Source organism: Melozone crissalis, unplaced genomic scaffold, assembly GCF_028551555.1.
Source record: "Melozone crissalis strain CALT ecotype California unplaced genomic scaffold, PUWL_Pcris_2 ptg000029l_1, whole genome shotgun sequence".
Lineage (NCBI taxonomy): Eukaryota > Metazoa > Chordata > Aves > Passeriformes > Passerellidae > Melozone > Melozone crissalis.
The window spans coordinates 21,699,765-21,770,583 of record NW_026535807.1 but is presented as its reverse complement, the minus strand read 5'-3'; the positions used below and the strand labels follow the sequence as shown (position 1 = coordinate 21,770,583).

The 70,819-nt window shown below is 49.1% G+C and overlaps 1 protein-coding gene across 1 annotated transcript; it reads left to right on the top strand.

Moving 5' to 3' along the window:
- Positions 1-28,179: 28,179 nt before the first annotated feature.
- Positions 28,180-60,533, top strand: WNT7A (Wnt family member 7A). The gene is made up of 4 exons (XM_054281035.1): positions 28,180-28,345; positions 29,142-29,368; positions 40,282-40,553; positions 59,821-60,533. Exons 1-4 carry the CDS (start codon positions 28,275-28,277, stop codon positions 60,298-60,300), a joined length of 1,050 nt encoding a protein of 349 aa, XP_054137010.1. The 5' UTR covers positions 28,180-28,274; the 3' UTR covers positions 60,301-60,533.
- The last annotated feature ends 10,286 nt before the right edge of the window (positions 60,534-70,819 follow it).

Sequence of the window (70,819 nt, the reverse complement as noted above, 5' to 3'; positions counted from 1 at the left end):
GTGCCGCCCCCGGGAGCCGCCGGCGCCAGGTACGTCACTGCCGGGGCCGGGGGGACCTTTGCCGGGGGAGCCCCCTGGTACCGGGGCCGGGCGGGGCTCAGCGCTGCCCGGGCACCGAGAGGGCGGCAGCGGGGGCTGAGCTCGGAGCGAGGGGCGGAAGGTGAAGAAAATCCCTTAGGAAGTAGGTGGGAGCGCTTTGGCGGCCCAGCCCCTGTCAGGGGGCAGCGCGGGGCTGTGGTTCGTGGCCAGCACCATTGCCTGGCGTGGGGCTGTGCCGGCCGGGCCCATCGCCCCCGGCGCCTCCCGCCGCATCCTCGCCAGCGGCCCGGCCTGGCAGCGGCTCGGGAGCGGCGGCACCGGGGCCGGTGCGGCCCTGCCCGGCAGCCTGTGGGTGACATGGGCACAGCGCAGCCAGGGCCGCTCACGGCGGGCTCGGGGCTGAGCAGCAGCACCCCGGTGGAACACAGGGGCCCTCTGTAACACAGAGGGCCCTGCAGTGTCTGGCCGGAGCTCTGGCTGCCCTCTGGGCGTTGCAGGAGTGGCTCTTGCCTTTGGCATGGGTAGCTCGGGGCTCAGCACGTGTGGGTTCCCTTGCAGGGCTGCTGGTGGCACAGAGCGGGGTCCGGCCCTGGCACGCTGCAGCTGCTGCTGGTGACTTTATTCTGGCACGGCTCAGTCAGTTTTAGATGGAGGTGTTCCCCCATCAAATTGTGGCTTTATGATTTTACGTTACAACTTCCCGTGAGAGTGACTGAAAGAGGCTGCCCAAGGAGTGGAGACATCTCCAGACTCCTCTCTGGAGACATTCCAAACCCACTTGGATAAATTCCTGTGTCACCTGCTCTGAGTGACCCTGCCTTGGCAGGGGGTTGGACTGGATGATTTCCAGAGGTCCTTTCCAACCTTAACAATTCTGTGATTTATTTCAGGAGTGAAAGCTCAACCTGATGATCAAGGGGGGGATAATCCTTTTTTAGTGATGTGCCTGTCCCACCTTGTTGGTGCTGCTCTCTGTCTGTGCTGCTCTGCACAGGCAGTTTTGTGACTGAAGTGCTTAATTGGCAGGGAAAACTTGCTCCCATTCAAGTTGTACACAGTGGCAGTGCTCAATAGCAGCAGTGGGGCAAATTGAACCCATCACAGAATTTTTGAGAAAATCAATCTGTCCCTTCAAAAGCAGTAACTTAAATAATATTTAAGAAACAAGGCATCCTCAAACATCCTGAGCTGCCAGGGATCTCACAAACAGTTTGCAGTGGCTTCTCTTGTCAAATTTGACCAGTTCTGTTCCCAGCAACGCTCAGATGTTTAATAGTCTGAACTTCGAAGAAGTTTTTTGCAGTGGTGGTTGAACCTTGCTGCAGTCAACATGCAATAATGGGCTAATGATGTTTTTTTTTTGCCCTATGATAGTTAGCTTCATGAAGAGGGACCTAGTAAATAGCTGTATTGTGGTATTTTTAATGAACATTTGCTGGCTGTGATTTTTTTTCACCGAGTTTTTTCCAAGTTGTACTCTCTGTATCTTGTGTGCAGCCTCAAATCACATCAGTCATGCTAGGAAATGATTTTGCGTACTAATGCTGGAGATGTAGTACTTCCTTAGTCTAAAGGAAGTTCAAATAAAACATGAGTTCACTTGCTTTGTTTTCCTACTGCAATGAGCTGTATCCTTACTTCACTTTCCTTTTGATAAATGTCTTCTGTATTTTCCTCTGTTTTTAGTGGTGGAAAACATCAGTTCATTTGCAAACAGTTAAAGGCTCCCAGGACTTAGAAAGGGTAATAGATGGTTGTTTATATTGCCAATTAATAACATAACACAGCAGCCTTGAAATATTTTTGTGCACTAACTTTCTTGCTGAATTTGTGTAATTGTTATCACATGTAAACTTTTTACAGAAAAAACCTGCTTCCTCCTAGCATGTTCTAGGAGCCATAAATCTAGTGAATAAATACACAGTTGTTTATTTCATATATATATATATAGATATGTATATATATATATATATGTATATATAGACACACATTTATGTTTGAAGCAGGGCCAGATAACCAAACTGATGCTTTCCTTTGAGAAGGGCACTAAGGCCTTTGTAATGTTAGAGGCTGAATATATATATATATATATATATATATATATATATATATATATATAATGTATGTATTTATTGATTTATTTATGAAGATTTCCCTCTGTGTGTTCTGAGAGAGGAGTATTCAAAGGGGAGTAGAAAATGTGATCATTTTGGTGTAGTCGTTCTCAGACCTTCCTGAGGTTTCCAGCAGTGCTGTGGCACATGTACCACTTGGGTGCAGAGAGTTCAGTACCATTGCCATGAAATCAAGTGTGTGTAGGGAGGGAGGCCAGGATTTGTGTTGTGTGTTCACAGCAGAAATCATTAATTGTGCTCACAGACTTTACTTTTCCACAGGAGATGGGCTTCACTCTGTGCTTGAGTAGGCAGTGGTGCTTCCCATTTCTATCAGGCCACGGTTTCTCGATATTTATATTCCATCTGTAACTACGTGGTTAGAAAAATAAATTGAAACCAAGCACATTAATTGAAAATGTAGCACAACAGTAATATCTTGTGATAATTGCTTAAAGCCATAATGCTCTGTGTTGATTAAATGCAAGTAGGGTAGAGATTTTGGAAAAAACCCTGTATTTCCAATTGAGGCAGCAGACAAAGGCATTATTGGTAGCAGTCAGAGCTATTAATCTTAATGTTGTGTAAAAAATACCAAAAAATACCATTGTGGACACCTATTCCTGTCTGGGTGTGTGGACTGTGGTGCTGCCTGGGAGCACATCTGTGCATTTGTGTGTGGTGGATCTGCTTGTTCTCCTTTTTTCCTCACTCCAATTTCCAGTTCAGAGCAGCTTGCTGGTGTGATGTGCTCTTGCTCCAGCATACTGCTGCTCAGTGGGCTGGCAGGGCCCAAAAGGAGCTAATAAATGTTTCAGTTTTGGGTCTGCACAGGGGAAGAGGTGCCTGGGCTTGAGCTGGGAGATGTTGCCTTCAGATTAACACATGATTAAGATGAAGGAAGGTACAATCCAAAACTGAATATGGAAGAGGAAACATATTTGGTTTATGCTGAAACTTTTGTGTCAGTCACTGTCTGGTTTTGCTGAGCTTGTTTTGGGAAGAGGGGCTGAGATGTGCCTGTTGCAGTGCAGGGGTGGGTGAGTAGAGTGAGGGGAAGGGATATCAGGAATAATTAAGTTTATATTAATTGTGCTGCTCCCTTTCTTCCTGTTGTGCACTCCAGTCACACAAAAAACCCAGGGAAAAAGCACTTGAGGCAGGAGCCTGCATCAGTCACCTGGGATGCTCAGCACTGCTGGAGAAGGCAGCACACATTCACTCAGCAAGCTCCTGGCATTCAGGAAGTGTGGTGCCAGTGCAGGGAGTGCTGCTGGAATCCAGGGGTAAAACAGGAATTGGTGTTGGAACTGTTGTGTAAATCCCGGAGCTCCATCGTGTGGGGGGAGCTGTGCAGGCAGAGCTGCAGCTGCTGAGATTGGCCAGCTCCACAGCTGGAGTCACTTTGTCCCCTTGCATTGCTCTGGGGGCTTTAAACAGTGCTGGAAGGAAGAGCAGCCCTTGGGAACCTGGCTTTTTTAACGGGGAAAGCAGTTGGCTCAGGGATGGTTTAAAGCTTGTCTCTCACAGTGTGTTGTGCTGAAAGAGTGAATGTGCAGGTGCATGACCCTGAGCTCCTGTGCTGCACTTGCTGTGACATCCCCAGCACGGTGATATCAGCAGCAGGAGCTTCTGCAGCTCTGGATTCACTGGGGATGAGAGCACAGCAGCTCAGTAGAGGCTGTGCCAGCAGGATAATGTGTCAGGCTTCCCTGCTGCTGTGAGTGCCAGAACCCCCTGATGCATGGTGTGAGAGAAGCAGCCCACAGCAGGCCCCAAAGGGACCTGGCACATCTCACCTGTCCAAGAACATGACACCTTAGGTGATGCAGCTTGGACAGACTGTTAGAAATAATCCATAAGTGTAAAATGCCCCAAAATGCAGGATTAATATAAAGCAGAATACTAAAAATAAAAGTTGTTTGATACATGTCAAGTTAGTTAGGTTTGCAGCTAAGCTTTGTCTAAAGGTGGAGAAATGAAACAGATCGATTTCTAGGTTTATTGTAATCCTTATGTCTTTCAGACTTAATGTTAAAAAGAAATGCAGAAGCATTGCCCTACATTTTGTAGAATTTAAACGTGTGTAACACTCATCCAGGTTCTCAACGTGCTTTGAACATTTTTAGTAGATCACAGAGCCATCAGCCTCAGACACTGACCGTGGGGCTTCATGAACTTCCTGGGTCACTGTCCCACTGAAGGTGCAGAGTTGGTGCTGTGCAGTTCAGCTCCAGGCCAGGGTGCCTTTCCCCCTGAGGAATGGGAATTCACAGGCATTCTGCTCAGCTGCTGAAGGCTGGGATGCAGGAGCAGGGAGCTGAAAGCAATGTCAGCTTCCCTGCTGGACACCAGCTCTGCCAGAACTGATTGAAAAGGATGTGATGGGGGCCAGTGCTCTGGAAAGGTTTGACTCTGGCCCAGAGCTGCTGTTCTGATTTTTTCCTGCTTTGGGCATCAGGACCATGTACTTATGTCCACGCTGAAGTTTATTTTCTGGTGGATGTGTAAGTTAGCAAAAGCACATAATGGGATTTATACCAGTTACAAATGAGATTTTAAGGTTGATTCACCCAAATTTGTCATCGCTGTTTGTATAAACGATTTTGTAGTAAGGCACTGAGGGGGCTGGAAAGTAATTTGATTTTGTGTCTGTCCAAGGAATCACGTCATCCCTTTGTGTGAGCGCACGGGATCACGCGCTGTGCGCTTGGCAAGGACACCAGGGGCATGAGGGTGCTCTTGTTCTGTGCAGCCTTTGTTTGCAGAGTGGGCTGGAAACTGCAGCCTGCAACTGGCATCAAGTACTAGTGAAATGTATTGAATGTTTTAAAAACTGCTTTTCTCTAAACATTTTCAGCTGTTGTATAGACTACCTGGACAAACGGTTGTTTTCCTTTCCAGCCCTGTCCTTGCTACGAAGGGAATTCTGAGTCACACATCTGTCTGGCAAGTGTTTTCATTTCAGTATTCAAAGATGATGTTGTGAGCTGTGTTAATGTGGAAATTGGCTTTAAAGTTACATCAGAGGCAGTTAGAGAAACTCAGACTTCTTTCTGATGGGAAAACATGTCTTTTCAGTGGCCTTTTGGTAAGGCAGTTTAACAACTAAATGTCAGGATAGAGGCCATAATCTTACTGAGTTTTGTTTCTAATAAAAGAATTCCTGTGCACAAGGCTTAATGTAATTTAAGACTAGCAGAAAAAGCTCCAAGCAGCACTTTGGGCAATGCATGATTTTGTGTTTTTTAGCTATTGGTACAACAGGTGAAAAGGTCACTCTATGTAATAATGTTTTTCAATCGGGATTATAAATATTAGGGCCTCATCCTCATCTGTATAAATCAGTCACATAGCTGTGGTCCTAGATTGCATTATTTTTAAGTTCTAAAGAGGAAGAAATGTATGTCTGCTTCCAGTGTTGCTGAGAGCCTTTTCTTCTGATTTCAGGTGAGAAGTGACACCTGTGGAACACGACTGGTAATTCAACAGAAGTTTAATGACTGTAGTTGCTATGCCTGCTACAGCTTGCTTACTTAAGACCCAGGCAATTGGTAAAATGTTGAAATTAGGAAACCTTATTTTTAAAATAACTTCCTTCTTGACTAGGGGGAGCAAGGGGAAAGCTTTTTCTTTGATGAGTATTATAAATACTGTCTGCAGCTAGCCTGACTTGTCTTGACTGAAGCAGCAATCCTGCCCCAGCTCTGAAGATGCCTGCACTGTGGGATGAGGTAGTAGGTTGTATAGTTTTAGGGTCATACCCACCACTGGGAGATAACTATACAATCTACTGTCTTTCCTAAAGCAGCAGATAATCAACAATGGAAGCTTCTCACTTTTAAGCTCAATGTTGGCTGAACTTCTGTACTTGCAGTGCTTATGACAGGACAAAATACTTGTGTAGTAGCTGTGGGAATTGTGTTTAGATTTTTCTAGTTCTTGGAAAAGCTAGGTTTTGTTCTGCATTAATTTTTCTGCCCTAATGAGTAAAAAGTGAAGAGTAGATTATTCCTGTATGTGTAAGGTGGGGTAATCAAATACAAATTTCTGGTGTTCCAGTTGTTGGGGTGTTGTATCAAACATCCTTCAGAATGAAACTGAGGTTGGCTGCTGAGCTCTTGCTGAAGTCTGTGCTTCTCTGTCAGAGTGAGGTAGTAGATTGTATAGTTGTAGGGTAGTTATTTTACCCTGTTCAGGAGATAACTATACAATCTATTGCCTTCCCTGAGGAGTAAAACAAACTGCACTCCCTTGCAGCCAGTCCTGGGCTGAAAGCACTCCTGCAGTGAAAGCAGATGAATGAATTCAGGGTTGGAAGCAGCAGTGCCAGAATCTGCAGGACTGACAGTCAGTGTGAATGGTGCAACCCCCACAGGATATCCTTGACTTAGCATAACTTTGCTCCCAAGGTGAGTGGCACAGTGCTGGCTGGGGATGGAAAGTGCCCGTGCTTTGGGTAGAGGGTAGAACACTGCACAGAGGGAAGTTACTGCAAGCCCCTTAGGAGAACATAAAATACAGGGAGCTCAAGCTTGTGCATTGTGACTTAAACTCTTCTGGCACCCCAGTTTCCATAATGCATTGAAATTCTGTGACTCCCAACTGCTTGGTAGAAGTTGGAGGGAAGACTTAAAACTGCCCTTTATTAATAAGTCTGCATGTTTTTCTGCAGCTTTCCCAAATCTAATGCAAAATTTAAGTGTTGGCCAAATTTGGCCAAAACTGACATCTCACCTTTCTGGGGTGGTGGAAAGCTGTGGAGTGTGAGCATCCAAGAACCAGAACTTTCCTCTGAGGTGGTATTGTTTCTGTAAAAAGACTTTTAAAGTTGATTGCATTCTCATTCCTCCTGCTGTGCTTGGTGTACCCAGTCTGTAACTGGTTCTGTGCTAGCATGCCCTGCAAGCAGCTTGCTGTAGTTAACAAAAAAACCCACAGAAATAAATGCTCTTTGGGGTGGGAAGTTCAGCTTAGGCAGAGTGAAAACAGAGCCATTGGTGAGTGTTGCAGGCAGTGAGCACTGTTTGTCAGTGTGACAGTGTCCCCTCAGAGCGTGTGCCCAGCCAGGGCAGAAGAGCAGAGCAGCTGGGGAGCTAAAGCCCTGCAGAGAGTGAAGAACTGCACAGAGGAAGCGTGGGGCTCCTAGGAAGAGGTAGTAGGTTGCATAGTTTTAGGGCAGGGATTTTGCTCACAAGGAGGTAACTATACAACCTGCTGCCTTTCTTAGGGCTTTGTTATAACACCAGGACCTTTTGGGCTCCAGCCTGCAAACCTCTGCAGCTTTGGGACATGGAGAGAAAGCACAAGGTATTTCTGAGCGTGCTGAGGCTTAATGAAAACTGTGTCTTGGCAGATTTGGTCCCCAGTGGAAGTGCAGGAATGCTGGCTGGCATGCAGCATGGTGACATTGGGGCTGCACGTGCCACTCTGGGGACACTGGGCTGGGGTGAGTAAGAGGCTGTGTGGGAAGGCAGCTCCTTCCAGAGTAAGCTGGAGGCCCTGAGGTTAGGTGGTGTGAACTTCTGAACATCAAGGTACTGGTACTGTGTGCTCACAGGGAGCTGAAATACACCTTCCTTTGGTGTGGTGCATTTCAAGTGGAAAAACTCCAGTTTTCCTTCCCCAAAAGTATCAGATTGCAGCTGCCCTGAAAGCTGGTGCTTTCTCACCAGGTGTGGACACTCGGGGTGAAACAAGCTCTCAGTGGTGCATTATTGACAGTGCTGCAGGAGGGAAGTTTCCAGTTAAAAATGGTGGTGTGGTTTCTCATGGAATTGTTAAAAATCAGTCCATGCTTTTTGAAGTAATTGCAGTACACCACAGCAACAGTTCTGGTAGGGCTCTGGCTGGGCACTGTTCTGTGGCATACTGTGATGTCAGTTCTGAGCACCTTGCAGCATTAATGTGCTAGGCTCACACCAGCCACTATTTAAATTGCAAATCAGATGCAGTCCTAGCTTATAAACATGTTGAGTATTGCTTATGTTGAACATTTTGTGTGAATTTAACTGTACTTTCTTGATTTAGTTAATAAAGTACAGCATTTTGTGCAACTGATGGTGAATTGCCGTTACTTGCTCCTAAATGAAGATGTGAATTTTAGAAGAAAAAACAGTGCTCACATTGAAATAAACTCAAGGCCATGTTTGGTCTTCACTATAATTCCCACACTAATTATATGTTAATTATCCTAGTATTAACTTTTGTTAAAAATCTTTGGTACAAGACTTCACTGCTTGGCTGGGGAACATCTATTTATTGCTGAATGTGCAGGAGCTCTGCTGATTCCAGACCTGGTTTCTGACCATATGTTTAAATTGCTGCATAAAAATCTTGACTAGTCCTAACATAATTGCAGCTGGTAAGGTATCTACAGGTAAGGCTCAGGCAGAGAAACACCAGTAAGTTTGATTTTGGCAGTACCAAATGCCTTAAAAGCTTTAATATACCTACCATTTTATAGATACAAGTGGTATGCTTACAAAAGCTTTAAGTCATCTGCTCCCCACTGCAGCTGCTGGTTCAGCAGTCTTGTCTCACCAGGTAATGTCTCACCTTGATGTGTCTGTGGAGTCCACCCAGTGGGCTCAGGGCTGGTTTGCCTTTCCCATGTGTGTATTCCAAGGCATGAGGATGAGGTGACAGCATGCCAAGAGCCCTTGTAGTACAGGCAGTGGTGAAAGAATGCTCAGCAAGCAGTGCAGGAAGGGCTGCAGCAGCAGTGGGGACTTGCTTACCACCCATAGTGCAGTGATTGTGTGTGGTGGTCTTGGAAACATTCCAGTATTGCTCCAAAAATAGAATACACAGCCCCAGCCCAGATCCACATCCCAGGAGGGTGATTTGTGTGCTGTGCTCTTCCATGCAGAAAGGTGTGCTCTGAATTCTTCCTGTACTGTGAAACCTGAGACCTGCTGGGCTTTTTCTGGGTGAGAAACCACTGCTGATGAACATCCCTGTGCCTGCAGAGGGGCTCTGGGTGCTTGAGCTATGGTCATGGTAGGGGAACTTGATGCATTAAAATTCAATCCTTTTGAGAACTTGGGGTGTGGCAGCTCAGAGTTTCCCATGTTGGAGGGATGTGGAGCTGCTGGAGAGGGTCCAGAGGAGTCCCTGGACCAGCTCCCAGGGCTGGAGCCAGGCTAGGAGAGCTGGGGGTGCTCACCTGGACAGGAGCAGCTCCAGGGAGAGCCCAGAGCCCCTGGCAGGGCCTGAAGGGGCTCCAGGAGAGCTGGAGAGGGACTGGGGACAAGGGATGGAGGGACAGGACACAGGGAATGGCTCCCACTGCCAGAGGGCAGGGATGGATGGGATGTTGGATACTGGCAGTGCTGGCTTAATGGTTGCATTCTATCAAAGGGCCTTTTCCTACCTGAAAGATTCTGTGACATCTTTATGCCAAAAAGTCCTTGCTCTGTCCCTGGGTAAGCAGCAAGTGGGACTTTCACAGGTGCAGACAGGTTTTTGCTTTACAAGACAAATGATAAAATAGCTGATATAAATGCAAGGGGAAAACAAAAACCATTGAAAGAGGGGAAGACAAGTCTCAGATAGGCCGATCCAGAGACAAGTTCCGCTAAGATTATTGCTTTCACCTGAGCCTCCCAAAAGAACAGACATCCCTCAATTCTAGAGCCATCAGAGCATGGTGTGGCCTTCAGCCCCCAAGCTGAAGCTGTGAATTTAATGTCATAGTTCTGTAAAGATGAGTCCTGGCAGGAGCTACTGGAGGTATCAGATGTCAGTGTGTGTGTTGTTGCAACACAAGAAATCAGATTTGTTCTTATTTTTTCTATTGGTTGTAGTGGAATTGGATTTTTAGGCTGGTTTATTTCAGACACTTGAAACCACTCCAGTGAAGAGGCATTGGAAAATCAGACACTGTTCTCTTCCAGCCTGTTGCATTACAGCAATCTTCAAAATAAAGCTATTACAAGCCACATAATGCTACTAAGGACTGTATTTTTGGCAACTGAAAAGGTCCTGTCTGAAATAGGAGAATGTTTCTGAAAAAATACTCCTTTGACATTAAAACTCTATATACAGATGATGTTGAGCTGGTTAGTCAAACCCAGTACAACATAAAAGCAGGGAAAGGATCAAGTCATGGAAGTCCTAGGTCTATGAGAGAGTTTGCTGCTCCCTGTGTGCCTCACCTCATGTGTTACACAGCCTTTAGTACACTCCCAACAACTCTGTGAATGAAGGGAAAGCAGCCAGTGGTCAGTCCCAGTGTCCCCAATGCTGTCACACATTGACCCTTAATCTCAGCTGGAATTGTCTCTGCAGTAGCTCCCTGGAATGAGGAGGGATAAGGAAGACAAGGAGAGGTGTAATTTGAATTTCCCAACTCCCAGTGTGCTGCTGAAGCCCTCGGTCCTGTACAAAACACTGAAGGGCTTATGCTGAAAGAGCAGCCAGAGCCTTCCCTCAGTGTCTGTGTGCACAGAGCAAGGCTGAGGCTGTTCTCAGAGCCTGATGGAATTAATTCCTGGTGGGTTCTTCGTCAGCTGCCCAGCACTGCTCCAGCTGCCTCTGTGCTGCAAGGAAAGGATGCACAGACACCACTGCAGCTCTCCCTCAGCTTGGAGCAAACCTCATCAGAGCAGTGGAGAAACCTCCAGGTCAGTGACAGTGGAACACGACACTTGAGAGTGACTGAGGAGTGTGAAATAAGCAGAGCACAGGACTGTCTGAGGGCTGCAAAGGCAGGAAATAGGGTTCTTGTCAAGGGCTGGTACCAGTCCCAGCTGACTGTCACACAGAGGTGCAGTGAAATAGTGCAGAGCTGGAGTGCGGGCAGTGCCAGGGAGCAGCTCTGCTCAGCTGGCCTTTGACAGGAACAGACAAGTTTAAACCCAGGTTCAGCTGAGCAAGGGAAATCCTTCATCTCAGGGCAGGATTTCATTTTGAACTCAGGATAATTCACAGAAACTTGAATATCCCCAGCTGGAAAGGACCCCTGTGGATTATTGAGTCCTGCTCCTGGGCCTACACAGGAGACCCCAAGAATCCCATCCTGTGCCTGAGGGTGCTGTCCAAACACTTAATTGACATAAAGTGTTCAATTAACTCATTACATTAATTAACATATTAAGAGAAAACTTAGCTAAGATACTAATTATTAAGTATTAATAAGTAATTATTAAGTATTCTTAATTATATTAACATACTATAAATTAAAATATTTTAAGATAAAATTATTAGAATAATTTTTAGCTTTCAATAGGTTATTAGGTATTGTTTTGGGTTTTTTTTAATCTACTCAGAGCTAGGAAAGGCTTGTTGTTGGTTGAGTGGGCAGCAGAAGGTGTGCATGTGGGAAATGCAATGGGCACTTGTCCAGGGGCCCTGGGCCAGCTTGGGCCACTCAGGGCAGAGGCTGCTGGCCCTTGCTGGGGCACTAGTGGCAAACAGAATGCTTTGAGGAGCTTGGCCATGTCTGCTTAGCCCAGCCATGAACAGAGAGATGCTGTTAGCACACTGAGGGATACAGGAGTTAATTAATACCATATCACAGAATCCCAGAAATGTTTGGATTGGAAAGGACCTTAAAGCTCATCTTGTTCCACCCCTGCCATGGGCAGGGACACCTGCCATAAACCAGGCTGTTTGTTTATTCATTGTGAAGTGAATTAGACCACGTGAAAATTTCCAAAGCATTTAAAGTATATTTCTGAGGTGCATGATAGAGTTTTTACTCTTAATAAAATACCTGATTTCTGTATTTTTGTTTCACATTTCAACCCTGGCAAAACCTGTGTTCCCACTGGATTGCCATGACTCAGTGACATTCCATTGTGTTGCAGAAAATCTGAAATGGGGCCAAGAAATTCCAACATTACCTTCTTAAAGAAAAAATACCCACTAAAGTGCTTGTCCTTCAAATCCCATTCAGTGACCACAGTGTTGTATTTCAAGCAGGGCCAATACAGGAGTTTTCCTTTAAGCTGCTCTTAAAATGTAGGAGCTAAAAATCACAGAATATCCTGAGTTGGAAGGGAACCAGGAGGATCACTGAGCTCAGCTGCTGGCCCAGCGCAGGACAGCCCAGGAACCCTCCCCAGCTCCCCTGTGTGCTCCTGTGAAACTCAGGGCCTGTGTCTGGGGAGGATGCAGCCCAGCTGTGCACAGAGCCTTCCCTGCCCATTCCTGTCACTGTTGGCTCCCACAGGGATATCCCAGGGATCTTCAGGCTCCATTGAGCTGCAGCTCTGACAGCAGCCAAATCTGAGCTGCTCTGGAACTCTGGTTATTGATTTAGGGTCATTAGTGGGGAGTGCAAGTGCTCGGGAATTATCTTCCAGAAATCCAAGTCAGAAGTGCTGAGCAGTGAATTCAATACTGAGCAGGGTGTTTCACTCAGTGGAGAGCAGCACTGAGCTGATCACTGTGCCATCCCTCTCCAATCCAAACACAGCTCTCTCCATCAAAATTGACAACAGAAAATAGTCCAATGCTGCTTTTAGATTTAGAACAAATTCTGTGACTGGATGATAACAAAACATCTCCTGTTCACTTCTGCTCTGAGCCAGGCTGGCAGAGCTGGGGGTGCTCACCTGGACAGGAGCAGCTCCAGGGAGAGCCCAGAGCCCTTTGCAGGGCCTGAAGGGGCTCCAGGAGAGCTGGAGAGGGACTGGGGACAAGGGATGGAGGGACAGGACACAGGGAATGGCTCCCACTGCCGGAGGGCAGGGATGGGTGGGATATTGGGAGGGAATTCCTCTCTGAGGGTGGTGAGGCCCTGGCACAGGTTTGCACGCTCATTTTCGAGCACCAAACACATTCATTGTCAGACAGATAAGCCACGAGAAGTGTTTTCCCTGCAATAAAACAACACAACATGAAATGGAGCTGGAAGGTGCCCACAGGCTCTCTTGGCAGGGTTTGAAGCTGTGCAGCTCTCCCAGGAGAGCAAAGGGCACAGGGCAGCTCTGAGCTGTGCTCGTGACTGCCTGAGGGAGGGTTCCTGTGGCACTGCTGCCCTACAGGTGACAAGGGAGGGCTCCTGTGGCACTGCTGCCCTACAGGTGACAAGGGAGGGCTCCTGTGGCACTGCTGCCCTACAGGTGACAAGGGAGGGTTCCTGTGGCACTGCTGCCCTACAGGTGACAAGGGAGGGCTCCTGTGGCACTGCTGCCTTACCTGATCAACAGCTTGGTGTTACTGCAGCTCGCACTGACACATGTGCACTGTTAAGGTAACAGGCTGCTGTGCAGATAATGCCCCAAACTGTTTTCTCGAGCTGGCTCATGCTCAGAGAAGATGGCAAAGGCACTTTAAAGGTGAAGTCATTTCTTGCCTACCGTGGATGACCTAATGAGACACAGTCATGAGATAAGGGTTTGCGTCACCATCTTTATGTAAATTCTTTTTTAGGGCTGGTAAGGGAGTGTTACAGTTGGCCACTTCATAAAGGAAAACAAACAGATGGAGCTCTATTTTTAGTCTTCTGAGATTATAACTCACAAATGCCATTTTTCCAGAGGTGATTCGTTGAGTTTCCACATTTCTGGTTATGGTGAGCAAAGCTTTTAACATGGATTTGCACATTAAATTAATGTGACAGTTCCATAGAAAGCTTTGGAAGTGTTGTTTTGATACCTAACAGGAAGTACACAGGTGGCTTCTTCTAACATGCATCTTTGGGAGCTACATCAAAACTCAATAATTCCAACCTTGCAGTTTGGAAACTGTTACCTACAAACAAGGCAAGTAACCAAACCAAGCTCTGTATTCTCTCCTGCCTAAAGCATGGTGAATATAACCCTCTCTCATATTTTTAGATTATTTACTGGCCACATTTAGTGTATGGGTTATTGCTTAGGCAGTTTGAGTATTTTTCTTGTACAATAATAAAATCCCAAACAAATCTTTATAAGGTGTACTTGTACAACATTGGTGTTTTAGCACTGTTTACACAAATAAAGGAGATTTTTATACTTTAGGCACTGGAAGCAGCCTTCCCTGCCCAGGTAGCTGCTCTCAGAAGTGTTGCTTCACAACTCTTGTGCCAGGAAAAGAAAATTTTAAAAAATAGCATTTTAGACATGGTGAATTCAAAGCATATAACAGTCAAAGGAGCAGCAGCAGATTGAATCTGCTGTGCCACTACAGCCCCAGTTCTCTGAGCTGTGGATGTTACACATCCAAAGCAACTGTAAATGTAAGTGTAGGCTGCTGGGAGAGTTTTGAAAACAAATCAGTGTGGTCACAGTTCATGTTAACTTCTTCAAAGTAAAGCCACTAGAATATTCCATTTTGTGTTTTTTCTCACGAAACAGGTCATAACTATGTACCATGCAGGGAGGGATTGTGAAACTACCATCATATATTAAATCAGTTTGGTGTTAAAAACAGTCGCATCAGGCAGGAGCATCCCCAGGAGCTGCTCCTGGCCCATGGAGAGCCCATTAGCTGCCTCTGGGCAGGCTGGGGCTGCACGAGAGCTGCTCACACTCTGCTCCCAGCCTGCTCTGGCTGCTGGCTGTGTAGTTTGTCAGCTCTGCGTGTGCTCCATGCCCAAAGTGACCTCCTGTGTCTGGGATGGGCATCGTGCTCCCCCTGTGTGTGACAGGGTCACAGCAGGGCTGAGCCTGTGCTGCCCCGGGGGCTCCAAACACTGTCAGTCCACCAGGTGAAGGTGCTCAATCCAATCCAATCCAATCCAATCCAATCCAATCCAGCCTGGGCTTTTCCTGGCTCCCTGTGTCAGTGCTCCCTCTTTCCTGCTGTGTCACCCCATCAGGGAGAGCCAAACAAGCTGTGAGCTGTGAGCCCACCCCTCAGTGCAAACACCAAAGCAGGGGAAAAGCTCCCAAACAAACCCAAACCAAGCTTCTGACCCAGCTTTTGGTGCCATCTCTGGGCTCCATGCTGTGTCTGTGTGCTGAGGTGGAGCCCAGGGCACGTGCCTGCTCCGAGTGGGGTGGGGAGCACAGGATGTACGGACAGACCCGGACAGACAGAGCCGGGCAGGCAGGCTGGCAGAAGAGCAGAGCCCGGCTCTCCCAGGAGCTAATCCTGCCTGCTGGGCACATTCCCTTCCCCGTGGCCTCTGGGCCATGAAGGGATCATGCTGAAGCCTGCCCAGGTTATGTTTTTCATGCTCAGTAAAATTTGGGTGCCAAAAACTTTCAGGATTCTCCCTCCCCTGTCCTCCATGAGTTATGCTTCCTTGAAAAACCACAGCCCTCTCTAAGTACCTTAGAAATGCACCATAAGCACTAAGCCAACGCGGGACGATAATAAATGAGGCCAAATTACATGCCAGGATGTGCTGGTGATAATGTTTTCCACTGAAGACAGGAGCGGGGAAATTTTCCAGCACAACAACAGAGGCTCTGTCCCCACCCCACAGGAGTGACCTTTACCTGAGCACCCCAAACCTGCCCGTGTGGCCGTGTCCCCACAGGTGACACCGGGGCAGTGCCAAGCATGGCCAGCCCTGGCTGCCCTTTAAATCCATCTTGGCTTGTTTGCATGCCCAAGAGGAAATCACATGTGTGGCACGAGCCTGACCCAGAAATATTGCAGGGAGCAGGATATTTTGTGCGAATAAGGAAGGGCAGGGTCTGCAAGATGAATCACCAAAACAATAATTATCCTGAGGAAAAGCCTTGGAGGGTGGATTAGCCATGATAACTGCCCTTCCAAGGTAACAACAATGCGAGCCGTCAGCTCTTCTCACTGCGAGGGACACGGAACGCTACAGCACAAAGCTTAAAAATAAAAATTATGGAGGTTCATGAGAAGAGATTGCCCAAGGAGGCATCCTTCACTTCCCAACTGCTCTGACTTCAGCCTCTGATTGTTATACAATCTGCCACAAGAATTGCTCCAAAAATTATTTTTAGCACACCAGCAGCTTTCAGTGAAAATAAATAAGGGGCCAGACAGTTGCTATAAAGACAGGAAATAAACTTTAGAAACTCTTTAACTTTTGGCTAAGCAGGGCAACTGAATTACACAGTTCCTGAGCAGGCATGATTGTCTCAGATAAGATGAGCTCTGATAGTTTTCTCTTTTCTTTCTCATCAGCCCAGTTACAACATCGTGGTCAGTGCTTTGTGCCTGGACACACCTGGAGCCAGCACCAGGGCCAGGAATCCCAGGGCGCTGCGGTCTCAGCCCTCACCTCTGGTGTGTGTTTGCCACGGCTGTGCCATGTGCAGGCACAGAGCTCCCGTGGGTGGCACCGTGCCCGCTCCCAGCCCTGCAGGGTTTGGCCACAGCACATTCCCAGGGCAGGGTCCTCTCCTGGCCAGCCCACCCTGCATGGCTCGGGCACAGGGGCAGGAGAGCTCTGCTTGCCTGGCTCTTGCACTGCTGCCAGGAGCTGCAAGTGCCCCAAGGATGGCAGAGCCGTGAGGGGATGGGGCCTGGGCCCGCAGAGCTGGGCAGGGTGGGCAGTGCCCCTGCCAGGCTGCCCACTGAGCAAAGGGGTGCAGCCCATCACACCTCTGCCCTGGAGCACAGCCAGGCAAGGCCCAGCTCTGGCCCTCAACAATCTCCTGGTTCTCAGGACTGAGCCAGCCTTGTGCCCAGCCCGGCTGAACGCTCCCAGCTCCCACGCTGGCAGTGGGACAGATGGGGGGAGGTGACAACATTGTGCTGCCTGTCAGTTTTACACCCAGTTATCTCCCTCAAGTGTGCTCTGAGCAACAGAGGTGCCACAGCCTTGGCTGTGCTCCTCCCCCCCTGCCCACAAGGTTGAAGAAAGTGCTGGCATTCCCCTGGGAACGCTGCCTGGCTCGGGCAATTCCCGGGGGAAAAGCCCTCCTGGGGCCCTCAGGCTGTGCCCTGAGCCGGGCAGGAGAGTTGTGTGCAGTGCCAGCAGCCGGGGCGAGCGAGGCAGAGCTGGCACAGGGAGGGCAGGGGGGCAGGGGCAGAGCACAGAGCGGCTGCCCTGGGAGCAGCGGCACCGCCTGCCCTGGGCACGATGTGCTGCCAGCCGCCTTCCAAGGAAAGGCTCCTCCTGCTCCTCTCCCACACGGCTGAGCCCGTGCCAGCGGCCGGGAAAGTGAAACCACAGCCCGGCCACAGAGCAGGGGCTGCTCCCTCCCAGGTGCTGCTCCTTCCCAAGGCTGCTCCTTCCCAAGGCTGCTCCTTCCCAGGTGCTGCTCCTTCCCAGGGGCTGCTCCTTCCCAGGGGCTCACAGTGACCACACTGTCCTTGTGCCCTTTGCGACCTGTGCTGGAACTTTAATAACAACAAGAAAATGAATGAAATCATTTCCCTGCTCCGGTGGGACGTGTATTCCTTTCCATCTCGCAGCTCCTGAGTTATTAGAAGGAGTAAGTAGAACCATCTACTTCAGTTCACCATTACTGAGCCTGTTACAGCTTTATGTGCCTCTGCCAGTTCTACTGCATCCTGAGCTGTGCTGCCAGCACTCTGGTTTCTCCCCACCAGCTTGGCCTGAATGTCTCTGCCCTGGGGTGAGTGCTGGCTGGAGATGGGTCCCTCAGCCCTCGAAGGGTGGCCTGGGGCAGGATGAGGTCAAACCACTGAAACATCCTCCTAGTGCTTGCTTAACTGTGTACGGAGTTCCCGTCTGATCGCACTAACATCCATCCCTTCTGGTTTTATTTTAAGGTTTAACAAAATTATTTTCATTTTTTTATGCCCCCAAAACGTAAAAAACCCCACCTTCAGCCACAGCCCTTCAGCTCAGACTCAGTCCTGCCTCCCTCAGTGACAGAACGGGAGTGAAACACCTTATCAATTTGGACAGATCAGTTTCCTTTATAGTGGAGTTGTTTTCAGCCTGCTCTGATGCATATTACAGAAGGCAAAGATATAAATGATCAACTGGAAGCTTGAATTAATTTTTCCTTGTGTCTAAATTAGGAGAGTGAGTAATTGCAGCAGTAATCGCGGGCAGAGCCTGTTTATCAATGCCAGTGAATAATTGGCTATCAAACAATAGTGCACTTTGCCTTTGAAAATTCACAACCCCGCAGCAGGAAGCACACGGCCGGGCTGTGCTCGCCTGCTGATTGATGAGAGGAGTGGCAGCATTACAAACGCGCTTTGGGGAAAAGCTTCTGACGTGTCTCCCCAAAGCATCCCTCTGCCTCAGGATTATCCTTGCTGCAAGGTTAACTCACGGCAGCCTCACATTACAGCATCTGAAGTCACAGGGCCAAAATAGCAGCAGCCTAATTCTGCAATCAATCACTGCTGTACCTGGGAGCCCCAGGCTGGAGCTGCTGCTGTTGTGTGGTTCGGTACCCGCGGCTCTGACCTCACCCTGTGCCTCCAGCTCGGGCACTCTTATCTTCCTTGGCCCTCCCATTTTCCGTGCCAAGCCCATCCTCTCCCCGCCGTGCTCCTCATCCCTTCCCCTGCCGCCTCTGGGTCGCGTCCCTGCCCGGCTGTCCCACCCTCTGCCAGCCCTGCAGTGCCACAACCCCTCCTGCTCCCTCTCCTCCGGCCCTTCATGGGCTCCGTGGTCTCCTCCGGCTCCCGGGACCTCACCTGTACTCTCCTCCTCTTCAGCACCTTCCTTTCCCTGAGCTCTCTGGCATGGTTTGGGGACTCCTCCTGCTCCTGCTGATCCTGAGCCCCTGCTCTTGCCCAGCCTCTCCCCATCCCTCTCCACGCTCCATCCAAGGCTCTTCCTTCTCCTCCCAGATTCCCACACACGCTCTTGATGCTCTCAGGTTCTGAAGTGTCAGCGCAACCAGTTCCCCACATTGGCATCTCCTCGCTCCCTCAGCTGAGCTCAGCTCCTGTGTGACTCTCTCAGGCCCCTGAAATGGTTAATCTGCAATATTCTGCTCTCAGCACTGCTCATCCTCACCTCTGCTGAGCAAATTGTGATGTGCAGTGTGTTCTGCTCACTGCTTATCCAGATAATTCAATTAGTTTTCCTCTCCTCCTCTGTTTGCAGACCTCTCCTCCCTGTCCTTTTCTCAAATTGAAAATTGCTCATTTGCTTTCAAGCTTCATTTCAGTCCAGTCTATCCTGTTCTCCCAGACTCTGGCCTACTGACTGAATTTCACTGCTTTTTATCTTCCTGGCGCTTTTAAAACAGCAGAAAATTAATTCTCTCTACCTCTGTACCATTACCTTTCCAACTATGCAGCTGTGAGATCCAGCTGGATCTGAAGAAATGTATCTGCAACTCCATCTGATGCAATTCTTCACTTGTGGCTCTCTCCTGGCTGCCCTGTTCTCCCAGGAAATATGAGCTGACTGTTTTTCTCATGTCTCCAGGAGGACACTGCTCTGTTCTCCCTTCCAACAGCATCTCCCTGACACCTCACTGTCTTTCATCCTTCCTTCATCCCTTTTCATTCTAATTATGTTTAGCTGTTCTCATTTAACCTTGAATTCTGCACTTTCCCCTTCACTTGCATACTTTAGCATCTCCTTTCTTTAAGATGAATCAAATGTATTGAAAAGCCCTTGATTCCTCTCTTGTGGTGCCACAGCCTGCTCCATCCCAGAGCCCAGTGCTGCTCCAACCTCTGAGGTGCTCACCCACAGCCCTGTTTGGGAATGTGGGACTGCATGGCTGAACAGCCAGCCTGTGCACCACACATGTGCAATGAGGGGGCACCAGGTGTGGGTGTCTCTGGGCCTGCATTGAAGGCACTGGAGACAGTAATTTGTGTTCAAACTCAAGTGTTTATTATTTCTTATCAGTAAAACAGTCTCATTACTGTGAGTTCAGCAGCTTTTCATTAGAAGGCACAAAATGACCAACAAGCTCTTGTTACAAGGTCTTTAAAGACTAAACTATCCAATTAAGGACTGACACCTGGATTATTTTCCCTTTAACCCAATAACTGATCCCAAAGAGCTGCAATGGGGATTTTTCTGCCCAATTACAAAATGCCACCCAAACCCATGGAGAAGGAGGAAGAAGAAGCATGGAGAAGAAACCCAGGACAGCTCCCTGTGCCCTCCATCTTGCTCCCATCAACAACACTAAAAATCCCAAAACCTCAATTTCTCACCAAGTGATACACCTACACTGCTCCCTATAATCTATTCCACACTTTTGTGGGTTCCAGTCTATCTTGCAGTCTAGGAAACTTTCTCCATGAATGAGGGTCAAAGTCAGAGCTTCCCTGGGGGTCAGGGCACCCCAGAGCAGACACAGAAATATTCCCATTGTCCTGGGTTTGCACATGGGAGTGTCTGCACAGCAACCTCTCCAAAACCAGGAATCAGCCCAGGCAAGTGCTTCACATTAAGGCATTTTTAACAAATTGGTTAATGCTGTTTACATCCTTTAAAACGACATGTTGAATGCAAGATTGTTTTGCCCTTCATCTGGACATAAATTTTATCTCTGCACAGGTAGATAGGGAAATGTTCCCAGCTTTGCAAGGAGATAAAGATTATCAATAAGAGCCCTGATATCTGCAATACAAACCACTTTCATAGGGTTCACAGAATTGCCCCAAAGCTCTCCTATTAGCAAACTGTTTGGACAAAGTTGGCTGGAAAACAAAACCCAGTTCAGTACTTTTCCCTTTTTTTTTTTTTTTTTAACCAGCAGTGCTATTTTAAGATGAATTTTATGGTTCCGGTTTAGGCACTGGCCAAAACGGAAGGGAAAAAAATGACAATATTTCATAAAGTTTACGTGCTTTGCTCGTGACTCTCTCACACCATGATATCACCACGGCCTCGTGCATTTCTATTGACATTTGACATCAGCCTTGTAAAAGTGCATCTCAAATCTTTGAATAGATGTAAAAGGGAAGTTTTGTTTTGGAAAGAGACAGGGTTTGAGTTCTGTCATTTTAATTATAGTTATATAGAGATATTAATCTAGTCACAGTTTCAAAATGTCTCCTTCTGATTGTCAGATTTGTAAATATGCTTCAGCCCAAGGTCAGACTTCGTCACCACACAAAGTGGACCCGTGTCTTTGTGTGCCCTCCTCCCCATCATTCCACTTTCTCCACCCTTTCTCTCCTTCCTGCCATGAACATGAGTTTGCTTCCCCTCCTCTCCACATGATTTCCTCATGCTATTTGTTACCCCTTCCACACCGGGCTCTGGGACTCCTCCCTGCCATGGCCAGGGAATGGACACCACCCTTGTTGTGCAGGCCGGTCCCCACCCAGCCACACGTGCTGGGCACATCACCCGGGCAGCCTGGGCAGCCAGGGGAGCCCAGGGGGCTGCAGTGCCCAGTGCTCAGCATTCCTGCAGTGCCCACCTCTGCAGTGCCCAGTGCTCCTGCAGCGCCCAGTGTTCCTGCAGCGCCCAGTGCCCAGCTCTGCAGTGCCCAGTGCTCTTGCAGTGCCCAGTGCCCAGTGTTCCTGCAGTGCCCAGTGCCCAGTGTTCCTGCAGTGCCCACCTCTGCAGTGCCCAGTGCTCAGTGTCCCTGCAATGCCCAGTGTTCCTGCAGTGCCTAGCATTCCTGCAGTGCCCAGTGCCCAGTGTTCCTGCAGTGCCCAGCGTTCCTGCAGTGCCCAGTGCCCAGCTCTGCAGTGTCCAGTGTCCTTGCAGAGCCCAGTGCCCAGTGCCCAGTGTCCCTGCAGTGCCCAGCATTCCTGCAGTGCCCAGCGTTCTTGCAGTGCCCAGCTCTGCAGTGCCCAGTGCCCAGTGTTCCTGCAGTGCCCAGTGTTCCTGCAGGGCCCAGTGCTCCTGCAGTGCCCAGCTCTGCAGTGCCCAGTGCCCAGGACAGCTCTGCCTCCTCCTCCCGCTGTCCCCGTGCTGGAGCAGCTGCCAGGCTCAGCTTTTCTCAGCTTTTCCCGTGGCCAGTCCCTGGTTCCCAGCAGGTTTTGCCCCCAAAAGGCTCCTGCAGGAGTTCAGGGCTGGGCACAGCAGCAGGGATGCCCATCCACAGCCAGCTCTGCAGCCCAGCTCTGCAGTGCCCAGTGCCCAATGCTCCTGCAGTGCCCAGCTCTGCAGTGCCCAGTGCTCCTGCAGGAGTTCAGGGCTGGGCACAGCTGGCACAGCAGCAGAGATGCCCATCCACAGCCAGCTCTGCAGCCCAGCTCCCTTCCCTCCACACCTGCTCCTGCTGCTCCACCTCCCTGCAGCCCTGGGGAGACCCTGGTGGCTTTGGAACCTCCTTCTAACAGCATCCACAGCTCTCTGGCTCTCACACTGCCTGCAAGGCTGTGCCATGTTTTCTGGATCAGACCCACGGTGTTCAGGACCTTTCTTTGGCAATGGACAGTCTGCTTTGACAGTTCATCTTTTCACCCTTGTGTCCATCAATAAACATGTAAAGGAAATGTCATGTCTTAAAAAAAAAAAAAAAAAAAAAAAAAAAAAAAAAAAAGCAAAAATAGTGTTTGTCTAAGTGCATGTTGTGAAAATGAAGGAATATTGTTTTTGTGCAAATTCCAGATATTCCCCAGTGTGTTTGAAACAAGTAGCACATTATGGGGTGGAATCAGGAAAGTCTCCCAAAGCAGCTGTGCAGGAAATGAATAATTAAAAAAGGTCTGGACGAGCCTCGTCCCTGTGAACAAATAGCTGTGTTTATGCCTGTCAGGGAATACAGGGTGAACAAAAAGAAAGAAATGAGCCCCAGTGGATCTGGCAGTCACTGAGTGACGTGCAGTGGGCACCTGGTGACACTTGCACGTTGCTTGAGGGAGCAGACAGCGAAGACCAAATGAGTGGCAAAGAGTTTATTTGTCCAGCTCTGCTACTGATGTTGAGCATTCCTGTAGGAGAGAGAATTTTCTTCCCAAGCATTAATGATTAGCTCCTTGCCTGGTGTGTGCAGCAAGGCAGGGTCCAAACTCCAGCGGTACCAGGGGAGGGGGACACAGCCTGCAGGGTGGCAGGGCTGATCCCAATCCCAATCCCAATCCCAATCCCAGCCTGGGATCCAGCCCCAGCCCAGGGTGAGCCTGGAGGTGCCCCAGGAGCCAGGGAAAGCAGGGGTGCAGCCACAGCTGCCCAGAGGCAGCACAGGGACAGACAGAGGGACTGGCAGAGCAGCACAGCAACAACCTCCACGTTCTCCTGTGGGTTTGGCCACTGGCTTTAGAATGGATGCTCATGGCTTCATGCAGACGTCCTCAGCTCTCAGACAGAACCATGGGATCCTTTCTCCTTTCTCAGAAACCAGGCTGGATGGAGCTCAGCAGCTCAGGCGTGGAGCAGCTTCACAGGCCATTACTGTGGTTTGGATGTAAAGTATCCCTTTGTTGGTACTTGGATTAAAAAGTCTGAGCAGACTTGAACCCAGGGAAACTCTGGACTCACAGACCATGTTTGCAGGAGCTTCTGAGGCCATGTCCAGCTCCAAAGCCACAAGATGTGTTGGAGGCTGTGGCAGAGGAGAGCCTGCCTGCTGCTGGACAGCCCTGCACCACAAACCAGCTGCAGCTCCCACACCACTGAAGAGCCACTAAAACCCTAAATGCTCCAATCAGAGCAGCTCTTTCTTCATCCCAAATCTTCTACTGGCTTCTGATCATCCATCGCCCTCCCCATCCCACCCCACAGCCCCCTGAGCCCATCAGTTGCTAATTGGAGCTGCAAGTAATGAGTGTCAGGCACCTGTGCTGCCTGAGCTCCTGCTGCTCTGGGGTGCAGTGACTGTGGGGGTGTCCCTGTGCCCGGCTCGGGGGCTCCCCTGGCTGGCATGGGGGCACAGCTGCCCTCTCAGGGGCTGCCACCCTGTCCTGGGCCCTCTGACCGCTGGCCTGGGCCCAGCAGCGTTTGTGTCACCAGAGCAGGGGATGGGAGGGGATGGATCGCAGCGGGCACCGGGCACTGCCACAGGGTGCCAGGGCTGGGCAGGAGCTGGGCTCACCCTGCAGCTGAGCACTCACCCGGCTGCTGATGGCAGCAGGATCAGCAGTGGGCCCAGCAGAGCCCAGGAAATTACCTGCCTCTGTGAATGTTATTTATTTATTTATTTATTTATTGTATTTTTTGTTCCATGCGCTTTTAGGAGGCAGGAGATTCTTAATACAGGGAGAGTTGGTATATTAACCTCACATTTCTGCTACTGAAAGGACTCTCTGGTCTGGCTTCTGCAGGAGATGTTTTGACAACAAAACAGTGCAGCTATGATTAGCCTGATAAAAGCGAGCCAGAGTTGGAGTATTGATGGTATGTGCATCTAGGATCTAGTTACAAAATGGGCTTTTAACCACATTTTCCCTTGCGAATTCCTGTTATCAAAGGCCATCTTAAAAGAAAAAAAAAAAAAAGAGAAAAAGAAAAAGACAGGCAACCTTTCTTTTTCATTTTAGATGGAGATGTATTTCTTTATGCTTATGAAAAACGAGCCATTAATAACCCTGCCCAGAAGCACACACAGAGCAGTGTGTGCTGTGCAGGTCTCCTCACCCAGAGCAGCCCCGGGAGCTCCTGGACCCAGCTGTGGCTTCATGAGGGAGCTCAGCACTCCCAAAGGATTGCATCCACACCAATGGACTTTCCAAGCTTTTCTTTCTTTTTTTTTTTTTTTTGGGATCTAATTTATTTTGAGAATACATTTTCAGAGCTGATTAGCTGCTGTACTAAATCACTGCACTGTCTAACCCCAAAAAGCTGCCCTGACAAACAATTAACAATAGAAACACCATTGTGGCAACAAGTGATGGATGGCTCCAGGGTGCAGCTTGGGCCCAGGCTTTGTTCAGAAGAACGTTGCTGCTGCTAAATAAAGACACGGGCAGTAAAAGGTGAGAGCAGAGAGATTGTATCTGGAATAAAACTATTTGCCCTGCTTGGGTGTGTTTCTCAGAGCACTGAGCATCTCGGGAGAGCCCCATGGCTCTGGGCATGGTCACAAACTGCCAGGGCACCAGGGAGTCATGGACTGGTTTGGTGGGAAGGGACCTTAATGATCACTGTGTTCCCCCCCTGGCACGGCAGGGACACCTCCCACTGTCCCAGGTGCTCCCAGCCCTGTCCCACCAGCCTTGGGCACCGCCAGGGATCCAGGGGCTGCTCTGGGCACCTGTGCCAGGGCCTGCCCACCCTCACAGGGAGGAATTTCCTCCAAAATCCCATCTAACGCTGGGCTGCCCTTCTTCAGCTTAAACCCCTGCCCTGTCACCCCCCAGGCCTTGAGGAAAGGCCCCTCCAGCCTCCCCCTTTGGAGGAGCAGCCGAGCCAAACCTCCTCCTGCCACCAGCTCTGGGATTTCTCTTAAATCCTTTCAAGGGCATGGGTTTGAGTTAATTTCTCTTGCCACAGGCAATTTCCTGATTCCTACTGCTCTGTCATTAGTCTCTAATTGTGATTCTAAGTTTTGTGTTAATTTACCAACTTGCCTGTAACTTATTGCTCTAAAGAGAAGTAGAATTAGTTATCACAATGCCTCATATTGATTTTATTATGCAGATATGAGAATCCATTTATTAGAAGTAATAAATATGAAGACACAGTGTAAAAAAGGGAGCTGGATATGCAGACCCTGTAATGGTAATTAAGGATTAGTTACTGCAGACCACTCAAAAGACATTGTGGTTGAAAGGATGATTTAAGGTCCACAGCATTTTAAAAAATTATGAAAAAGCTTGAGAAACTTTGCCAAACAAGCCAAACTACCTCCTGTAATCTGCACAGGAATGTTATTTTATGTATGCTTCAAATGCATCTAGGTCACAACTTTTTTAGGAATGAACAGAGTAAAAGAAAGTAATTGATTAGTCCAGTAAGTTATTTTCTCAGGAAAGTTTGCCATCTCCACTTTTCCTGAGCCCCAAGAAAACAGTTTGCTCATCCTTGACCTGTCCCATAGCAGTGTGCTGTGTTAAACACTGAGGTTGAATTATACTGATCATCACCAGCTTCCACATTAGAAATGAAGAAAAAAAAAATCAGAAAAATGAAGCATAAAAAGCTGTGGATGTGTTTGCTGGAGGAGCCTGTGGTGTGTGGGCAGGGCAGCTCTGAGATTCCCAAAGCTCTGGCTGTTGGTCACTGTCCCTGTGGGCAGGGCAGCTCTCCCGGATTCCCAAAGCTCTGGCTGTGGCTCACTGTGAGATTCCCAAAGCTCTGGCTGTGGCTCCCCTGTCCCTGTCGCCCCCTGCTCGTGGCACCGGGGCGAGCGCCGCTCTATCGGTACCCACAGCTGGGTGATGTTCCCTGCTGCTGACGAGGGGAGGGGGCACGGCCTTTCTGCTGCCTTCCAATGGCACTTCGCTCTGCTGGGGGGTTTCCCCACCCAAAGAGGACCTGCTCCAAGCCTTGAATTGGTTCTCATCAATACCTGCTGCCCCCTACTCACCCCTGTAGACTCTGGCCCATCCCCTGTCCCTGGTGCTGGGCGTGCTGCAGGGCTGGGAGCCTTTATTACATTGGAGGCTGCAAAAGCCTCGGAGCAGCTGCTCCCACCGGCCCAAATGCCCTGGAGGTGCTGAGGGCTGCCCGCTGCTGTCCGCTTTGCCCTCTCCCCCTTTTCCCCTCTCCCCTCTCCCCTTTTTCCCCTCTCCCCTCTCCTCTGCCCGCGCCTGCAGTTCCGGCCGTGCCCGCCAGGTGCCGCTCTGACAATGGGGTTGCGGCGGGCGCTGCCCGCGGGGCTCGGGGCTCCCTCGCACCCGAACCGAACCGAACCGAACCGAACCCCGAACCCCCGGAATCCTGCGCCCCACACCCTGCACCCCCCTAACCCTGCACTCCCCGAACCCCGCACCCCTGCACTTCCACCCCGCACTCCCTCATTTCGCTCCGTGCCCCGTCCCGGGCCGCCCGCAGGCTCCGGTGGGAAGCGCGGCCCGGCTGCACGGAGAGGCTGCGGGCGCCAAGGTGCTGGGAATCATCCGCCGCACCGGGGAGCGCGGAGCGATGGAGAGCTGGACTGGGACACTCCTTCTGTGCCGCGGGCAGCCGGTTGGGCAGGGACGGACCGGCCCGAGCCCCAGCACCGGCTGCGCCCCGCTCGGACCCCGCTGCGGTGGCTCGGGAGAGCGGGGGGTCCGTGCGGCCGCTGCCCCGGAGAGGGGCTCCAGCCCGGCTCTAGCCCGGCTCCTCCGAGGGACGCCGAGGAATCCTGTCATCGTGTTTCTGTCATCAGAAAAACATTATCAGCAGAACAATTCCCGCACCACACCCCTGTTATCATTTAGGTAACCTCCCTGTTTGAAATATTTTAAGTGGATAATAAAATAGTCACCATATCCGTGTAAATTCCCGCAACGAGGAGTCGGGATCCTCTTCCCGGCCGGGCCGGCGCCCCCGCCCGCGGCAGGCGGGCGGCTCCGCGGAGCTCCCGGGCGGCCGCAGCCCCCGGGCCGCCCCCAGCGTGGGCTCGGAGCGCGGGCACGGACGTGCGCCCATGGCCACGGGGACCGAGCCGTGCCCTGTCACTGAAGGATCGGCACAAAGCCGGCGGGGAGGTCACTGCGGGCACACGGGGCTCCCTCCCGGCCCCCCCGGTGCGGGCGGGGCGGCGCTCCGGGGATGCTGCGGCCGCCCGGGGCTCACCTCGCCGCGGGACCGGGAGGCTGCGGGACAGCCCGCGACGCGCGGGAGGCAGACCGGGGGGAGGAGCGTCGGGACAAACGCATAAAACCGGCCCCAGGTGCTCGGCGGCCCCGGCGAGCGGGCGGCGAGCGCGGAGTCAAAGCTGCGGCCCCGCAGCCGGCGCGGAGCAGCGCGGGGTGCGGGCCCCCGATGCCGCCCGGCGGGCCGGGGCCAGCCCCGGGGGCGTCCCCCGGTGACACCCCCCGGAGCCCCCGCCGCGTTCCCCCGGGCCGTGCCCGCGGCAGGAGGATCGCGCTGAGCCTGCCCGCAGGCAGGTGATCCGTCTGCCGCTCCTGTTCCCCTCCTGCCCACCTCCCCGCCTCGCTTCCCCCCCGGCTGGACAACTCCCTCCTTGGAGAACACGCCCAAGTAGCTGAAAAAGAGAGAAAGAGAGGAAAAAAAAAAAAGAGGGGGGGTGTTGTGTGAAGAAGAGAGAGAGCCAATTCACACCGAAGGTGGGCACGCGGCTCGCAGCACCCGCAGCCCGTCCGGCCCCGCGCTCCCGGACAGCGCCCGCAGCGGGGCCATGCCCAGAGCCGCCGGCCGGGGCTCGGCGCGGAGCCGCGGGCGCTGCGGGGCGCGGCGGGGGCTGCCCCGCTCGGCCGGGCGGCCGTGAGCGCCAGCGACGGAGCGGCCCCGGCCCCGGGCGCGCCGGGCATCGTTTCGCGTGTTGGTCTGAGCCACGGCAAGCAAGGAATATGAACAGGAAAACAAGGCGCTGGATCTTCCACATCTTCCTGAGCCTGGGGATTGTGTATATCAAGATTGGGTAAGTAACTTTTTTTTTTCTTTCCTTTATAACAATCGCGCTCTCTTTCGCGCTCAGCCCAACCTGCCCAGACCTGTTACTATTTAACTCGAGAAGTCTCAAAAAAAAAAAAAAAAAAAGTGATGATGGTGGAGATCACGATTATTTCTCTAAGGACAGGTAAAGCGCGCCTCGGAGCGACCCTCCCGGGGGGCGATGTGCGGGGCTGCGAGGAGCTGGGTCCGTGCCGGGAAGGGACGCCGGGGCGATTCCCGGGCAGCCGGCCCTGCCCCAGCCCGGTGCGGGGCGCTCCCCGGCCGGTACCTGCCCGCGCTCCCGCAGGGACATCCCTCGGCCGCTCCGCCCGGGGGACAACGCCGCCGGCCCGGGAGGGGCGCAGGGAGGGCGGCGGCGCTCCGGGCCCGCAGCATCCCCGGCCAGGTGCGCTGCGTGCGGGAGGAGGCGGCCCCGGGGCAGGCAGCGTGGGTTGTCCCCCTCCCTTCCTTCCCTCCCTGTCTCCTTCTCTCCCTCTCTCCTCCACCTGCTCGGCAGGTTTGGGAAAACCCTGCCAGCCCCCTGCCAGTGCGCGGCCCGGGCACACAGTGCCGCTGCCCGCGCTTTAATTCTGGCAGGAGGAAGTTTGCTCCTGGTTTGGCAGGAGCCGCGCTCTGCCCATCTCTGCCCCGGCTCGGAGAGAGGGACGGGGAGAGGGCAGCGCGGGCAAAGGCGGGCGCTCCCCGGGGCACGGGGAGGCAGCGGTGCCGCTCTGCCCCCGGACCCGCCTGCCCTCAGCCTCCGCCGCCGTCTTGTCTTGCAGGGGCTTCTCCTCTGTGGTGGCCCTGGGAGCCAGCATCATCTGCAACAAGATCCCGGGGCTCGCCCCCCGGCAGCGGGCGATCTGCCAGAGCAGGCCCGACGCGATCATTGTCATCGGGGAAGGGTCCCAGATGGGCATCAACGAGTGCCAGTTCCAGTTCCGCAACGGGCGCTGGAACTGCTCGGCCCTGGGCGAGCGGACGGTCTTCGGCAAGGAGCTCAAAGTGGGTACGTGCTCTGGGCTCTGCCCCGCCCGCCCGAGGGCACGGGATGGCGGCACGGGCACCGGGGTGGCACGGGCACCATGGGCACTGTGGGCACTGCCGGCACGGCGGGCACTGTGCGCACCTGGGCGCTGTGCTGGCACTGCCGACCGGCTCCGTCCCGGCACGGCACCTGCCTGTGCTTCACTCCGGTGTGTGCCAGCTCCCACCTGGGCACTATTTCACAGCCCTGCTCTCAGAAATCCTCTCCAAAGAGCTTCCCGTATTGTGCACAGGACCCGATTCATGTTCTTAGGGATGGGAGAAAAGAGGACTGGCTCTTGCTGAAGGCAGCAGTGAGAGCCAGGGTGCTGAGCAGAGCTGGAACTGCACCTGTGGGGTTACTGGGCTGATGTGGGATCCAGGCACAGCCATCAGTCTCGCTGTGAGAGATCCCCAGCACACAGAATCCTTGCACAGCAGCTGTGCCCCTGTGCCACGAGGAAGAGTGGGTGTGTTCTGCTTTGGGATGTCAGGGCATTCAGAAATGCTGCTCCAATCAACTGACAGAAGATCCCACTTCCATTTTCCATGTTTTCAGTTATTGCAGCAGTAAAAAATATATGCAAATTCTGAACTAAGGCAGTATTGATAATAACTAATGTAAATACCTGAAGAAATGGAGCTGAGATTAAAACTCTCATGCCCCCATTCTGCAAAACACTGTAGTGAAACTTACCCAACATTTCTTTGATTCCACTTAAAATGCGAAGACCAAGGAATGTGTTTTCCAAATACAGGCTAGTCTTTTTTAGAGACAGCACTGAAAGCTCACAGCACTGCATTCCACATCCAGAAGGATCTGTGGTTTCCAGTCTCTTCCCCGTGTAAAATGAAGTTGCAAAAACCCAGAAACCCCATCAAGCAATACTTAGCATGGTAGGAACTGTGGGTGTTTCATGAGGAGAGCAGGCAGCCCAGAGAAAGGGACCAGGGCAGCCCTGGATGGGCTGGCCCCAGGCACTGCTCAGGCCCAGGGCAGGATCTGTGCCAGGCCCTCACTGCTGGCACTGCCATGGAACACAGAGGCTCTGGAGCCCCTGAGAGCACTGGGTGTGTGTTTTACCACAGCAGGGCACACTGACAGGTGTTCTAGGTAAGGAAAGAGCAGGAAGAGAAGAATTCGTCTCAGTTTGGAAACCCTGCCTTTGAAAACCTTTGATAATCAGAGTGGCTCAGGTAGACAAGGGAAAAAGCTCCCTGCACAACGCTGGGGAAATCTGAAAATGGAGCATTTATCCAGGTTAGCTCATGTTTCTGTTCCTTGAGCTGAGCCCTTCCTGTCAGCGATGCAGGCGAGTGTTTGCCACTTCTGTCAGTGAAGAGTCCATTTGGATGGCTGGCAGGTTTGGGTTCTTTTAGTCCAAAAGTAACATTTCCTTAAACAGAAAATGTGAGAAGGAGTTTTCTTCTCCCAGAAATTAGAAAATTGCGGAGTTGTTGTGGTCTGTTGTGTAAACATGCTCTCAGTTCCTTCCCTCCCTCCGAAAATTGAATTATTTAGCTAGCGGGTTATATTTAGGTCCTTTTAAAGAAAGTCAATATCAAAGGAAGTAGACTTTGATCTGGCTTTGAGGTGATAACTCTTAATATGTTCTATCTATCCATTATGAGACTAAGATGGATAGGGCAAATTCTTCCTGGTTTCAGAACACAGTCAAGAGTTGAATGGCATCCAAATTACAAAACTCCATAAAAATCATTTAAAGAATAACAAACCCCTAAAATTTAAACAGGTTACACATGTTATTTTTAAAGTAGACTTTGGTAAAAATCACAGGGGGTTGAAATCCAAAGGTGATTTTTTTCTTTTGCACAGACATTCCTGTGGTCTCAACGATAAAACTACTTAGGCTCTCAAACACCACAAGATATTTATAACTGTTCCTGTTCAGGTGGTCTCCTTGTTCTCCTGCTTCTTCCCTTCAGCAGGTATAGAAACTCTGAACATCTGACACAGCTCATCTTTCTATGGCTATGGGGAAAAGGCATCTCTTGCTCTTTCCCAAGGATCTCTGCCAGGATGTGTTCCAGGTTAAATAATATTTTCCTTGGTTAAAAAGGGTGCAACCCATGTGCCATAAAGCCATAAGTCAAATTTGGTGCCCACAAACAGGAGATCAGGTTCTGAGTGCCTTACCCTGAATTCTATGAATGTTGTGCAAATATACTGCAATTATTTAAATTCTCTTATTGCCACTCAGGGCGATTCCCCTCCTGGCCCTGCTGTTGTGTAGCTAAGGGTCATGGCACACTCTTCTGTGTTTCTCGTTTCCAATCTTTAAAATGGCAACAGGAATATTAACCTTATTGAAACACTTGGAATTCTCTAGAAGGAAAGCATCAAACAATATTTCCCTGTTCTAACCTGTAGCATGTGAGTATTTTTAAAAATTCACATACAACCCATCATCCAGTGAAGTGATAGTTTATTTGTGGAGTTTATTTGTAGAGGTACAGTGAGCAACCCTGTGAATTCATCCTAGAGCATTTTTGTGCTCACTGGCTTGAGTTTCCCACTGGTGGCAATGAGCTCCCAGCAGTGCCCAGCGCTGACTTTCCATTTCCTGGGTATTTTATCTGCTTTGCCCTTCCAAAGAGAGATGTTCCGTGTCCCCTCCTGACACCCTGTGGATGTGACCCCGTGCCAGCTGGGGACAGCAGTGCCAGGACACGCAGAGAAGTCACAGAGTGCCACCAGACTGCTCTGCTTCAGTCCCGGAGGGAGCAATGGAGCCCAGACCAACGCAGGGATGATTTTTCTAGACCATTCCACAGACATCTTATTAATAATGTAGAGTGGCAGAGAGAATTTCTAAAATAACCATGGAGATGACGCAACGCTGCAATTATGGACACACTTAAAACCAAATATATTTGCCACAGTGGTCAGCAGTTCTGTTCCTGAGGACGGCCACAATCAAAACCAACGTTTTTAAAGCAAGAGAGGCCCAAACTCTCCTGCCTGTCTGTCTTCAGGTGAAACGTGGTTCAAGCCCGAGGATCTGAGATGGCTTTGATGGAGTCTGAAAATCAGATTTGGGCTCTGCTGGATCATGGGAAGAGTGAGAGCTGTGCCCAAGGCTTTCTTTCCATCAGGTGCCTCAGGGGCCCGATCTGCAGGGTGCAACCTCGTGAGCAGGTGGCCAGCAGTGACTCTGCTGGTGTCCCAAAGGACTGCCTTGGGCACAACCACATTTCATGGGATCTGGAGGACACCATCACTTTGGCATCAGAGGGGGAAAACCCCCATCTCCTTTTGCCACAAGTGAGCAGCACTGGCACTGTTAAACAAGAAAGTGAAGTGGGACAAAGCAGAGGGACATGGCCAAGTGGAGACCCCTCAGGACAGAACTGAGAGAAGAGAGGCACAAGAGCCCTGCAAAGGCTGCAGGGACCCAGCAGGGGGAGGATGGAGGGAGCCCTGAGGTGTGAGTGGTGGTCTGCAAGGAGCATTTCAGCAAAACCTTTCAGCCAGGTCGTCATCCTGGCCTTACTAAAATGCATCAATTCCTTGCTCTCTTCTACCCTGGAAAATGCTTCAGTGCAATCCCATTGATACTGCACCCACCTGACATTACTCTTGGGAATAAGGAAAGCTGAAATCAGAAGAAGTGTCCCCACAGACAGGCTGGTCCCAAAGCTGATGAGCAGAGCAGGGCAGGTCTGCACGCTGTGCTGATGCCTTGGGCTCAGGGATCACCCCGGGCTGCCCTGAGGCACACACTAAACCAGGAGAGCCTGCTGCCTTTCCTCTGTGCACTGCAATGCTCTGCACTGAATTAGCACTCATTCATTTACCAGGTACTAAAATCAACTTTTCTTCTATGGCTTCAAACACCATAAGGAAAGAGGGACATTCCCAATCCTGCCTATTGAGGCAAATGGCAACTGTCCTACAAGGCAAAGCCTTCCCTAACCTGTTCAGAGCTGGCAGCTCTCCTGCTGGTATGGAAGAGAGAAGATGATCTAGGAACATTTTCCTCTCCAGCTGGGTAGATTTAACACAAAATTTAACAGGAAAGTTATGAGTAAATCTTCATATTGTCACTGTGTTATAGACAAACACTTGTGAAAACATCCCAGTACAGGTGTGCTGAAGAATAGATTTAATCTTCAGTCATTTCAGGGAGCATTTTGACTTTAAACACTGCTGTAGTCTCTCGAGCCAGGTTTTAAAGTCTGATAGTTTGAATTCCAGAATAACAGACCAAGTGAGCAACCACTGGTGGAATCCCAGAATCCCAGAACCTCCTGGGCTGGAAGGGACCCTGAGGGATCATGGAGTCCCTGCACAGACACCCCAACAATCCCACCCTGTGCACCACTGAGAGTAGTGTCCAAACACTCCTGGAGCTCTGGCAGGAAAATCCTTCTTGTTTTTGTTTTGCATGGAAGATCATCTGCCCAGCTCTGTGGGAAACAAAGCTCTGAGTGCTGCTGCACTATGTGGTTTGGTCAATATTTAGAGGAAAGTTTGAGAAGTACTCTGTTTTGTCAACCACTGCTGTTAGGAAGCCCCCAGGATGCACAGAAAAAAAATGTAATTAACTGGAGTCTTTCTATCTAGTCAGGTGAGGTCAGAGTTTGAATTTCTGTGCTAGGTTTCCAGCCCCTACAACCAGTTTTTACTGTCAGTGTCTTGCATGAGAACAGTTATTTGCAGGCAAAACAGAAGCCGGGCTGAAATATGGCCTGATCATCCAAAGCTGCTTTGTGCCAAAAAGTCAATCTTTCTCAGCAAGGACTGTCACTGCAAGATAAAACATTGCCCCAAGGTCACTGCAGTTGGAATTCCCATCACAAGGTTTTCATACCTGCCTTCAGAATTGTCTTGTGAGTACTTGTTCCAGAGGAACAGAGAGATTGCATCTGGCTGGGGAGGTGGGAGATCTGTGGCAGGGCAGGGTTCCCCAGGAGCGCGGGGGTCTGGGGGCTCAGAGCCCCCTCAAAAGGGGAGACTTATCTGAACTCCAGAATAGTGGCTCTGAGCTTTGCAGTGCACATGTATTGGGTAGTAACTTTATGAATTTACAGGGGGTATTTTCAGAAATAATCACTCTAGCTGGAGTGTTTCCTCTTCAAGAGTTTAATGTGTTGATGAAAGGAACTTTAGCTCATGAAAGTGGGCAGGGCCTAAACCCCCAGAGTCTTGAATGCCTCTTAAAGCCTCTTTGTACTTTATTTACCTGTACTAATCTTTGTAAAGCCACAGTGCTGTTTTATAGGGAACCATCCTTTTAATTCCAACTGAATACAATATTTTAAGGCACCAACCCCCAAAACTTTGTAGAGAAGGGGAAGAAAAAATTAGGAAGAGAATACTTCTTTTTTTTTAAGCTACCATTCTTATTAATCACTTGTGCTAGATTAAAGAAAAATGAAAATAAGAAATCCTGGCAGACCATTTGTATCTACCAGAGAAGGAGGAGGCAAAGCCCAAAGCAGGCAGGGGATGGGTTCTGCTCTGCGTTTTTCCAGGCTGTGAATTATGGCCCCTATAGAGAGATGAGGAGTAATGTTTGCTGTGGCACATAATTGGCAAGGTATGCTGTGTTTTCCATCTTTATATTTTCCCAATCATATTTCAGCTCATGTCACTGCAGATAACTCCCTCTCTGACCCTTTGGCTTTAAATAGCAGAAAATACAACCCATGTTTTCCAGTGAGATAAACAGAAATTTGTCTCTCTTTTATTTCACAGCTTAGTCAATTTATGAGGGGGACTGATAGGGCAGGACAGGCTGTTTGGAAGCACCCTTAGATCCCAAACTGCTGAGCACCTACTGACTTCCTGCAAGTAAATCCACCCTGTATTTTGCAAGCTCAGGCTTTGTTTCCCAAACAACATCAAGGTATTGCACTCCTTTTAAAAAATAAGTTCCCATTTCTAATCTGCGTGAATGAAGTTTTTACAAAGTTTTCAAATGTAAAGATTAAACTTAAACCCAAGTGCCGTTAGGTAAATTAAAAGCAGAATGCAGAGCAGTCAGTGCAGCTGGCAGACAGGCTGCTCAGCCCAAACCCAGCCCAGCAAACACTCACATCCAAACTCAGAGGCACGCGGTGAGTGTTTGCAGAATTAGGGCTCTGAGGTGTGCATGGGCTGTGTGTAACTGTGCTCAGTGTGAGGAGAGAAGCTGCCCTGCCAATCCCTGTGTCTGCACCCACCTGGGACCCTCTCAGTGCTTCCCCTTGAGAGAGTGGCACCCCAGGGTGGTGCCTGACTGTGCAGAGCTCAGACACAGGCACAGAGAGCATGGGAAGGTGCCCTGCCCAGAGCAGGGGCTGCAGACAGGACCCCAGTGCTTTGGGAGAGGGTCTGCATCAGCAGGTGGAGCTGCAGAAATTTTGGGAGCCATCAGTGCCAAGCTCTCTGCCGTCAGAGCAAATGGAGCTGCAGTGTGCTGCACACCTCACTGCAGTCCAGAAAAACACAGGAAAAGCCAGAGGATGTTTCTGTCCAACACCTGGAGAGAAGCCCCTGAGGTCCCACAGCCCTGAGGCAGTGGCTGGGGCTGGGGAGAGCCCCAGGTGAGGCTGAGGGAGCAGAGCCATGGCTGGAACCTGTCAGGTCATCGGCCCTGTGAACGGCCAGAGCAAGCTCTGACTGCTGCCAGATCCTTCTCTGGAGGCTCCAGTGCTTGGAGTTGAGCTCTGGAGTGTTTACCATGGTTTGTCTGAGATAAGGAGAAGAATGTGTGATTTGGGAGCTGAAAGGAGGGCTTGCAATTCTTGTACACATCCAGGGCAGGTTGGACGGGGCTTGGAGCACCCTGGAGTGCTGGAAACGCCCTGCCCGTGGCAGGGGTGGAATGAGAGGAGCTTTAGGGTCTCTTCCGACCCAAATCCTTTGGGATTCCATGGTTCTGTGACAGGTGACTCTCCACCTTTGCCCAACATCTGTAGGAGCAGCTGCCTGGCCATACCTTGGTACAGCCACGTTTCCCCCTTAGATCCTCCAGGAATTTCAACCCTGCTGAAATCCAAAGGACAGGAGTAGAAATTCTGCCTAAAAGTGGTAGGAGCACCCCCGTGCTCAGGTTACCCTGTCTGGCCACAAACCCCTGGGATCTCAAGCACTGTCACAGAAGACACTCAGGCTGCTCTGAGCTTCCCTCCCATGCTGGCATTTCTGTGAGCCAGGCCAGGGTAATGAGACTTGAAAAGTCAATCATTTATGGGAAAACAGGAACAGTTGGATGCAGACGTGACAAACACACATCACTTTATCACCACTGCACGAGTGCCAAGGCACTTCCTACTTGGGCCAGTCCTTCTAGGTACTTGCTTTGTTTACCATGTAATCTCCAAAATTTGAGTTTTCAAAAGCTGCTAAGATTTTCTCCCAAATAAGACAAACTTATAAAATAATTTATGTAATGTAATTTATGATCAAGCTTGACACTGGTTTCTGACTCTGCTTGTACTAATTTTGTATTTTCTACATTGTATTTTTCTCCCCTCTAAAAAGCAAAAGAGGTGCTCAGCCTCTACAAGGCTGAGTGCATCACATTCAAGTGATCTCCCAGTGGTTTTTGTTCTTGAACTTGAAAATAACTTGTGCTGAACAAAAGTGATCTGATCAAAATCAAAGGGAGAAAAGAACCACATGTAAATTCAACTCAGAAATATTTCTTTACAGGGTCCCATTTGCTGCTTTGTGGAGCAGAAATCTGATGTGATGCAGTGCTGCCCTCTGAGAGATAAAGTGGGACTTCTTATTGTACACAGTTTACCAGTGCCTTTTTCGTGGTGTTGTGCTTAAAATAGTGAGGGTGTTGATGAGTGTAAACTGGAGGAGGAGCTCAACTCCAAATACACCTAAAGCCTGGCATTTCTCTTCCACATTCAGATTTTTATAAAAAGCCAAGAGTTCTAGAAAGCTTCATCTCCAATTTCCATGGTCAAAACCAAATAATTTTATGGGTTTTTTTAAGTAAGGAGAAACAAGGAATCCTTTGAGAAAGTCAGATAATTGACTGTTCCTTAATTTTTATTAAGTTCCTTAATAAATGCAGCACGTTGCAGCATTAGGGAATACTGCCTTTGCAAATAGAGGGCACGAAGTTGTCTATTAACAGATTGTGATAATGTCATCTTGTTTTCCATTTTACTTCCTCGATATAAGGAAGTGAACATTTATCATTGAAAGAGACAAGCAGAGAAATCCAGATCATATTACACAAAAGGGATGCAGCCAAGGCTGAAGTATTGTAAGGTTTCTTTCCCAAATGATTAATTTTTTTTTTGTGAAATGCAAGGAGCAGCAGAAATGGGCTTGTTTCATGGGCAACAGACTCTTGCCAGCAGCTGAGGTCTGCCAGGACTCAGCTGAGGAGCACTTGGAGAAGGGAAGCAGATCTTCCCATCTGCACTCCCCTAATTAAGAGCCTGATTCTGATCCTATTGAACAAGGGTGCATTTTGTCATTGGAGAAATAAGAGTAGGACAAGTTCTTGGTTTGGGAGATCCAAAAAATTGTAAAGGCTGTTTGACATACATGGGCAACCTCTGCAAACCTCCTCAGGCTGTGAAGGGCCCTCTCTCAGCTGAACTGGCCCCCAAAGCCTCACAGATACCTTAGGGTCCATGTGTGGGAAATACACACACCAGCATGCAACCCAACTTCAAAAAGAGAAATTAAATCTTAGATTTAAAGTGAGAACCCCCCCTCAGGAAACAGAAGCCTGTCATTATGGCCTTGTTGCACAAAGTAATATTGACCCAACCTCTGTCTCACAGCCTCTGGTGAGGCTGTTACTTCACCTGCTCTGGTCACGGTGCCTACAACAGGTCAGGATTTTTTCTTCATTTTATGAGAAATTTTGAAATTAAACCAAGACTTATTTCATTGAGTCAGCATAGATGTCAGTGCTGAAAATGTTTGACACCTACCATGTGAAAAAATCATCCCAGTTGAGTTAAAATGTTTTCAGAACACAAGTCAAACAGAAGCGGTCATCCTGTAAAAATACAGTTTAGTGTAGAATTAAATTTTTAAATAAAATCCTATTTCTGAGCTGAATTTTTAAAAGGTTGAATATGGGTGCTTTCAAAATTTAACCCCCAAGCCCACTTATTTTGTTTTCCTTTCTTTCTTTATTTTTGAGCTCCAACATTTTCCACCCCATCCTTTTGGTTTAAGTTTAGTTTGCCTACTTCTAATAGCATCTGGAAATACAGAGATGAAGCTGGCTTGATGCCTTGGAGTGGCCCCCTAGAACAGAGGCTAGGCAAGGTAAAGAGAATAAAGTGGGTATTTATTGAAGGTCTTTAACAGGGACACTTTGGGCAGCCAAAGGCCTCCCAGAGGCTGCACTGAGAATGGACAGTGGTCACGAGTTTTTCAGACAATTATAAGTTTGGTCCTTTTATATATCAGGGGTTAATTCTTCAATTACAGCTGCAGATATTGAAGTCATTTACCCCCAGTTTCCTCCTCCCCATTCACTTCTGTTTATACTTTTCGGGCTCTGAGGCTGTAGGACGTCCTTGAGTTTCAGGCTGAGAGGGATTTTTTGTCTGACCAAAACGTGGAGACAGTAGCTAACACTCTGTATGGCATTTAGAATTATACATCGATCAGTACAGGATTTGAAACAAAGCTAAACTCCAAAGGCGTCAGCCTGAACAACACTTGATCTCCCCGTGCCTCATGGAGAGCCATGGCTTTAGGGATGAGCACGCAGCAGGTCAGTCCCAGGGGGCAGAGCCCTGTTCATGGAGCTGTGTGCCCACAGCACTGCCACTAATGGAGCAGGTTTCCAGTGCTGCGTGCCCACAGCCGTTCATGGAGCAGGTTTCCAGCATTTCCAGTGTGCTGTGTGCCCACAGCCATTCATGGAGGTTTCCAGCATGTCCAGGGGGCTGTGTGCCCACAGCCGTTCATGGAGCGGGATTCCAGCATGTCCAAGGTGCTGTGTGCCCACAGCACTGCCATTCATGGAGCAGGTTTCCAGTGCTGTGTGCCCATAGCCATTCATGGAGCAGGCAGTGCGGTGGGGCCCTGCCAACAGGCCCTGCCAACAGGCCCTGCCATTCATAGAGCAGGTTTCCAGCATTTCCAGGGTGCCGTGTGCCCACAGCTGTTCATGGAGGTTTCCAGCATTTCCAGGGTGCTGTGGCCTCCACAGGCCCTGCCGTTCATGGAGCAGGTTTCCATTATGTCCAGGGTGCTGTGTGCCCACAGGCCCTGCTGTTCTTGGAGCAGGCACTGCCTTGTGCCCACAGCACTGCCCTTCATGGAGCAGGTTTCCAGTGCTGTGTGCCCACAGCCGTTCATGGAGCAGGTTTCCAGTGCTGTGTGCCCACAGGCCCTGCCATTCATGGAGCAGTTTCCAGCATGTCCAGGGTGCTGTGTGCCTGTAGGCCTTGCCGTTCATGGAGTTTTCCAGCATGTCCAGGGGGCTGTGTGCCCACAGCCGTTCAAGGAGCAGGATTCCAGCATGTCCAAGGTGCTGTGTGCCCACAGCACTGCCATTCATGGAGCAGGTTTCCAGTGCTGTGTGCCCATAGCCGTTCATGGAGCAGGCGGTGCCGTGTGCCCACAGCTGTTCATGGAACAGATTTCCAGCATTTCCAGGGCGCTGTGTGCCCACAGCACTGCAGTTCATGGAGCAGGTTTCCAGCATTTCCAGGGTGCTGTGTGCCCACAGCTGTTCATGGAGGTTTCCAGCATTTCCAGGGTGCTGTGTGCCCACAGGCCCTGCCATTCATAGAGCAGGTTTCCAGCATTTCCAGGGTGCTGTGTGCCCACAGCACTGCTCTTCATGGAGCAGGTTTCCAGTGCTGTGTGCCCGCAGGCCCTGCCCTTCCCTGCCGTTCCCCACAGTGCCTCTGCCCCTGCCCGCCGCTCACGGCCGTTCTGCCTTGCAGGGAGCAGGGAGGCCGCCTTCACCTACGCCATCATCGCGGCCGGCGTGGCGCACGCCATCACGGCGGCCTGCACGCAGGGCAACCTCAGCGACTGCGGCTGCGACAAGGAGAAGCAGGGCCAGTATCACAAGGAGGAGGGCTGGAAATGGGGCGGCTGCTCCGCCGACATCCGCTACGGCATCGGCTTCGCCAAGGTCTTCGTGGACGCCCGGGAGATCAAGCAGAACGCCAGGACGCTCATGAACCTGCACAACAACGAGGCCGGGCGCAAGGTGAGTGCCCGCTGTCCCCATGCCCACCCCGGGGCTGGGCTGGGTGCCCTGCGCGGCGCTGCCATCGTTCACAGCACACGAGCAGGCACCTCGGCAGGTTGTTGGACCGTCTGCTCGTCAAGCATTTGTCTAAATGTTACTCTTTGCAGCGGTAAGAAAGGGAAAAAAAAAATCAAACAAGTGTTTTATCTGGGGAGTCAAACGGTACTTCTGGTAACAAGCTGCCTGCTGCTGTGGGGGTGAGAAGGAGTCTTGTCAGGTTCAGACATGAATGTCTCACTCAGCTAAAAAGGGATCATTTTCAACACTGCTGTTCAAACGTTGCTCTTTGTGTGAGAGCCGCCCCTGCGAGGAGGGAAAGGCTGAGCCCTTGTCACTGGGTGTGCCACTGTGGCTCGGGTTTGGGCTCAGCACAGCAGCATTGCCACCCACCCCATCCTTTGGGACTGAGAGCTGCTGCTGCCGAGGCAGCGCTGGGGAAGGCAGGACCCCAGCAGCTCCCACAGCCAGGATTCCTGGGGATCCCAGGCACTGAGCTCCAGGATTTGCTGCCTTGGCCCTGTGTCCCATCTCCAGTGGCAGCTGGGCCGGGCACAGGAGCCTGCTCTGAGCCATGCTCCCTGCGGGCCAGGCATTCCCAGGCTGTCCCGGTGGGGCTGTGGCTCCATTCCAGCAGCTGGGATAGCCAGGGCAGCCTGTGTGCTCCCCACAGCCCAGCAGGGCTCTCCCTGCATGAGTTCTGCTGATCCCATCTCTCAGGGATGCCAATCCTTGCTTCCTCAGCTCTCCTTTACCTCCTCCTATGCAATTCCTGATTCCAGCATCATGTGAGTGTGACTTAGAGGCAAACAGGAGAAGGAAGTTGGGAGCAGCAGTTAATTTGTGGATGCTATTTTTGTTGTGGTAATTACCTGTAGGCTCTGAGACATCTCCAGTTATGCTGGAGCCAGGCAGATTGTATTGAAGAAAAGCCATTTCCACCTGAAACAAAAGCCTAACCCTTCTTTAATTTAATGCTGCTGTAGGAGTTTTATAGGTGAGATTCTGGGTTTTACTCTGTGCAGTATCCCAAATGCCTGTGTCTGGCTCTGTGGTGTCAAAACTTGTGCTTCAACCCCCACAAAATGAATCCTGAATTCTGAGAATAGCTCAAGAATTGAACGTTAATATTTGCAAAACGAATGGTTCTGAGATCTTTATAACAGCTTCTGGTAGCATGAAGGCACATCATGAAAAGCTTGGTGAAGCACCAACACCCACAGTCTGCTCTGCTGTACAGGCACAGACCCAGTGAAACAAAAAATAGCAGAGGAGTTTTGTGGCACAGCTACTTCCTTGAAAGGTCTGCCTGTGTTTGATGGGTGCTGGCAGTAAAAGATTCCCAGGAAATGACACAGCAGCCTACACCAGACTGCAAACATGGCTGGAACTGCCTGCTGGCCAGAAATTTTTCCCCAAAGCAAAGTTTAAAATGCAGAGAAACAGAAAAGATGCATTTTTTTACCTCGGTTATCCCCCAGTATGGGCTGAGGGCAGAGCAGGGCCATTGGTGCTGGAGGTGGCTGTGGGAAGGTGGGCTCCAGGAGCCTCCCCAGCCTCCCTGCCAGGCTCCTCGTGTTTCTCACCTTTCTGTGCACAATTTGCTGTCCTGGAAGCTTGTGCCTGGAAGGTTCAGCTCTCCTCATTGTAATCTGGGAGAGCAGTGGTTTGTGCTATCTCTGGCCATCTGCCATTTCTCCAGCAGGCTCAGGAACTGCTCTGATCTAGAGATAGCTCTGCACTTCTTCCTGCATCCTCACAGAGCAAAATTACCCATCTTTGTTCGAACACATCTCTGCTTGAAATCTGCAGGGGAGAGAAAGAGTAACAGGACTGAGGGGAGGCTTGTTGCTCCACTGTCCCATAGAGAATGAACAAATGATGTTTTTGCTAGAGAGATTTCTTTCAGGCTTTGCTCCTGTGTGAAAGATCACAGTATTTAAAGACAATTGGCAGGGGAGGCCTTTACAGGTATTTGGCATGCCAGGACTCTCACAACCTGACTCTTCCACAACAAAGACAGCCTTGTTGTGAGGTGGAACTCCATTTTGGAGCAGTATGGATCTTATCAGCCTCCAAACAATCTATTCATGGTGGCTTTCCTCTGGGCTACAAATTCTTGTCTTGTTTCACTTGCCCATGGCTAGGTTTTGATGATATTTATGCACTTGGGAGACAGACTGGCACCTACCAGGCTTCCAAAAATAAATCAATTCTTATTGATTTCTTACCAGCACCTGTAGGCATTGCTATGCTGTTCAAAAGCCTCTCTGCTTCTTTGGCTCGCAATGTGAAACTGTGCTGTGCCCACTCACCTGGTGCTCACCTGTGACAGACTCCTTCTTCAAGGTGACACCTGCTGCAGGTGGTTCAGGATGCACTCTAGAAATCACAGATCCATCAATATTGAGTTGTCTTCTTGAGAACCACTGATTAAATCATCCATTCCATCTCGGTGGGTGAGAATGTTCTGCTGGGCTCACTGGGAGCACTGGGCACAGAAGGGACTGCAGGGTGGGAACCCACAGAGAACCACAGGAAAAGCCTGATCCAGGATTTGGGGAGACCTCAGGTCAAGGCTTTGCAGCCTCTCACAGTCCTGTTTTACCCAGCCAATGTCTCAGTGCTCCCTGGGTGCCAGCAGCAGCCTCTGAACATCCTGAGCACAGCTCTGTCAGAGCAGGGTACAGCTATCCAGGGAATGGGCACAGCCCCAGGGCTGCCAGAGCTCCAGGAGCCTTGGGACAAGGCTCTCAGGGATGCCCAGGGTGGGATTGTTGGATGTCTGTGCAGGGCCAGGCTTGGCTGGGTGATCCCTGAGGGTCCCTTCCAGCCCAGGATACTCTGTAATTCCACAATCTGTCAGCTCTTGCTGGAAATGAGACAACCGAGGGTGTCAGATGTGGAGGATTTCAGAGGTCAGAGGTGGAGAACATCCCTGTTCCTCTGCTGAGCAGCTCGGGTCGTGCCGTGCTGGAAACCCCCGGGGCACGCCCAGGATGCAGCAGGAGCAGCCCTGCAGGAGAGGGGCACAGGAGCCATTCCCAGCTGCTCCCACCACAAATGCAGCCAGGGGCAGCTTTCCCCACGCTGAGGGACAGGCTCTGACTCTGTCTGTGTGTCTGGGGGACAATCCAGCAGGCCTCACTGGTGTAGCACAAGTTCCTCGGGCTGCTGGAAGGACAGGGGCAGAGTTCTGAGCTGGGGTCACCAACACCCCCCCAGACTGGCCCTGAGCAGCCCCAGAGCCTCACCTCATTTGTCAAACCTGCTGGAGAGCAGCGATTCCTGACCTTCAGAAGCAGAGTTTAGGGTGCCTTTCCTCTTTGAATTAGTGTTTCCTGAAGTGCTGATTCACTGCAGGAAGGAGCAAGCAGTACAGTGAGAACAGGAGGAGAATTCATAACAGCTGGGTCAGAAAAAGGAGATAAAGCTTCAATTAATTTAAAGGCATAATCCTTATTTGCCCTGCAAACTTCCATGTGAGGGGGTATAATTGCAAGACTGAATTGTCTGTTAGCAAATTTGTCTTCTCAAATATGAAGTTGATTAAATTATTGTAAGTAACACAATAATGTATGTCTGAAAGATATTTATACTCCAGGAAACAGAAATGTTATTCTCCAAGTTATCCTGCTAAAAAATAACGAAGTAGATACTGAAAGGCTCTACACATTGTGGCTGTGAGCATTTCATTCTGACAGCATGGCAAGGTACATGACCAGACTGCTCTCTCCTCTCTTTTTCCCTGTGACATTGAAATTCCACAAATGGCATCTTGCATCAGCGTTACATCATATTAAGTATAATGCAATATTATGAGTCATTGTTATAAATCATGGGCACAGGCTGCATTTAGAAGGCTTTTGCCTTCAAGAGCACATCAAGGTGGATTTTTATTCAGCATTTCTCTTTGGAGGCATGTGTAGGTGCACTATGTTTGCCGTGCCTCTCCATGCTCTGCATCAGGAGTGTTTCAGATTTCCCCTTCAGCTCTGAGGCTCCTGGGGATGTGGAGGACGTGCCTGACAGAGCTGCTGCAGACAGCAACCAAAGCTGGGAGCACCCAGGAGGTGTTCCTGGCCTGGATCATGCAGGGATCACAACACACTGGCATGTGTAATGTTTTATCCTGTAGAAAACTGCAGCAAGGCTGAAGTGACACAGTGCCATTAGGAAAGCAGGAGCTCAGGGCTTCTCCCAAGTGTCCTGGGAAGCCACAATTGTGGGATTCTTTACTTGCTGCCCCTCTGACCTCAGGAGTTCAGCTGCCATGAGGCTTCCTGAACATGTTCCTCTTCTTGTGGGGTGTGCAATCAGCACTGCAATTAACTCTCTCTGGAGGGGACAGCTATTTCTACCTCTCTCAAAATACCTTTTTCTTTGACTACCCTTTCACCTGACTTCCAGCAGCAGCACAGAGCACAACCTCCTGCAGATGAACGACTTAAAAACTGTGAGCATCATGCTAGGAAAGAGACAGGGCTGATTAAAGAGGCTGCCAAACAACATCATATTTCTATTTTTCTGAATATAGGCTTGAAATTCTGGAGATTTAATAGTTCTGCCTGAGCTAAATCTTAAAGTGCATGAAAAGATGCAGAAAGGGGAGTGCAGCTTGTGGGCTTGCAGCCCCACTGGAGTTCCCTGCCTGGGGAAGAGCAGTCTTGCAGAGGGACCCCAGCATTCCAGCAGCTCCTGGCAGGAGCTCTGCTCCCAGGAGATGCCCAGGGATGCTGCTCTGCTTGGCAGGCACAGCTGGGGGACACAGAGGAGCCAGGAGATTCCTTCCACAGGGATGTGGCTGCTGTAAGGCAGCCCCTGCAGTGCCTGCACACAGCCCAGCTGTCTGAGAGAGCCACACCTGCCCTGCTGCCCCTCCACCTGTAGGAACTGCTCTCATGGACCCACCAGAATAAAGCTCCAGTGCCTGGAGCTGCTCACAGCTGCTGAAGACTCCAGAGAGTCTCAGAGAGCCCAGCAGGACTGGGAGAGGCTGCCCTGACACTCCTGGCACCAGCAATCAAAGGATATTGGAGTACCAGCAGCACAGCCACATTCCCTGGAGTTCAGGATTTAGCAGTGCCTTTGCAATTGCACTTCACATTTTTCAATTTATTTCTCTTTGTGGTAGGATTTTTTGGTTTGGTGTGGTTTTTCTGGCATGGGCACAGAAATGTTCCTCATTTTCCCTTTCAGAAACTCCCATTCTTGATGTTAGGGACGCTCCTCCAACACCCAGCTGAATGGTGCCCCTTGTTGACAGTGGCAGTGACAGTTGTGCCAGACCCACTGTCACTGTCAGGGCTGTGCCAGGGCAGGTTGGCAGACCCTGGCCTGCAGCCTGGCCGTGACACCCCTGTGCTGGAGAGAGCCATGCCCAAAGCATCCTGCAAGGAATGCTCAGCCAGGACAGCACACAGCACTGCCACTCACAGAGCAGGAGTATTAACAGAGAAATATTGGCTCCACAAGGCCAGGAAACCTGGTCCTGGGTGCAGCAGATGTGCCTGTGGAGGGGGTCCTAGGAGCTCTCCTGGTGCAATATCTGGCCTAGATTAAAACCAGGCACACAGAGAATGTTGAGGAGAAGGTTTACACACAGGGCTTGTGCCTCACTGTGGTCCGGCAATGTGTAAAATATCTTCTGGCAAACCTCTGATGAGGCTGTGGGGGCAAAGAGGAGTGTGCACCCAAGGACCCAGGCCCAGTTCCATCCATCCAAGGTACACCCAGTGCTCAGGCCCTGCCTTCCCTCCAAGGGCCTGGCACCCAGCTGTACTTCAGTGCAATTAGAAAAGGAGCCTTAAATGCCACAGAGTCTGTCCTGGCAGCTTCGTTGGCTGGGGCAGCAGGATTCCCAGAAAGGCCAAGCTCTGAGTTTGGAGTAAATCCAGTTCACTGAATGGGAAAGCTCCCATTGAGGCTGGTGGGAGCACAGGGTGCAGCTGAGTGCTTCCAAAATCCCATCCAGCTCCATCCCAAGGCTCTGCTGGGCAGCCTCCTAGGTGTGAAAAGAAATACACATCCCTTGCAGCCTTAGAGCATTTTGTTTGTGTTTGAAAGGATCAAAGCACTATTTATGGCTTTCCTACTTTTTAGATAATAGTCTTAAAGCAAGCCTGAGCTTGACAGACAAGCTCTGCATCTTCTCAACAGCCCAGAGTAAGATAAAGGAAGCATTAATGTTGGTCTAAATTATGAGAGGGAATTGGACTGCACAAGAACTGTAATCCACAAAAATGAATTTTCATTCCACTTGTCCTCCACTTTCAGCTAATCAGAAATGGTGATACATGGTCCTACTTGTATTTTGGCTTTCAGCTCCCTCCTATATCTCATGTGGTTGAAAACTGAATTTCTGATTTACACTGGAGATTAGGGAATGATAAATGCTACCGCTCTCCTGGAGTCGCAGTTTTAGAGGATTCTGGCATTATGAGCAAAACATGCATTTCATGTGTGTGACTGCTGGAGCTGCCAGTCTGTCATGCTGCTGACAGAGAGCTGGGACTGAGGGCCAGCCTCTCTCCATAAATAACAGATCTCAAATTCCAAATTTATTAGGGGGCACCTTTTAACAATGGCAATAATCAGATGCTTGCTTTGGTGATTAATTTGCTCAGCAAAGCCACTGGCTGGGTCACAGGTTTCTGGACAATTTCTGATTCAATCTGGCCTTTCTCTCTGGACAGTTAGCAACACTTCCCATAGGACCACACCTGTCATTCAGTGCTCAGAGGGGAATATCAGCCAGACAAAAATAGGTGCTGTGTAGATTATTCACTTCTCCCAGGGTTTTCAGCACCTTTGGAGCCTTGACAGAGTCCTTGGTGTCTCTCCTGTTGCGGAACAACACATTAATGATTTGAAGCATATGCACCTTTCACACAACACAATCTTGCCCCAGCAGATTCCTGCTGTGTTTGGGGGTTGTAAAACTTATCCTGGTCATGGAAAAAAAAAACAGACCTGAGAGGCTGGAACAGGATGGGCTTCAAGATCCCTTCCAGCCATTCTGTAGCTCTATGAAAAGTTGCAAGAAAAAAACCAGCACCTCTTAACCTTAACTGTGACCTATGAGCTTGGCTGTCGTGTCTTGTAATGTTTTTATTAACCTGTGCTCCTTGATGTTGTGTTGAGATCAGAATCCAAGATTTTTGAGCTTCATACCTGAATTTTGGCCCAAGTTTTTGAAAAAATTTCAGAAGCAGTCAGTTGAGAACTGTTCTGTTTCTTCCAGTTGGCATTTTTCACACTGGAAATTCAGGTTTCCAAACCCAAGACTGATTTCCTTGCCTGATATTGGGATCTTCCATATCCACACTTTAGCAAAACTCAAAGAAGATTGGTGTTGGCCAAGTCAACAGGAAACCAATGGTTAGGCCAGTTCACTGAGGCCACTTTTAATGCAGAATCAGGCTGTGTTTATACATGAAGTGTTCACCAAATTCTGGTGGAGATGTCCCAGTGTGCAGCCTCATTCACCAAATCTCTGACAAATCCAAGGCAGGACTCGGGTGTGGGGCAGGATCTGTGCTCCCTGCTGTGTGAAACTGGAATCCTCTGCAGTTACAGCCCAGAGCTCCTGAGCCTGAGCTGAAAGGATCTCCAGGAACGTTTCCAAGAGCCTCAGTGATGAGTCAGGAACATGAACTCAGTTACCTGAGCTGAGCCTGTAACTCAACAGGGGTTTTGGTAAAACTGAAAGTTAAACCAAGGTTTGGTTCAAACCTTGTCTTTCACATGTGATGGCAGAAAACTCTGAGCTAATGAAGCCCTGAATGCTCACCAAGAGAAATTATTGCCAGCATGTGCTGTACAAATGGAAGAGACTTTTGCTTTAATGGAAAGAGTTTCCAGGTATTTTGAAGTAAACAATTAAAAAAATCAATGAATGAAGAACAGCCTTTTAGTCCAAGGACACAGACAAGGCCTGTTGGTACTGGCAGGATGCAGAACTGAGCTATGGAAGGGCAAAAAGGTTTCAGGGAACTGCAGGGAGGATGCTTGGCTCTCATGCCCAGTTAGTGCCAGAAGGTACGAGGATTAGTTTGAATTAGGGCTGGTTGCTGAAACCAGCCCAAGCCTTCTGGTACTTGGAAGGGAGCTGCACCTGCAGGGTGTCCCTGGGCCCAGCAGCAGGAATGCCATGGCATGGGCTGGACCCCAGATGTGAGGCTGCTCCATCCTGGAGCTCCAGCCAGGCTCTCCTGGGAGCAGGCTGCTGGGAACCAGCCTTGCCTGCAGCATTCCAGATCCTGTCCCAGAAATGAGCCCACCCACAGCGAGGGGACAGAGCTGCTCCCCCAGGAGATGTTCCTGAGCCCCAGAACACACCGTTGTGTTTGGCTGGATAAACCCTGCAGGCATAGAACAATTCACCATCCAGAGGGCACAATAGCCTGGAAATAAACAAGTGCAACAAGCAGTCAAGAGAATGTGTCCAAAAAACACGGGTTAAGACTTCACAGAAGTTTCTTTCAATATATCTACACTTTGTCATATTTAGCTGAATTTACTTTGAAATTTCCAGTGGGAAATGAGAAGGCAGAAGGAAGCCAGACACCAAGTGAGTGCTTAGGCTTTGCTTTTTTGCTTTCCCAGGGAATCAGCCTGAGAAGTCTGCCTTGCTGTACTTAGTGCAAATTTAGATTGAAAGGTATAGTCAAAGTCCTGAAATATTTTCTAGAAAACTGTGGATTTGAATAACTATGCTAAGGAATACCTTAGCATTGAGATATTTGTTTCATTTGATCCAACAGACTTCTACTTTTTATTAAGGTACCTTAATGAGAGATTTATAAAATGGAGATCAGATTAATACACTGAAGGTGCACTATGGACATGCATGTTTTCTTCAGCTGGTGCTTCATGTACTGGTGGGACTGGTGTTCAGCTCTGTTCCAGGCATCTTGTGGCCTTCTGAACTGGAGACCTGGAGCAACTGGTTAACCCTTTGTTAAAAACATCCATCTCAAGGTGGAGACTCACTTGTGCATGGCTTGTAAAGAGGAGCCATCAATGGCATTGCAGGCTGCTGCTGCTGCTGCTGCTGAGCTCATGTGTGAGTGCTGAGCAGGTAGATGAGTCCAGGAGAAGCAGCAGCACTGGGTGAGCTGGCTCAGGGAACCCATCCAACCACACAGCACACCCCAAGTGAATTCTGTTAGCATCTGATTCCTTTGTAAGACAAAAGCTTCAACTATGGCTCAAAATGGTGCAATCACAGAAACACAGGATGGTTGGGGTTGGAAAGGACCTTAAACCCACCCAGTCCCAGCCTGGCCTTGGACACTGCCAGGGCTGCAGGGGCAGCCACAGCTCCCCTGGGCACCCTGTGCTTAGGCTGCACTCAGCATTACACAGAAATTGAGGAAATTCCACTTTCTTCTGCATAGGAGCAAATTTTCATGGAGAACAGGCCAGGAGATCCCTGTTAAAATACTTGGCTGGGTCTGGGCGTGCTGCTCTTGGCAGCTGTGGGGCTGCAGAGAGAGGCTCTGCTGGTAGGATCTTATCTCTGAGAGGTGGGAGCTATCTGAAAACGTGGAAGTGGGGACTCATTGCCCCAGCTGCAGCAGGAAGGAGAAAGCACATATGGATTGATGTTAATTAGAAAGTCATCTTTGTAATATTATAATTAACACCAAAGTCATATTACTTGATGATAACATGAGTATTTTGAATTGTAAACACAAAATGTGTGGAAGTCTGTGCTCAATATACACTCTGTCATTGTGATCCAGGTCCTGCTTTCCAAGAACTAACATCATTGCACGGAGACTATTTGGAGGAACAATGAGACATTTCTTTTAAACTGACAGGAATGGCTCTCACTCCCCTGAGCAGCTGTGGCTGATGTGCCAATCTGTGAGATCCCCCCCAGGGTACAACCACCCGTGGCACTGGGCTTGGAGCCTGTGCCACAGCCCAGGCTATCCCTGTTATCTCCAGGTGTTATCCCTGGAGAACAGGGGGGCTGGGGGAAGGAGGGGAATGGGAGTGGGGGTGAGGTAGCTCAGGTGCTCTTCCCAGATCAGCAAATGGCAGGCAGGCAGAGCAGGCCATGGGTGCCTCTCCAGTGCCATTTACTGAGCTGGGAACAGTGTTAGGGCTGAAGTTTAAATATGTCTCTCTGTATCAAATACAATATAGCTCATGTTTTGTTCTAGACCAAAGGAGTTAATGGAGAAGTTGAGGTAAGAAACGTTGTGTTTTTATAAAGGCAGTACTGCACAATTGACGGAGAATTACTTTGACATTACCTAAAAAGACCAATAGAAAGGAAAAACATCCCTTTCAACTAAAACTACTGTCTTGGAGAACTTAAATTTATAGACATTTTTCAGCATGATGAATAATGTCCTCTGTAGCATCATCTCTAGGGTTAACTCTCACAGTTTGGTATGCAACCAAATGAACCTGTAATTAACTGTGTGTGGCTATTGGTTGGGAATGTTTGGAAGCAATATGAAGTGATAATATTGTGCAGCTCATGCTCCTGCCAGTACTTGGCTTTGTAAGTTTAGCACAAGAGGTGTTTCCTGATTACTTGTCTGGAACCAGCCAGGCTGCTCTCTTGGTTTCCATCACTCTTTGCAAACTTCCCTCTCGACAGCTTCAGCATTTGTCAAAATGCTCTACCTGGTGGCTCCCAGCTCTTTATACAGAATCCTTTACTGGCAGCACCATCCCTGGAGAGCTTCGCCTCCACTGGGGAGGGTCCCACAGAGGGAGAATTTCAGGGGATGAGTCAGGCCTGGGTCATTCCTCTCGCTGTGAATCCGCTGTGATGAGGACAAATTCCACTTGTGTCATTTCTTGTTTTCCCTGCATGGTTTTTATGTGCAGAATGACTCAGGCTCCATGACAAAACCCAAAGCAAGGGGCAGCAGTGACGTCCTTGTCTGAATAACCCCAAGAGTTTAACTCATTGTGTACCCAAACTGAGGAACATAATTGAATTCAGTTCCTCTTACCTGGGGGTGTTTCCCATTTCTTCAGAAATATCATGCTAAAACATAAACTACAAGCACAATTGCCTTCTTACTGCCATCTTAGTTGAGAAGCCCAGAGAATGGGTGAGGATCACTGTCCCAGGATCAAAACTTAGAGCAGACACTCTGGATGTAGGATGCTGGAAGGATTGCATTGAAGGGCTCAGGGTCAGCAGACACAGCTGAGCTTGGGTTTCACTGCCTCCACTGCTCTGATCCATTGACTGCAGGGATGGGCTTGTGGGGTGAAGCAGGGATTAAGGAAAGTGATGTTTTTAACAGTGGACATCCGTGACATTTTAAATACATAGCAAAATACCACACAGGTCACTATTTTAGAGAATCCTGATTGGAAGTATCAGTCTTTTAGGGTGATTTTTATTTGGAGACCAGAATGTAGGGGGGGAAGATATGACCTAAGGAGAAATGTTATGTGAGTAGCGTGTCAAAAGGCAGAAAAATTGCTGCCTCATTTTCTTTCTAAACTTAGTGTCTTAGTGTCAGTGAGCACCATGCTGTTTCTTCATTTCCAAAACTCCTCAATCATCATCTTTTATTCACTTCTGGCATGAACCTTCTCTCCAGTATCTTTTTGGAAAGGAAGATATGTACTGTGGAAAACTTATGTAGTGATAGGAAGGAAAGCTAGATAACAGAACCAACAACTCTATCTGTAATTCCGTGCCACCACCCCCATCCCCAGCCTATTTCAGCTTCATCCTACAAAGTGCTCAGGTGGGCCAGACAACAAGACTGTTCAGTATTTCACAAGCTGAAATCCATCATGTCCACAGTGTCAGTTTTGCTTGGACAGCAGCAAGTAATGATCCTAGATAAATTTTTCCTTAATCTCACAATCCCATTTCAGTAAGGGGCTAGGAAATCCCATTTTCATTTAATTATAGAGTCTAAAATCACATGTTGAATCTCTTTAAGACAATTCAGCTATATTCTAATAATAACAAGTGAAAGCACAATAAAAGAAATCAGATTTTTTTTTGAACTATTTTTTCCAAGTTCCTTTTTATGACAGATCTTCAAACTTCCTACATGATGACACTTACTTGGCACTGCATTGATCCAGTCTAATCTAGGTGATAATGTGTCTCACAAGAGTTACTTTTCAAAAACAAGTAGTTTATCAAACCCATTGAGAGTTAAGTTTTCAAATTATTTCCATTTTTTTTTCTTGTTAAAATATTTGCCTTTCTTTTAAACAGAAAACCCCTCAGAACCAAAAGGCAAATGGTGCTTCAGGCAGCTGTACCCAGGATCCAGAACAGCAGTGACCCCTCAATGAACTGCCAGGCCACCTTTCAGATAGTGAGCCTTTGTCATCCGCAGCTGAGAAACACAAAGTGCCACACCAGGATTCCGCATTTCCCAGCTACATCCAACTGGGAAAATGCTGCTCTCTGACTCTATCCTGATGTAAAACCTACCTAAGCCTAAATTTGGGAATTTGCAGCTGAAATTTGTAATTTTCTAACAGCATTTCCTGTGAAAGGGTGGGTGGGGAGGTTTTGCACTGAAAGCACCACTGAAAACAGAGAAAATAGGGATTTTGCAAAGCATGGGAAACCCAATCTGAGGCTCCAGCTCGGGCATTAATATCTTTGGTTTGCATTCTGATGGCCAAAGAGAGGAGGAGAGGAGAGGAGAGGAGAGGAGAGGAGAGGAGAGGAGAGGAGAGGAGAGGAGAGGAGAGGAGAGGAGAGGAGAGGAGAGGAGAGGGAGCACCTGGGGACACCTGAGGCAGGAGGGCCTGACCCCAGGGGCACAGTTACTTTTGTGGAACCAAGAGGGCTTGGGTGGAAGTGCATCCCAAGAGCAGATAAGGTGCTCTCCTAGAAGGACCCCTCAGTGCCAGAAAGCTGAGGAAGAATTGAATTCTCAGGAGGAATTTCTCCATGGAAGGCATTGTTAAACACCAGCAGGGGCTGCCCAGGGAGGGTTGGAGTCCCCGTCCCTGCAGGTGCCCAAGGACACTGTGGGTGTGGCACTCAGGCTCTGGCTGGGGACAAGATGAGGATCAGACACAGCTGGGGCTGGATGGTATGGGCATTCTGATGGTTTCCCCCTGGATGTTTCTGTGGCCCTGAGGCATTGGGACACCTTGTTTTATTGCACAGAGCAATCCTACAGCTTGAGAAAAGGCAACAAGGGCCAGGCCTTATGTTTGAGAAGAGCATTAATTAGGTGGTGTGAGAATCCATCTCATTAAATCTCACCTCCTGAAACCAGTTATGTCCTTTGTGTCCCAAGTTCAGCTATTCTTCAAAAATAACAACTATAAAAGCATTCAGTGAGATTTACTTTCTGCACCCAGAAGTGGTGATAAATTGATTTAGTCTACAGCAAGTCACAGAGGTTATCAGAAGTATAAGAAAAATATGCAGGAGAAAATATTTTTTGCTGCATTCCTCTCAGCTTTTACTGGTCCTGCTCTTGTTCATTTGCTATTCTGCTCAGTGTTAGGCAGAGCCTGGAGGGCTCCAGCTCTGTGATTTAAACAACACAACCTGCCCAGGGAGAGAGGATCACATCTCATTCTGTTTGCTCGTGCTGGCAGCGTTGTGTGAGCACTGGGACCGTGCAGAAAGTCTCACTAATACTTGTTCTTACTTCTTTGACACACTGGGGAGACAGAAGCTGCATTTCAAAGATAATTCCACCATAAGATCAATTTTTTAATAAAGATGAAGTAAAGGGCAACTAATATTTCAGGCAGAAAGTACAAAATAAATATGAAATCCTGTAAAGGGCACACAAGAAATGAAAGGAATCGCCTGCTCTGGGTGGCATAGAGAAAGGTCAGAAATAGGACAAAAAAAGATTGAACTTATGAGAGTATAAAATTTCTGAGGCCTTCATTTTTCAGGGTGTCGTGACTTCAAATCTGGAAAAAGTTTTTCTGCTCTTTAAAAGAGGATATCCCTTAGTGAAGGTGCTGAAATCCCAGGCAGCTGTGGTGTTTGCAGCATTTATCAGAATGCTCCTGGCTCCCTGCATAACCAGCCCTCTGACCAGGAGGTTCCCCACTTTTCCTGAGACACCAATTCCAAGGAAAGTGCAAAGGTGGTTTGATTGATGTGCTGTCGTGATTCCCTGCTCATTTTTTATTTAAAACACAAAAATTCTTGTGATGAGAAAAAGGGTTCAGCCTGCCTGGGGTAGCAGGATTTCTGGGAGAGTCACAGCTCGTGGTGTTCCGGAGCAAAAGAATATCTGACTTCAGATATTCTTTTGCATGGATTTACTTATCAAAAACATGAGAAAAAACATCTTTTGGCTGTGCTTAATAAGATCTTCATAAGGTGAGGTATCAAAGGCTGTCTGGAATGAGCCACTCTGTGGGACACAATCCTTCCCAAGCTCACCCCAGTCAGTTTGCAGAGGAGTCAGTGCAAAATGTGCTCCCACAGAAGAGATCTGACAGCAGCTCAGTGCTTGTAACTAGTGCCCATCCACTGATGGGGATGGTTTCCATCTTTCCTGTTTAACTATGCCTTTGCTAATTTTAAACTTGCATTTGGGTGGTTTTTATGCAGTTTCTCAATTTCTTAAAGATTCCATAGGATTTGCCTCTGACAGCAGGGTTTCCTTTTTTGTGGTCTCTCTTGTTCTCTCTTTTTCGCAATCAAAAAGCACTGGGTATAACTTGTACTGCCCTCAGATTTCAGAGCTTTGGGGCTAGAACAGTCCTGCAAGCTACCTAAACAGTAGCATCCTTTTGAGATGAATCTCACACTTGGATAAACCAAGTGGCAGAGACATTTCTCAATAGCTTTAAGAGACATGGTCCTTCTGCTGTCTGTCCAGTCAGTGCTACACATCCACCCAGTGCCCTTTCCAATTCCTGGGCTCACCCTACACATGATTTGGTTCTCACCTTATTTTGGTGAAAGACTAAATAAGGCATGGCTTTATTTTATTAGCTTAAAACATCCTTTTTATTCAATGAATCTTTCCAATAGCAAAGCAAATAATGTATCTCAACATTATTCCGAAAGTTTGAGGAGTTTTGTCTTATTCAAGGAGCTACAATTGCCTCTGTAATAATATCAATCACCAATCCTCATCTTCTACCAGCTCAAAGGGGCATCTCCACATGGCCCTCTCCAAGCCCTGCCATGTTCTTCTCTGGAGTGAAAATCTCACTCATTTTCCCATATTTACACTTTCCTTGACCTTTAGTGAAGGTGTGTGTGTGCAGGCATTTCCAGGAGACAGTAATTGCCTGACCCAGGCAGGCTGATGTCAGGCAAAATTAGGCAAGACCATGGCCTTGGTGGGCAGGAGTCAGTGTCTCACTAATTGCTAATTAATTACCTGGGCTGCAGGTGCAGCCTAGGGCTGGGGTTATTCTGGTGCCTGGCCCTGCACTGATCCCATGGGAATCCTGCTGCAGGTGGGATGATCTCCAGGTGTGAGATGCAGGTCCTTGAGCACAGCTTTGGCATCAAGGGCTGCAGAGCTGGGGCTGAGCTGGGGCTGGGCAGTCCTGACCCCACGAGTGGGGTCCTTGGGGAGCTCGGCTGCTTTGGTGCTGGGAGCCCAGCACTGGGGACAGACTGACACCACCGAGGGACTGGGGATGAGCTCTGGGCTGGGAGAAGCCCTGTGTGGGTGTGAGTGCTGTGTCTGAGCATGCCAGGCACAGAGCCAGCTCTCCATGGGCCCCCCAGCAGGGTGGGACAGCCCTGGCTGAGCCTGGAACAGCTGGAACAGCTGGAACAGCCCCACCAGGCTGCAGAACCCCATGGAGCTGGAACAGCCCAGCCAGGCTGCAGGGGCACAGAGCTGGAACAGCCCCTGCAGCTCCTGGGCTGCTGCTGCCACCCTGCCATGGCCATCCCACGCATTCCCTGCAAAGCTAGAGGGGGAGAGCAAGCAATAGCAGTGCCCAGAGGTGCTGCATCTGGAGATAACATCAACAGGGAGAGCCAGCCCCAACACAAACTATTTCCCAGAGGCAAATGGCAAAGGGAGACAGAGGGAGAAACAAGTACTGACAGTTTGCTGTAGGAGCTCAAAGGAAAAGTGGACAAAGCTAAAAGAACTGCAGCTCCTTGTCTGCATTTGATCCAGTTCAGAGCACCCACTGGTGCATGCAGATTTACTTCCCATGGCTGGTGGAGCTGGAGATGGTCATTTGGTAAGAAACATGGGATCTGAAATTTTGTGCCCTCCATGCTCTTACATTTTAGGAAAAGTCAGTCTGTAACACACCTAAAGTTTAAATCTGATGTAAAAAGTATGAGCTGCTGCATAATTCCTTCAAAGAAACAAATCCTGAAATAAAAGGTGAAGAATGCTTTAACACAGACAGAGTTTTTAAGGGAAGGGAGCTGCTTTTGACTCACAGAAACCAAGGAAAAGACTGTGGTCTGTGTCCCTACCCAGAGAATCCCATATTACAGGCACTGATTCATCAGAGGGTACTGGAATAATGTAATAGTATTAAAATACAACCATCCACATATTTTAATGTAAAACAAATAGTCCGAGCCCCTCTATCAGAGTACAACCATCAAATCACCCCTGCAGGTTTGCTTTTGCTGAGGCCAGGCAGTTCCAGTCCCACGCAGCCCCATTTCTGCAGGCTGTGGAGCCAGTTCAGCCCTGCTGGATTTGCAGGACACAGCCCTGAAAGCCCAGAGAGCAGGATGGGTTTGTGTGCAAGGACAGAAGCAACAAGAGCGGTGTGAGCCCCAGGTGGAGAGGGTGGGTTAGAGGAGGCAGGTCTGGAGGGGACACAGGTGAGGCAGATGTGCCAGGGAGATTCCAGCAGAGTTTGGAACCTCTGGCACCTCTGGCAAGAGCAGAGAGAAAGGGAGAGGGAGCCAGTAAACCTTAGGACAATACAGAAACAATAAATGGGAGAGAGAACAATAAGGCAGAACTTTCTCATCTGTGCGCTCCTTCCCCTTCCAGGTGTTTTTGGACCTCTAGGAAGGGCCCCTAGCACTGGGGCTCAGCTGGTGTTGCTCAAACTTCTGTTCAAAAGCCCTGAGTGCCCTTGGCCAGGCTTGGCTGAGAGCTGCAGAGCAGGGCCTGGCCAGGGCTGGGGCTGGGGCTGGGGTCCAGCCCAGAGCACAAGGCCACCCTGAGGAGCCCCATCCCTTCCTGAGCCCCCATCCCGTCCCAAGGAGCCCCATCCCTTCCCAAGGATCCCCATCCCTTCCCAAGGAGCCCCATCCCTTCCTGAGCCCCCATCCCTTCCCAAGGAGCCCCATCCCTTCCCAAGGATCCCCATCCCTTCCCAAGGAGCCCCATCCCTTCCTGAGCCCCCATCCCTTCCCAAGGAGCCCCATCCCTTCTCAAGGATCCCCATCCCTTCCTGAGGAGCCCCATCCCTTCCCAAGGATCCCCATCCCTTCCCAAGGAGCCCCATCCCTTCCCAAGGAGCCCCATCCCTTCCTGAGCCCCCATCCCTTCCCAAGGAGCCCCATCCCTTCCCAAGGAGCCCCATCCCTTCCCAAGGATCCCCATCCCTTCCCAAGGAGCTCCATCCCTCAGACCCTGCTGGCTCTGGATGGGTTGGAAATGAAACAAACCAAAAGGCAATTTTAGGCTACTTTTCACTCCGGGGCACAGCCCTGCCCGGGTAGGTGGCACACCATGTGTTGTGTGTTCCTCATGTGTTGTGTGTTCCTGTTCCAAGCCAATTTGGCGCATCCCCGTGGCAGATTGGAAATACTCTGTTGCAAGTTTGAACATCTTACCAGGATGTCAGGCCTTCTACAAGAGCAGTGATTGAATCAGGGTTGAGAAATGTATCCCTGGCTAGTTTCAATTTCAAAAAAGAGAGCTTTTAAAAAGGTACAAATGAGGCTAAAGGAATTTATGTTATTTTTCCGGTTTCTGTGCTATAACTCCTTTTCCATCTCCTCATCTATCTTCCAAGTGTCCTGCCTTATGAATGAGTGAGCAATAAAAGAAGTATGCAGTGGCTGAGAGAGAAACTCAAGATAACAAGATAAAGCCAAAGCTTGAGCAGAAGTTAAGATGTAGATCAGAATATGGAATTTTCTCACATCTGAGTTTTAGGGCAGTCATTAGATTGTTTGCATGAAAAGCTGATTTAAAATCAGCAGCACAAAATGTGACCTAGCATGTGCTGAGTTCACTTGTGTCAAAGGCTTGGACCTGTGCTTTTGGGGATTGTGATCCTGTCTTCAGACCACATGTGCTGACAATCTGCTCCTAGACTAAAATAAAAATAAAGCTATTTCATAGAACCAAAAAATTACAGAACCACGGAATGATTTGCATAGGAAGAGATATTAAATTTCATCTAATTCTGACCCTCCTTCCATGGGCAGGGACCTTCCTCTGGGTCAGTGCTCTGTCCTTGCCACCCCAGCTCACAGTGAGGATTTAGGCTTGAGGAGCTGGACCTGACTCCTTCAGTGCAGGCTGCTGTTGTCTGCTGAAAATGGCCAGTGAGAGTGCCTGCTGTTTCCAAACACCCCAAACTGAAGGGAGAGGCTGTAACAAAGGGTTAATTCCAATTTCCATATCACTGACCGGCTGCCCAGGTTTGGAGCTGCATGGATCAGCTGGGTTTTCTCAGGGGAAAAATGATGTGACCACTCCCTGAGCCCTGATAATCCCTCTGCCTGGGCTTTCCAGTGCTGGGCTCTGCCAGGCTAGGCAGAGTTTCATCATCAAAATTATTGTGGCCTCTTTCAAGTACAAGACAGTGGGAAATTAATTGCTGGAATTAGGTGTGTTTGCTTGCGTTATCCCAACATCACTGCTGCTTGGGGTCAGCTGCAGGGCCCAGGACGCAGAGCTGGGACTAAGCTGGACTCCGGTTTTATTTGGCAAAGACTGGGCTGGTAAACAGCAGGAGGAGATACAGGGACAGAGTTTCAGGGGATGTGAAGGCGGAAGGGAAGATGAGGATTGATAACTTCCAAAGGAAAGTGTCGGGCACTGGGCAATCCTGTTGGAGAAAAGCTGTGCCTGAGGAGGGTCCCATTCCAGCTTTGGTCCCTCAGCTGTGGAGTTAGGCAGAGTTATCCTCCCTGCTGAACTCACAGGGCAGGCAGGGAATCAGCTCTGCAGGCAGAACTGGCTCACACTGATGAGCATTTGCTGCCTGGGACAGCAGCGTGCCCTGCGGTGGTGGCAGCACACCCATCCCTGAGCGTCACCCAGCCAGTGTCCCTCTGACAGCCCTGCTATTAATGCATCCTTCTTTGTTCTTCTGACCACAGATCCTGGAGGAAAACATGAAGTTGGAGTGCAAGTGCCACGGGGTCTCGGGGTCCTGCACCACTAAAACCTGCTGGACAACGCTGCCCAAGTTCCGGGAGCTGGGCTACATCCTCAAGGACAAGTACAACGAGGCCGTGCAGGTGGAGCCCGTCAGGGCCAGCCGCAACAAGCGCCCCACCTTCCTCAAGATCAAGAAGCCGCTTTCGTACCGCAAGCCCATGGACACGGACCTGGTGTACATCGAGAAATCGCCCAACTACTGCGAGGAGGACCCGGTGACAGGCAGCGTGGGCACGCAGGGCCGCATGTGCAACAAGACGGCGCAGCAGTCCAACGGCTGCGACCTCATGTGCTGCGGCCGCGGCTACAACACCCACCAGTACTCCCGCGTGTGGCAGTGCAACTGCAAGTTCCACTGGTGCTGCTACGTGAAATGCAACACGTGCAGCGAGAGGACAGAGGTGTACACCTGTAAGTGAGCCTGCCCGGCCGCTCCTGGCCTGGATACATTTGCACATGCACTGATGGAACTGCGGGAAGAGCTGCTCTCCCCAGGAGATGCTCACCCACGGAGCCCTCTCTTCTCTCCTCACCTTTCGTTGCTTATGTGGATACACATTTCAGACTCTTATAAAGTCAGCCGAGAAACAAAAACAAGCAAACCCCTCCCCAGGCCACCAGAGACACGAAAGAGAGAGGAAAGGATCACCTCAGTGAGCTGCCCCTCGGGAGCCCCTTGCAGAGACACCGGCCAGGGAGGCATCTCTGGGGCTGGCAGCAGCTCTTGTTTGGGAAAGGGGTGCTCAAACACCTCTGTGTACGAGGAGCAGGGAGGGGTAGGGGGGAAATCCCTACAGAAGGGCTTTGCACAGGATGGGATGGACAGAGCCTTGCCGTGAATTGCTCTGGCATTGTGTGGATAACACAGATTTATCCACGCTCGTGAAAAGCTTCTGCTGGTCTTGCCCATCTTTCCACGTCACAGCACTTGCTGCAGCAAGAGGAACTGTGGAAGGGTTCTGTAGACACTGCTTTATCTGCCTTTCTCGTGTGTGTGTGAGCTGCAGATTTTAGCACAGGGATTTGGGACACTTGGGCATAATAATAACAATATTTAACAATTTATTCAGATAAAACTAATATTAATTTATTTAATTAAAAGAAGAACTTTACCAACCTTTCTGGAACTATTCTGCAATTAAAGTAGATAGCTGGCTTTCTTTGTGGAATAATTTTGTAGGATCAGCAAGGAAACACTGGAGCTGTACATATTATTCTTGACTAGGATATTTCTATTAGTTGGACTTGCAGGATATGTTCTGCAGTACTGGATGTTTAAGGACAAAAGCTGGCGTCTTTATATATATGTACATACACAAACACACTGTATTTGGGGGTTTTTGTTTGTTTGTTTCCTCCTGTTTGCTGCTAGTTGTCTGGAACAAAAGTGGAGTGGTAGGGGTTACAGATCTTTACCAGTTTTGCGTTTTGGTTTTTTTTTTCCTTCAATTAAAGAAAGAAACATTAATGAAATCCTGTTTGAAATATGTCTAAAAATAAGAAAATCCAGACAAAATTCCATCTTTTGGAAAAATCAACCATAGGATAAGAGAGTATATTTTGTAAGAGAATATTTTTATATAAATATTTTATTTATACTACATCTGCTTGTTCAACCTGTACTTTTTCTCAAAACAGGCATACAATTTGTAATTCTTAGGCTATTTAACAGAGAAAGGGTAATTAGTTTGTGAACACAACAGCAGCAAGCTGGATGCATTCAGCTGCAATTGGTGGATGTGTCAGAAAGCAGGATGAACTTTCTCTCCTGGCTCTTTTCCTGCAGCTCAGTTTGCAGAATATGCAAAACAAGAACAGGGTATGTAGCATCAATTTTGTCACATGGCTTGAATTCATGATTGGTATTAACTGGATGCTCATTTATCCCATTCAAGAAAAAAAAATCCGAATTAGCTTCCCACATGCGTCAGTCATTAAACTGTGGCGTTATGACTCGCAAATGTGCTGTGTGTGCTGTCAGTTAAACCTCTGCTTTGTGCTGCTGTCAAAGCTGATTCCCATCAGGGCAGGACTGTAGACTGGGACTGTAATAACTTGCATGACACACATCGTCTGATTCTCATAGATATGATACAAAGCTTACTTTTTGTCCAGCTCCTTTTGGCATTTACATTATTCTTTCCCCCCCTCTCCAAAGGCCAGAGCCCAAAAATACAGAAAAACATTTGGACGAGTTTAAAGAGGCAAATTTAAAGACTACTCACTTGTTTTTCCGAGCCCAACTAAGCTGTTTTGCATTCCCTTTGTGGTATTTCCTTTTTATCACTGCTGATTTCTTCAGACACTGGAGTAGTAAATATTTCTGTGCATTTAGAATTGTTCTGTTCCTACTGCTTAACTCATTTGTGGCTGATAAAAAACCATGTCTAATTCTAACGTTGTTTTTCACTGGGTAAGAAAGGTGGCCCAGCATTACAGATGATATTGCACATTGTCTGGGACAGATGAGGTTCTCTGCTCCTTCCAGACTGCAGGATCTCCCCAGTCAATGAAGCATCATGATGGGAATGTGTCACTGACTCCCTGCACAGCAGCAAGTGCCACCAGGGCCAGGTGAGGCACCTCTGTCCTGTGCTCTGCTCCTTCTCAGGCCAAACTCCCACCCAGCACTGTGAAAACAGAGAATTTCTGAGAAGGGAAACAGAGGCATCACAAAAGGTGCTGCAAAGTTTGACAACCTACCTGTTAGGACGTGGGTTTTAACTCATTCCTTGTATATATATTATTTAAGAACACAAACCCATGCAGTACCTAATCCTAGCAATGTGTATCAGGGGTTAATGCACAGTTTCTTTGCAGACCTGCCACTTAACACAAAATAGAATTTTTCTTCAATTCAGGCACCAGAATGGGGTATCAAAATAAAGTTATTAATGTAATTTACTTTCAATCTTATGACTTGTCAATTTTCATTGAGTTACTGCTCTTAGTCCTCCGCAATTCCACACAACTAGATTTAAAATGCAGCCACATACCATAGGGATGTTCATTATAACTCTGTATTAGGGTTAAATAATTCAGGTCTAACATTTAATATTGGAATCTTCCCCCCAGTTTGTAGTGGGCTTTGATATAGTGAATACCATATCATAGTTAAAATTGTGTTTTCCTCACTAATTAGAGTTACTTTACAAGTTATTACTTTTGCAGCATGTTTTTACCATAGAAAAGTAATGTGCAAAACTCCTGCTTCCTGTAAATTTCTATATGCAGTGACGTGCCACGTACAGCTAGCAGAATAATTACTGAAGGACAAATATCTTTAAACAGCTTTACTCACAATAACAAAAAACTGGATGCACAAGGAATTCAATTTGGTACACATTTTCCCTCTATTTTACAATATTGCTGATGAGAAAATGGAGAGAAGAAAAGGAAAAAAAGCTGTCAATTTGTTTAATAACTGGAATAACAGAGCAGGGAATTAAAGAGCAAGGAAAACCAAATGCTGCATTCAACTAGAAAGTATTTAGAAATTTGGCTGTGTCACCTCAGACAGGAGAAATCGGGCCCATCAGGATGTGCCCTGAATGTGGAGTTAATTGGTCATTGGCTAAAAGGGCTTGAATGGCCCGGAGAATAAACAGGAGAAGGGGGAAGATTTACGGGTGTGTGGAGATTCCTCCCCCACACCAGCTCGGCTTTGTGTTCGGGGATAGAGCAGCTCTGTTTTTACGTGGGGAGGGAGCTGCAAAGGCGCTGAAACGCACACAAGTGCGGGGCAATGCAGCCCTCAAAGGGAAATCCATCCTTTCATGTGTGCTGCCAGGGCAGCGCTGGGCACAGGGACAGCCCGGATGGGCACAGGGACAGCCTGGATGGGCACGGGAAACACAGGGGCAGGGGCAGGGACAGCAGGGGAAGCAGAAGGGGAAAAGCCTGGCTGCAAGTTGGGAACCTGTTTATTGTGGAATTTCCCATCCCCACCCCGTAGTGGAACCCCAGCTTGTGGAAATGGAGATGCTCTGCCTCAGGATTCCCAAGTAAGTTCTAAGGGTTTTACCTCTCAGCCTTTCTAAAAGGATAGTTAACCTGAATTGACTCAGCTTGGTACTAGAAGCACTTACATAAAACATGAATCAGCCCACGATTAAGTTTTCTTTGCCACGTATGCACAAAGCTAATGGAGATATGTCTTTCAACAGTGATAATTAAACTGAAAACATCCTTAAAATATACTCCTAAGTGGTTCATTTGATAAAGTTATTGTAAGGGGACACAGTAAATTAGAAAAGGCAAATAATGGCTACTAATCCACATAGCACAAGGCTCTCAATGAACTCTCCTGTGGATTACAAAACTCTTTTTAACTGACCACACTTCAAAATCAATTTGTTAAACAGAGAAACGTCACAGACTGCAGTCAGGATGCACAAATTCAAATTAGGATGCTGTATAACTATTTCTGACAATATTTTCACGTTTGTCATGTTAATAGACAAGGAAGTATGCACTGTGAATGTCCCAAATGTGCATATTAACCAATACTGTCCCTTGTCCCCAGCCTCTAACCAAAGGAGTCCAGGGAGCAAAAAGGTCTCTAAGTGTGAGCTGCAGGGTGGGGGTGGCTGGAAAACTGGATGTGAGTCAGCCCAGCCTGGCAGCCAGGGGGAACATCCCTGTCCTGGGGGCACCAGGCCCAGCATGGGCAGCTGGGCCAGGGAGGGGATTGACCCTCTCTGCTCTGCGCTGGGGCGGCCTCAGCTCAAATATTGTCTGAGGTTTTGGTCACTGTGATATAAAAAAGAGTGTCCAAAGGAGGGACACAGCATGGGGAAGGTGTGGAGGGGCCCTACAAAGAGTGTCTGAGGGCACTTGGTTTGCTCAGCCGGAGAAGGGAAGATTGAGGTCACAGCTCCAGGGGCTGCAGCTCCTCCCGAGGGGCAGCTCCAATCTCTGCTCTGGGACAGGGACAGCACCCAGGGAACAGCTGGAGCTGGGCCAGGGCAGGGTCAGGGGGGACATCAGGGAAAGGCTCTTCCCCCAGAGGCTGCTGGGGCACTGAACAGACTCCCCTGGGCTTGGCCATGTCCCCAAGGCTGCCAGAGCTCCGGGAGCATTGGGACAACACTCTGAGGGACAGCCAGGGTGGGATTGTTGGGGCGTCTGAGCAGGGCCAGGGGCTGCACTCGATCCCTTCCCATTTAGGACGTTCCACGACTCTAACTAGGAGACAGAAGCAGACATTTGTAAGATAAAGAAACAAAAGGCCTGTGACAGACAGGGTGCACTCCAGACATGCTCTGGAGTACAGAGGAAAAGCCTCAGGAGGAAAAGGCCTGGACAAATCAATGCATGGAAGGCACAGCAGAGAACAGGACGGGCTCAGCAGCATGGGCAGAGTGCAGCAAAGCTGAGCCTGCCTGCTGCTGCACAGCCCATAGAGCAACTTCATTCACATCAGGCCAAATCCAGAATATCTGTTCCCTGAAACCAGCAAGAAACCTGTTTTGTGAGTTGTGTCTCACACAAAAGTTTTTACCTAACAACTTTTCTTGTACACATGGAAATATGCACTATCGACATCACATACAGTGCATTTTTTAGCAAAAAACCCCACAGAGGATGTTAAATACCCATCACCTTGAGAAAGAAGTCAATGGAGAAAGACACAGAACCAGTAAAGGCAGTCATGTTAGACCATAATGTCATCACACAGGACTGGAAGATAGGTCATTTATTAAAAAATAATAATAAAAAAAGTATTTTCCACATATTAAAAAAAAACTCAGTATAATTCCTCTTGGCCTTCTTTAATACTGTGATGTCAAGTTGTACAAAAGTTCTGAGCTGAGCCTGGTCCCAGGCAGCCAGTATTGTCCCTACAAACAGACAGGAAATCAGGAGACAGAGCCCCAGAGGGTTGGCCAGTGGGCACAAAGGCAGCCTGTGAGAGAAACAGGACTATGGCCCAGATTTCTCAGCTTCTGCCATCCATCCCTTTTCTAAAGGAACTCGAGCAATGACTGATTTGTCTCCTTGTACAAAATACATATCCAGATTTGAGGGTTTGGGGAATGTTGTCACGCATGCGGTGATTTCCCTGTGTGTTCTGGGGAGCTGAGGAGAGGAGACTCCTTCCCAGGCTCATTAAATGCTGAGCACACAGTAATTAATATAACCTCCACATTAAGTATGAGTCATGCACCAGGGAAATGGAAGGAACCTGCTCTCATGTTTTGTCTCCTCGAGTCCCGTGATCAGCAAAGCTGGGAGATAGCAAAGGGGATGGCAGAGCAGGCTTTGGGAGGGAGGGGATGTGGACAGCGGCTCCACAGAGGGAACAAACAGCCTCTGGCAAGCTGAAACTCAGCCCAAAGTCTCCACAAAGCAGGGGCACATTGCTCTGGTGCCTCAGCACTGGAGGCATAGAAAAAGTTAGGGAATATTCTACTGGAAAGTGTTTAATAGGATGGTGTTAAAGCACATGGTGTTTGCTGTCACCAAAAGAGGAGATGTGAGATGACTCACTGGGGTCAATGATTGTACCAACTAAGTACAAATTATGAGAATTAGAACAGAAGCTAAAACAAAAAATAAATTGATTAAAGCCTTTCTGAGAAGTTAGAAAGGCAATTTATCTGCTGCTGTCTCTCCTTTTGTGCTCAGCTCGGGCACCTGTCAGAATATTTTGATGCCTGTCCGTTTTTAGTAGTGAGCCACATGAGCTGCATTCAGATTAAACAGTAAAGAAAAAAAGCATCCCAGAATATATATTGTGTTTATTTAGGCCAGACCAGCTTGGACGACAGTGCAAAATCAATCAGAGCCCAAAAGGAAGCTGGCAAACCGTCAGTGCCTCGGCACATCCAGGCTGCACTGGCTCACAAAGACAAGGGACAGGGCTGGGAAACTCCTGGTGTTTGTAACATACCCTTGGTTGATATAATAACGAGATGAGATGAGGGGATACACAGCCCTGAATTCATGGCTACACATCAAAGTTGTCATTTTGATGACTTGTTTGGGCAGGAGTGGCAGTGGCCGGGTGATAGATTATTCTCCCTTTATCCTGTCACAATGACATCTGCTTTATTCACAGATCAGCCACCAGTTGCTACAACAACGCCAGTGTGCTTTAGAAAATGTTGTTGAGCTGCTGAGAGAATCTTGGCTACCCATTAGCAAAATGTTAACTATGCAAAACCAAAGAGCGTTTGGTTTTGTTGTAGGAAAGAAGTCAATGCTCTGCAATAACTAAGAATGTCAAAAAGAATTTACATTCAAAAAGTAGAGAAGGGGTTTAACCCATGATATCACCATGATTCAAAAATCCCCCTGGAATTCATTAGTGAGACATTAGGTCTGAAGAATAGAGAAAATAAATAATGAGTTTTAAAAAGAAAGAACAAATACACTTTCCTCCCAGCAGCATTTTAACACGTCTGCTGCCCTTCACTTTTTCCTGTTCATTGTCTTGGAGTTTTACACAGTAAACCTTCCCTAATAGGGGCTTATTTATTTTTATTTATTTCTTTCCTGCCTGCTTAGCACTTGGAGGAGCCCCTGGGTGCTGGTGACCCATGCCAGGGCACGGGGCTGGCTCCAGCACAGCCCCTCAGCCCCAGTGCAGGACAGGCTGGAGAGCCTCAGCCCCCTATTCCTTAGCCAGGCAATTCCAGGGAGCATTTGCAGCAGGAATGGCTCTGTCCTGCCCGCAGACAGGGCAGCCCCGTGTTGGAGGGAGTGCTGGGGGCAGGTGAGCATCCCTGGAAACAGGAACAGCCCTGGAGGGATCAGTGCCGAGCTGTGCCCTGAGGCTGCTGGAGGGGCTGCCTGCAGGGAGAGGAGCCTGAGCCGCAGCACTCGGAGTGAAATTCCTCCAGTTTCTAGGAAAGCTCAGCCTGCCACGGCCCAGTGATTGATGGAGGCTGCCTGCCACGGAGGGTGCTGCTAATCTGTGTCAGGAGCATCCTCCTGGGAGAGAGGATCCCTGCTCCAGCCCTTGCTGCCTTTGGAGCACAATGCCTCTATCCATCTCGGCCATAATTTTTCATCCACTTCAAAGTTAAGTGAATGTAATTCTTAATTTGTTTTCCAAATGACTCAAACAATTTTCTTCCCTTTGTCTCCCCAACAAGATCAGATCGATTTTACAATGTGTTGTACTTCAAATTTAACTTCATTAAATGTTTATAACATTAAGAGGCTAATGACATAAGCCTTGTCTGTGGTATTTATAGGCTTTACCAAGAGACTGAAGACCTGAGAGGACTGAAGTTCAGGTTAATTCTTTGAGAATGAAATTCAACACCTGGTTGGAGCTGTAATACACAAACTGCTAGTACTATGTCAAGACTATCACATTAATTTATCAACCATATTTACTGTTGAAGTTGGAAATCTCAACCCAGCCCACAATAGATCATAGGTGTATTGTTTTCCTGTCACAGTAAATAGGTCCCAAATGCTGATCTAATGATCTTGTTACATCACCAAGCTCAAGATTTGTTAAGCTACTTATTACTGGAAGAATATATGTGAAAAGTTGCCAGGATCCATTTTTTGCTACATTCTGAACACATGCTGGGGTCCCCTCCCCACAGTGATGTCCTGGGTTCTATCTGCCCCAGTTTCATCTTATAACTGCAAAGCCATGTGGTTTAATGAAGGATCCAGCCCCGTTTTGCTGCTCACCACTGCCCTGTCCAGCTGCCATCAGTCTGGTTTCCCCCTTGGGTCTGAGCCTGCTTCTCCCAGAGATTCTTCCTGGAGCTGGTGACCTTCAGTGCATGGGAATTCCAGGGACATCACACAAACCAGGGTCAAACTAGCAGCATCAGTTGAATCACATTCCAATAATTTTCAATTATATTCAATTTCCAATAATTTTCAAGGCAGTGCAGGTGAGGAGTAGTTTTGGGGTCTTTTGTGGGCATTTTTAGTGGGCTTTTGTTTTGCTTTGTTGTAGCTGCTGCTACAAGCACTCAAAGCAGCAAGGAACAGGGAAACAGGGCTATAACAGGGGACTAATGGGCTGCCTGAAGCTTTTGAATATGTTGGATCATACGGCTTCACCCAGGAGCACTATTTCTGTGCAGATATTTCTGTGTGACCCTGAACTGGGATTCCAGCTGCTCTCAGGTCCACCTGCAGTGAGCTTTTGGGACTGGGTGCTGTCTTTGAGGCTTGGTGCAGTTCAGGACCGGGCTCAGAGCTCAGCACAGCCACCCAGGGCTCATTTCCCCAGGGCCAGAGCTCACTCCAGCTTTAAGGGACAAGCACAGCACCAGGGGTAACTCTTTAAAGGCCCCTTGTGTCTCAGGTACAGCCAGCAGGGAACAGCAGCCCTGCCAGCATCGTTGTCATGGCTACAAATGGCAATCTCCGTCTTCCACATGCATGGAATGGAATTGGGAAGAGTCCAAAGAGCATCCTTAAAAATCACTGCCACGAGAAGGCAGCGGGTCCTGAGCCCCAGCAGGCCACCAGCAGCCACCCTGTCACTGTCCCCAGGGCTCTGTGCAGCACTGGCAGAGGGCAGCTCCCTTCCAGCCATCCAGTTAAACCCACCAGGGACCCCCACTGCCCTAATGGCAGCCAATTTCGGCTAATTATACACTAGGAACTTTATTTCCTGAAAATGGATATTGCCTGAGCAAGAGGTATGGATAACATCTTCATCTGCCAGAAACAGGATTAGTTTTGACAGAGTTATGTTTACAAACATAAAATTTATCACCTTTTTTTTGTTTTAAATAGCACCTGTGTACACCTGGAACGAGACAGTGGCTGGTGATTTATGTTGGATGGGAACAAGGGCTGGCTCTGCTGGAGCTCTGCCACAGCTGAGTGTCTGTCACTCTGCCCTGCTGGGTCAAGACAACACATCAGTCAAGTAAATCACTTAAGTAAATTATTGAGGACTTAAATTGACTTTTTCTACATAATATGTAATTACTTCCTTGAACCAACATTCCCTTACATCACCGATCTAAAAAGCTTTCTATTTGTTTTTTAACTGAATATTGATCGAATTGAAATGGCAGCCAGCGCGCACTGTGTATCTGAAGTTCAGGTTCTGGGGAGCAAGCTCCCAGCAGCTGCGAGCCCTGCAGGCCCGCAGGCACACCCCAGGGCCCAGCCCAGGGCAGCAGCTCCTGCAGGGCCAGGCAGGGCTGCTGGGGATGTGGAGCAGAGCAGCAGCACGGGCAGTGATGAGAGACAGCTCTGCAGCACCCGGCTCCCACCCCGACGGGCTGCAACCATGAGGATTTCTGCTGCAGCCAGCAAAGCTGTTCAAGCCAGAAGTGAGAATTACAAGTGTAAAATCTCCATGGGGACTGCAGGGATTTAGAGCCCCACAAGGCTGCATCTGCTGCTGGCTGTGCCTGTGCTCCTGTCACAGCTCTAGAGGAAAAGCCAAATGTGCAAGGATTCCTCATGTCATCACAGAAAGATGAGAGCTTTTGGCAGATCACATTCTGCCTCTGAGCTCTGTCCCTCCCTCACACCCAGGGTGCTGCAGGGAGTCAGAGCTCAGCAGCCTGAGCCACAGGAACCTGGCCAGCTCTGTGTGACACAGCTCACTCAGAGCATGGGGATCTGTACCGCTGCAATCCTCTGAGTGCAAATATCCTTCCTGTCAGACAGTTTGTGCGTCCTGTCCTCAATCATCCTCCCCAAACCACCCTTCCAAACCCTATTAAACCCCTCCAGTCTGGGCAGTAATTTTCCTGCTTTAGGAAACAAATACCGATCATTGTCAGAAGTGTCTGCATGCATGCTTGGTGGAGGGCAGGAGCGGCAGGAAGGAGACACTGGGCTCAAAGAAGGAAGTTCTCAAGTTGGAGGAGTCCTACACCCACAGGGATCACACATCCCCTCCTCCTCTGGGCATAAATTAAAAGCCCTTTAATTTGAGTTTGAAACTGGTCAAGTGACCCTGGGCTGCAAAGCATGCCTGGCTTTGAGAAA

Coding starts and splice junctions, on each gene's coding strand:
- WNT7A (XM_054281035.1), top strand. CDS start 28,275: ATGAACAGGAAAACAAGGCGCTGGATCTTCCACATCTTCCTGAGCCTG. Junction 29,369..40,281: donor CGGCAAGGAGCTCAAAGTGG/GTACGTGCTCTG, acceptor TCTGCCTTGCAG/GGAGCAGGGAGGCCGCCTTC. Junction 40,554..59,820: donor ACAACGAGGCCGGGCGCAAG/GTGAGTGCCCGC, acceptor TTCTGACCACAG/ATCCTGGAGGAAAACATGAA.